The sequence below is a fragment of the Cupressus sempervirens genome, chromosome 3 (genome assembly GCF_028749045.1).
Source record: "Cupressus sempervirens isolate cs-2001-9-10 chromosome 3, ASM2874904v1, whole genome shotgun sequence".
Taxonomy (NCBI): domain Eukaryota; kingdom Viridiplantae; phylum Streptophyta; class Pinopsida; order Cupressales; family Cupressaceae; genus Cupressus; species Cupressus sempervirens.
The window spans coordinates 1000570038-1000642126 of NC_143120.1; the positions used below are offsets into that span (position 1 = coordinate 1000570038).

The following is a 72089-nucleotide window of genomic DNA, read 5'->3' on the forward strand; positions in this document are numbered from 1 at the left end:
TACCTTTCCGAAGGGGTGACTCAAGCGTCACGTACTCGTTCAGATAATACTCTACCCGTCGACTACACTATACATTTTACCAACAATAGGCAGACCATTGCAATTGTTGTCTGCTCAGCAAAAGCTTGCCATTGAGGTGCCTCCTAAGAAGCAAAATATGTGCATCTTTCATCTACGAGTAGATCACAATGGTGATTCTTACCCGAAAATAAACAGATATAAGCAACTCACTACTACTAATGGTCTAACCATCAAGTACCCTAAAAGTGAAGATGATTCTACTCCCCATGGTGACTCTAGAACATTCTTTTTGGAGTATGAATCAGATTTGGAGGTTGGAGGCGACTGTTTCACCACCTTAGATGGAATTCAAATGACCGTGGCTACAAGAAGTCAGGGAGAGAAGCACCCGGTGAACCCTGTTTCTTCCCAGAACGTAGCCACTACCCCTTCACCAACTCCAGCTATTGCATCCACTTCCTCATCCTAGAGGAAAGAGCAATCAAGGTTCGACCCAAATGGTAAGCCTCAATCCCCATTGGACATAATACAATATTGCAAGGATGCTCGTATCCAGGTTTCTCAACTTGATTATCTCAAAACTCATCCTGTTGAATTACAAAAGCTAGTAGATTATTGTAAAAGTGATGTTAATGCGAAAACCCAACCTAATGTCAACTCTACCATTAGCAATGACCAACCTCAATTGGATAGTGGCCCACTAGTTGATGAAGAGTATGTTTTGCCTATGCTCTTCAAAGAAGAAGCACCAGTTTTAGCTACCTCCCTTGGTAAGAAGTCGAACCCATTCTATGCGTCCTTATACATAAATGGTCATAAGCTCAATAATTGCATTATTGATTCTAGAGCCTCTGACTCTTCAGTAGCTCGTGCCCTTGGCCTAGCCCTTACCAAAACCTTTTGACGTTGGTATTCCATCGATGTAAAGCAAGTCCCTCTAATAGGTCAAGTGAAAGATGCACAAGTAGCATTGGTTGCTCACCTTGCAAAGAGAATGAAGCTAGACATCTTGGTAGCAGACATTCTAGCCAGCTATGATATACCTTTAAGTAGAAGCTTCTATAGAGATATGGGAGGGGAAATCAAGATGGACTAGTCTCATGCCATAATTCTCGTCGATAACAAAAAGATCAAGTTGGAACCTGAGAAGGCCAAGTTTTCGATTTTGAAATTTGATTACCCTAAGGCGGAGATTCTATATCAAGAGATGGAGTTTGGAAATTACATGATGTTCTCTGACTTCAATTGTTATGAGGAATAGTTAAAGCCTTCTAATGACCTAGAGATTTGGACCTTGGAGTTTGATGGCAGTTGTGCTACTGCTGAGTTTGAAGTTGGTGTAGTGCTTGTATCCCCAAGTAGATATGTAACTCAGCTTACCTACAAGCTGCAATTAAAAAACACCAACATAGCCGAGTATGAAGCCTTGTTAGGTATTACTATTGTGAAGCAGAGAGGAATCAAAGTTCTAAGAGCTAAAGGAGATATTGAGCTTATAGTGAAGCAAGTTCGAGCTCAATACACTATAAAGAATGCACGACTTAGGAATTACAAAAATACAGTCTGGGATGAGATTGAGCACCTAGATGTCTTCTCAATTCAAATTGTTCCAAGGGAGTAGAATGCAAAGGCGAAATTGTTAGCCGCATCTTCTTTGTTGCTACTTCCCCATTTGGATTTCACACCTAATCAAGACAAGGTCAAAGTCAACTGGACAAGAATATTATAATTGTAAAGGTATAAAAGAAGATTGTAATATGTGAAGTTAAGAGAAGTTGTGAAATCTGATATGATAATATTTTTGAGATGCAAATTTTGATGTATAATTAGATGTATACGAGTTTTGTGATGAGTAGCTAAAACTATACTAGATATTGAAGATATCAGCAGCAGAGTAAAGAGGTTTTTATATCTATCTCTTTGTATCAAGAAACTACATAGTATATTGCATATTTGGGCAATGGGCTCTTCTTGCATACATTTTGTATTTGTATATAACAACTCTTAACAAGGTTGACGCTTCTAACAAGGCCTAATCCCTCTCACAAGGATTGAGATAGTATATGCATGTAATACACCCCTAACATGGGCAATATCTTTAACTAGATACTTTTGATTATTGGATCATTTTGTGGGGTCCATCCCCACCGAGGTTTTCTTTAGCCAGGGTTTTCATAGTTAACAAAATATGGTGCTATGAGTTCTCTTATTGCATGGTTATGTTTACTGATTAGCATAATTAGTTTGCTTTCATATGGTTAGGCCCAAATGGCATTCTCTTTATTTGGTTTCTCTCCCTCTCACAAGTTGCGTGCTCTTACAACGAAGAGGAAGTTATTCCTTCTTTCCCCTAAGATTTACTTAAAGGAGGACATCACAAAATCCCAGATGGTAGAGTTGAAGCACTCTAGAGCCCTCATGGCTGAGGCGAAGTGCAATAATAAGTGGGCGGTCATCTGTAACCTCAGGGCAATTATTCGAGACTCTCCTCCTAGCGGTGGGGTATCGAGATAGGCCCCCAATGCTGCATGATGTTCTCGCCAACAGTTGGTCAAGGATGGACCCAACTCTAACTCTCTTCTTGTCAAATGTTGGAATGGTAATGACTCTTTGTGGTCCCTCTCGGCTCTCCTCCATGATATTGGTTTTGTGGATATCCTGGTAGTCACCAAGACGCATGAGTCTCGTTCGTCATCTTTCGAGTTTGGTTGGATATAAGTGGCTATCTAATTGTAGGGAGGAGTTGCCTACCTCTGGTGGTGTTAAGGGCTCAAGCAATGTGGGTTGTTTGGTTAGGGATGATCTTTTCAGTGCTACCTCTTTGGTCCACACTGACGTCCATGCCAAATTCATATGGATCCGTATTAGTCCTACTAGTCAATGTCAGAGGGACATATATATATAATAATTTGCTACTTCCCGCCTGCCTCTTCCACTTACATCATTACAGTGCAGAGGACGATGACCCTTTCCTTGACTTGTATGAGTGCATCTCCAAGTTTGTGGCTATGGGTGACATCATTGTTCTAGGGGATTTTAATGCTTTGACCAGAGATTTGCAAACTCCTATGCATGATTGTCGCTCAGATTGGACTTCTACTTCTAAGACTGATTACGCTAGCCTAGGTCTTCACGCACCTTGGATGATTGTCAGGGATCACTCTCTATTTACTATCGTCACCTCCTCTAGCTATGTGAGTCCTCAAACCCAGTGGTTCTAAATGGCCTCCCTTTCGTTCATGGTTATGAGTTGTTCACTTGCATGCCCCATGATGGGGGTGCCAGTGTGGTGGATTATGCCCTCGCTTGTGCCCCCTTTATTCCCTTCATTCGCCACTTCACCATCACCCACCTTCCTCTGGCGGACTGTGCTCTTCTTAGTTTCATGCTTAGCTTCTCCCATCGCCTTTTGCCTCCTCTCCTCATCTACCCCCCCTCTTGTGCCCAAAAGGTCTAGTTCATACCCCTGTCCACTTCTGCTTCATTGAGAGTGATGGTGACCTTTTCCTCTTCCATCTCAGACAACTCCTTCCCCTGGCTAGTTCCCTTTTTTCTTGTGAGGTCTCCTCCATGTTCGACATTTTATCCCCTGCGATCTGGGAGTTTGCTCTCCTCTCCATCCTCAACTACCCCCATCATCATACCTCTCATCGTAGCACTTTCCCCATGAATCATTGGTTTGATGAGAACTATAAGTCCTTCCACTATCACTTGTGCTCTGCATTCTTGTTGCACTCCTCTAATTTCATTAGTATTTGCCGCTCTTATTGATGTTTCCTTGGCTATAAGAAGCGTTCTTTCATCTATTCCCAATGTCATTCCGTTTGTGACACTTTATCTTGCAATCTAAAGCTCTTCAAGCATCTTTTGCCCCCCGTCGCTCCTCTACGTTGTTGACCCTCGGTTTCTGCTCCCTCACCACCCATGCCTCCACTCTCTACAATATCCCTAGTCAGCCTCCTCTCCTCTTTACCTCACCTCCTAGCTGCCACCTCTTCACCCCATCCATCATTCATGAGGCCATCAGATTCATGAACTCGAGTAGAGTTGCGGATGAGGGTTTACAAGCTAAGCTTCTCAAGCTCGACACTCATGTGCTAATTTCCTTCCTTCCTACGATCTTCAATAGCATTGTTTGCATCAATTTCCCTGACTCATGGTTGAGGCACATCATCTATCCAATTCACAAGACTAGATTGACTTCGGATCCAGGCAACTACAAAACTATCATGATTGGGCACACCTTTGCTAAGCTCTATGCTACAACTTTGAATATTATTCTTTCTAGCGAGCTTGACAGTAGAGCGTGTAGGGCCAGAGGTTAGGTTGGTTTTTCGAGCTGATTACCAGACGATGGACCACATTTTGTCGCTGCAGGCCATCATCAAGGAGGCTCGCCATCTCTCTGCAAAAGTCTATTGTTGCTTCGTGGACTTTCGGAAGGCCTTTGATACTGTCCTACAAGTTTCCCTTTTCCAAAGATTGAGACATCGGTATTTCAAAGACTTTGTTGACTGTCATTATGAGATTATATGAGAGTTTTATTGGTAGATTCAGGATGTCCAAGGGTTTCTTGACCCCTATTCAGAGCACTATACCTTGTTTGGTATCTATATTGATGAGTTGGAGACCTTCCTCAGAGATTCCTCACTCTCTATGGACAATTGCTACCTGCATCATGTCTTGATCTCCATTCTCTTGTTTGTTGATGATGTAATCCTTCTAGACTCCTCTCTGGAGAGTCTTTAGGGAATTCTCGATGACTTGGCCTCCTTTTGTGACTTGCATCAGCTCTCAGTGAACCTGAGCAAGACTCAAGTTATGATCTTCAACTACCTGAAGTTCTCTCATATGCACTTCTACTTCCAGGGTCATGAGATTGAGATCACCACTTCATATGTATACCTTGGGGTCAAGTTCTTTGGACCTCGCTTTAGTTTGAGACTTGCTATCTAGCCTAGGGTTAGTAAGGTCATGGGCTCCCTTGCTATGCTCGAGAGATAGTGCTTCAGACATCACTTCCAACACACTTCGTCTAAGTTGTCCCTCCTAGATACCTTGGTCCGGCCGACGGCTCTTTATGGCTCCATGGTTTGGGGACACTCTCTCCTTGATTCGAACTAGGCTTCCATCGAGCGTGTCCATACCCTTTTTCTTTGGCATATTATCAAATGTCATTGTTTCACCCCTCACAACATTATTCTGGCCAAGTTTGGGGCCCATCCCTTTAGGTTGGCCGTCATTTTCGACTTGATTTGGTTTCTTCATCATCTTCATGGTTTGCCGACTCTATTGGTGACCGGTGTAAATACTCTAACTTGGCTTACTGCTCCTCTATCTTTGTGGCGGAGTCTGATCTGACCTCTCGGGCCTGTTGCTAGTTCGCACAAGCTGTCTTTGTTGGGTTCGACTGGGATAGATATTGATCACCTCCCTCCATTCCAATTCTCTCTCGATGCGCCCACACACATCCTCCCCTCTCAGCAAGAGTTGAACCGCCATGTCAGACTTGATATTTATAGATGGTGTATCTCTGCGACTTAGTGTAACCCAACTGGTGGGTTACGCTCGAAGATGGCCTTTTACACAGAACACTTTCTGATTATCAAGGGTTGTATCATTGTGCCCCCTAATTACTTATCTCAGTGTTGGTGTCATGCCTTACGCATCTCTCTGAGCTCCTGTAGGGTTAGATCCCACCAGCTTCGAATTCAAACTGATCACCACATGCGTAGAGAGGACTGAAACTATCACTTGTGTACCTTGGGCAGAGCCAAGACGGAGATCCATTTGATCTTTCATTGTCCTTCCTACTACGAGATTTATGGGAGATTCTATTGCTTATTTAGGGAGTGTAACTCCCCCGCGACCTTCTTCAGCTACACAGACTAGAGATGCTTTGCACTATACCTCAGAGAGACTATGCAGCTCTGTGACCACACTTTACAGCTTTTATTCCCCCAAAGAGTGACCTTGGTTCAGCTCGTCATTGATTTCTTCTCTCTCTCGTCTCTAGCACATGGGACAAAGAGGCCTTCTAGTGCCACCATCACCAGTCACTCTAGATCTGTGAGACCTCGTAGTGGTTATACTCATCAGCGACACCCTTCCTACTCTTCTCGTTGGTAGTTTAGGGCTCCTACTCGCCCTAGTTAGTACCCTTCAGTGCTTGGCTTCTTTCTTCTAAGGAAGGACCCTTAGTCCTTGCCTCTTTCTTGTGCTCCTGGCATCTTCTTGTTTCTCTTATTTTTCCTGTTTGCTTTCTTTTCTTGGCACCATTTGGTGCCCTAACTGCTAGCAATCTTTTATCTTGTTCATTTTTCAATCCCTTAGACCTTTGCGGTCTCTCCTTGGACATTAATAAATTTATCTTATCTTATCTATCTTATCATATGCAAGTTATAAGATAATTAATAATATCCATTTTTGGGCTAAAGTTTGTAGATTACTGATTCACACCCCCCCCCAATTGGTATCAGAGCACAATCACTCATAAGAGGCTTAACAACTTGAGTAAGATCCTATGCATATGGAATAGTTACAGAAGAACCTAGAAGAAGCTCTTGAATAGATTGGCATTCCCACTAAAGAAAGAGATAACTTAAAAGAAAGATATGAAGATGCAAAAGACTACATTGGAAAGTTGAAAGACAAGATTGATCATCTCAAATCCAAAAAGGATCCTAAAGATCAAATTAAGGATACTGATGAAGTTTCAATATTGAAGAAAGAAAATGAGATCCTAAAACATGAACTAAAGATCACTGAACTGAAATTAAGCTTAAAGAAAGATGATAGCAAAATTGAGTCAGATTTGAAAACTGAGAATGTAGATCTAAGATCCCATCTTACAAAAGTTACATCTGAACTTGAATCCACCAAATTGGAATATGCAAAACTTGAGAAGTACAACACTATTGTGAAAGGAAAGCTAACCTAGACTAAGAAACAACTAGAAAAGTTATATTCCAGTAGTGAGAAAATTGATGAGCAAATATACTTTCAAAGACCTTATGATAAGACCAATCTATATTTTATTGGAGAAAAATCAGCTAAGAAATTTGAATCTAGAAAGGAACCTAGTCCTAAAATTCATTAGCCTATACAAGAGAAAGAAAGAATTGAACAAAGTTGAGCCAAATCAATTTGGAGACTGAACAAGTTGATCAACCTAAACAAATTGATGAACCTAAGCAACCTAAGCAAACTGAATCACCCAAGGAAGTGAGGTATGAGTTCAAAGGTAGATGCTTTGCATGTAATGAAATTGGTCATATGAAAAGGAAATGCACAGGTTAGTCATTTAAACATGATACTAATTTTTATTGTTATAATTGTCATGTTTTTGGTCATAGAGCAATTAATTGTAGGAAATCTAAATTTGATGTTAATAATAGCAATGGTAGAATGTTTGGAGGTACTAACCCTGCAAGAGAAAGGAGATCTAATGAATGAACTAATGGAGCAAGGAACAACATGGTATGTTACAAACGCAACAACTTTGGACATATACCCAGAAATTACAGAGCACATGTAAACCAACCTGGACCTAGATTTGGAAACAATGCACCAAAATGCCAGTTATGTAATAACTTTAATCATATAGAAAGATTTTGCAGAATGAACATAAGGAACAATATGAGGAATCCAAATTTCATAAGGAACACAAACATAAATGTCAGAAGGAATGATAGCACCAATGACAATCAGAAAGAGAGCTTAAACGAAAATGTAGAAAAATTCAAAGAGGTATTTGTCACAGCCAAAGATTCGTCCAGTTCACATGTAGTATTAGAAGAACAACCATTTGATGCAACTGATGAAAGATCGAAATCAACAATTGTATTTGATTCATCTTACTTGAATTGAGTACTTTAGATAAGAGATTGAGCATCAAAAATGTAAAAGTGATGACAAAGAGCGAGTTAAGGTTTGGGAAGTTAGTATGAGCTAAAATGTGATGATGCCAAGTCATGGTTAAGAGCACAAGATTTGGAGATCGTATGAGAGTGTGCAAAAGAAATTGAGTTGCTTGGTAACCAAAAACATTGTTTTGGTGATTGTGTGCTTACGCAATTAATGCAATGATAAATTGGAAGCAATTTGAGGTTGGAAATCGATTGATTGAGTACCTTCGATCATGCAAGAGTTAAGGAAGTGCTGTGGAGCGAGTTTAAGGCGAAAGTGAAAGAGTTCTCAAGTGCAAACAGATGAAACCTAGTTTCACAAAATTGAGGTATTTAATGAATTTTGAAAGCTTTATCTGTGAATTTGAATTTAGAATTTGTGGTAAACATGGATAGGAGTTTGATTCACAATGTTGACATTGAGGCTAAACCTAAGATCAAGATTAACCCCGTCACACTCTTAGAGGAAAACCCTACGGTAGTCTTCTCTATTATTCTAGACAGAGTATTACATTTGGGGTCCATTTGGTTGCTGGAATATGATTTGAGGATCGGCATTCGATATCCTTGATTTGGGATTCTGGAACTTGTAATCCAGATTATCATTATGGAATTTGATTTGGGACTGTTTGGTTCACAAGGGATTCGTTATAAGAATACACTTTTTCTCCGTTTGGTTGCACATTTGGATTTGGAATCTCTCAAAGCTATCAATCCTATATCAATTTTGGTTTCTCTTTCTCAAATCTAACTTTGACTAATCTAATTTGTTTTCGAGTTCTTATCTCTTTTTTTGAATTTCCTTTCATTTTTTGAGGTTACTTCAATTTTTTGTGTGTTTTTGAATGAATTGATACAATGTGAAATAACAAAATAAATACTGGAACACTAACTTCAGCAACTAATGCCACAAAATTGGAATTTCCTCAGATTTATTCAATTGAAAATAATGTCAAGAACGTCACAACAGGTGTATGGTTTGATTCAAAGCAATGAGAGTTATGTGTTCTTTCAGCATGTCCTGGAAATGCTTTAGCATCTCAATGCTGATATCATTAATTCTGATTTTTTACAACTGGTATTTCTACTTATGCCTGTGAAAATGCCCAGATCTACAAAAAAAGCACTGAGATAATTGATGTACGATTGGGAGTGGTGCCAAACCTTCTTGTGTAGTTGTGCAGACACAATACAGTGATCCAGTTGCTGAAAATGGCTGCTAATCTGCTCAGATCTGCAATCGATTGCTACCCAAGTCACGTTCGGCTGAGCGGGAAAAAAAAAGTCACATCAGGACCTCAAAAAATTTCCATTTTACCTTTTTTGTAATCCTCATTTTGGCAAAAAATGGAATTAAAATGAGGATTAAACCAATTCCATCTATTTAGATGGAATACCAAATCTTGGTTTTGGGGGGTAAATGGGCATACGGGATTCCACTTTTTCCCAGTTCCAATTCCATTTTTACATACCCAAACAACGGATTAGAAAATATTTGGAATTCCGAACCCCAATTCCATTTTAATTCCAGCTACCAAACGGACCCTTGAAGAATACAAGAAGCTATCTAAAAGAAAATTTGAAATAGTAGGTGAGGGAAGCATATCAAAAGAATTTGATCACATTTACAACTAGGACATGAGCTTTAAAAATGGTTATGAATAACTAGAACAAAATGAAAAGATTAAAGATCATATTTTCACATGACTTTGACAATGAGGATTGGGCAAAGGTCATATTGAGTAGGATTCATGGTGGAAAATTCAAGTTAGGAGATAATGTGGTAGAAATATCAACTAACCTAATTCATGAGGTGACTGGATTATGCAATGAAGAATCAATCCTAGTCAATGAAAATAATTTTAAGAAACTAGTGTTAGAAACCAGCAAGACTGAGTATAAGGGGAGAGGCATTGGGATAAGCAAGATAAAACAACATAATGTCAGATTTATATGTAGAATTATGACATCCAACATATGTGCTAGTTCCATAGAGGATGACATGGTAGCCAGATTCATTCATGCGGTCTACAGAATGTGTGTGGAAAGAGTTAAGGTCAATATGTATGAATTCTTGAGAGCACAGTTAATAGAGAACTTGGAAAGGATAAAGAGAGTAAAGAATAGTCAATTCAAATTTAGATCACTGATCATTTATATGTTTTTCTATTTGATTAAGAGATTTTCATTCCTATCTGTGACTGAATTGATTAACAGTGACAAGAGCACAATTGAGAAGATAACTAATGTATATATAAGGCATCCAGTTGATAAGATTAACAACAGTGCAGATCTTATTATGAAATCATTCCAAGTAGAGATGAGATAAAGATACAAAATTCCACCTTCACTTGTGAGGAAAATCAAGAATGATATTTATTTCATGGTTGATATTGATTTTACCTACAAAGAACCAACTGAACCAAGAATGACCTATGTTGAACCACTTAGTTATGAGGTTAGTGAGGAGCAAGTAGAGGGATATGTAGAAGTAATTCTAAAATCAGCTAGAGCTAATGAATTTGATAAGTTTGGAACCTATAAAGAAATTATGCAAACAACTACTCCAACTCAACTTGAGAAATCTTCAAAGAAGAAGGTAGAGGCTACAATGAGGAAAATCATGGAGGAAGCCAAAATGACACCAGAAGAAGTGGCAACAATGAGACAAACTGTTACTGGGATGAGACAGAGTGATCAAGAAGGAATTATGTATGTGATGCCACTTGTAACAGTTGGACCATCAGAAGGCATAGCAGTTGCAGAACCATAAGTAGTTGCATCAGCTATACCATATGTCGTAGTTTCTCAAGTAGAACATATTGTTGTACAACCAGTACTAAAGGATAAGAGTGAAGAGGAGGTCAGTTTAACAAAAGTGCAAACTGCAACCCCTCCCAACACTAGAAGGTCAGCTAGATTGACTGAAGACAAATAAGAATCAGCTGAGCCACAACCTAAGAAGAGGACTAAGAAGATGGATAGTAGACTAGGAAACAGAAGAAAAACCTTATAGGTAATTCAGTCAGCTGAATCCGATGAAGAAGAGGTAGAGGAAACAGAGGACAAGCCTGTTGAGAAGGTTGAAGCATAAGAAAAGAAAAGTTTGGGTAAGAAACCTTGGAAACCCAAAGTAGAATATCTGAATGTGTATATTATTGACAATAGCAATTTTGTATAGTTGAATAAGTATTATAGCTTGTATAGCAATATGGATAAATTGCAACTAGAGAATGTTGTAGTTAGGCACGTGATCCTAGCAAAATAAAAGATTTGAGGAAATACAGAAGGATTTTCCACATGACTTGTACAATAAACTAATTAACAGAAGAAAAATAGAAAGGGATAAGAAAATCAGAGAAAATCTTATGAGAAAATTTTGTGAGGTTAACACTAATGATGACATAGATAGAATAATGAAAGGTGTTGAACCTTTGTTGATAAACAAGAGGGGAGCAATTTTGTTGATGGGTGGCAACTATGAAGAGGTGAATAAAGAGACTAAATCGGCAATTGTGACATTCATGACATCCACACCCAACATTTCACAACCTAGCAAAGCTTTAGGGGGAGTCATCCCTATTACAGAAGTAAAGCAAACACCAGCAGAGTCTGCAACAGCAAAGAAGACATTAGAGTCTACAACAACAACAACATTGATGACAAAGTCAACTCCACAAGTATCCATTGGTATTGATACCATGCAGGTGGACAATACAAAGATCATTTAGATACTTCAGAGGATCCATTCAAAGACTATGGCACTAATGTTGGTAATTTGGTGAGCTACACCAACTCCAAGAATGAAGAAGAAGAAGAAAGGAAAAATAAAAAGGAAGAAGAAAATAAGAGAAAGAGGAAAAAGATAAGAAGAAAGAAGCAGAAGATAAGGAAAGGAAGAAAGATTAGAAGCATAAAGGAAAAAGAAACTTGAAGAAAATGAGAAGAAAAAGATTGAAGAGGACAGAAAGAAAAAAGGAGGAAGAACACAAGAGAATGGAGGAAGAGAAGAAGAAAATTGAGGAGGAAAGGAAGAAATTAGAAGAGGAACAAAAGAGGAAAGAAGAAGAAGAGAAAAAGAGGAAAGAGGAAGAAGAGAAAAAGAAAGAGGAAGAAGGGAGGAAGAAGAAAGGAAGAAGAAGAAAGGAAGGAGGAAGAAGATAAGAAAGTAAGTGCACCTAGTACTTCTAGAACATTCCTTGCACTAACAAAGCTGACAGGATCATATGATGATGATCAAACTGAGTTGATCTCATCACTTAGCAAGATAATAGAACAGAATAAGAAAGTCAAAAGCTTGTAGAATTGATTGATGGAAGTGATAGATAAACTATGGAATACTATTTTAGTGAAGACGACTGATCCAAATCCTTAAGATAGAGCAAAAGCTATAATTCAAGCTTTTGACACAGAATTCACAAATTTATCATACATTACAGCAGTTAAGGCAAAAACTATGCATGATGTAGAGATGTTCAAAAAGGTTTGTGGAAACATCAAGGAAGACCTGAAGAACCTTGATGAAAAGGTTAAGAATTTAAGACACTATCTGACTGAAGGAAAGATAGTTTATGGGAAGTGTGTTGGAGTGCACACATTAATCAGGCATATATCAGATGAACCAAATAGCAAGCTCAGAGAGCTTAAAGCATTAATGAAAGATGTACAAGATCCCTAAGTAAAGATTACAGATCTTGAGAACAAAACTAGTAAATTAAATCATGACATCAGGCTTTTAGAGCTATAGAAAGAGATGAAGTTGAAAAGATTTTCATTGCTAAGGGAACACCTTGCATTGAAGATTGACCTTGTATAGAGGCAGCTAGATGAATGTTTGTCAGTAAAGGCATCTTATGACAAGTTTGCCTATACAAATCTAGATGCAGTGGAGATAGCATCATATGCTCTTTTTGTAGTTTTGAGCGTCCCAAATGTAGTAAAAGAAAAATGGGATATGGAGTTCATCGTATTGATGCAGAACTTTCGTGATTGTTTTAATAGATTTCCAGCTAGCAGCAATCATGAAGTTATTGCAACAAATTTTTGACTTGTACATAAGTTTGTTTTGACACCTTTGTTATTGATGTCAAAGGAGGAGAGATAAGGAAAATTGTATGTGTAGTACATAAGTATATGTATAAAGGAGAAATAAGGTATTAAGTTAGGTGGACTAATGTAACAGCTAGAACTATAGTCAAAGGGGGAGATATAATGTATTTAGGAGATATAAGGAAAGACAATTAAAATGCAAATGATCCACAAGTTCTAAAATTTTGTAGATAAGGCCAAATTTTGTAAAGTTTTGATGCTATAAGTTTTTGAGACTCGGCAAATTTTCCCATATGTTGCCATCAATGCCAAAGCGGGAGATTATTTGCAATTTGGTGAAGGTAGATATTGGATGTTGTCATTTATGACAACATATCTTCAGTATGAAGATGGAAGACTTTGAAGACTCGGTGAAGGCATTCATACTTAGAAATTTGTCTGAGTATCATATAGTTTATCTGGCAGAACAAATAGAGTTTTGGTCAGTGCAGTTTGTTCAAGTACATTGGACACGTGTGAAGTTAGGTATGGGTACATGAGACAGTAAGGAACACATGGCCAAGTTCGCATGTCAGTACGATCAGTATGAAATGAGTTATGGGCAAATCACTAATTGCGATAATGTACAGGCAGAACAAAGCATGTCAAGGAATTGGATATTTTGGGTTAAGAAATTATTTTGTTTACCAGAATAATTACTTTACTAATTAGGGACGACATCTTAGATGTTAACCCCAAGAGGGCAAGAGTTAGTAATATATTTTGTAAAACGTGTAGAAGTTTGAAAGCTGACTGGATAGGAATATTATATTTGTAAAGGTATATAAGAAAATTGTAATATGTGAAGTTAAGAGAAGTTGTGAAGTGCGATATGATAATTTTTTTGAGATGTGAATTCTGATGTATGATCAGAGGTAGGTGAATTTTGTGATGAGCAACTAAAGCTATATCAAATATTGAAGATATCAGCAACAAAGTAAAGAGGCTTTTATATCTATCTCTTTGTATCAAGAAACTAAATTGTATATTGCATGTTTGGGCAATGGGCTCTTCTTGTATACATTTTGTATTTGTATATAACAACTCTTAACAGAGTTAAGGCTTCTAACAAGGACCGAGACACTATACGCATGTAATAGACTCCTAACATGGTCAATATCTTTAACCAGATACTTTTGATTAGTGGATCTTTTTGTGGGTACCCTCCCCATCGAGGTTTTCCCTTGGCCAAGGTTTCCGTAATTAAAGAAATATGGTATTATGAGTTCTCTTATTGCATGGTTATGTTTACCGTTTAGCATAATTAGTTTACTTTCATATACAAGTTATAAGGTAATTAATAATATTCAGTTTTGGGCTAAAGTTTGTAGAATTTCAAGCATTCTATTGATGTTGAAGACAACATTATGAAGCCCCTTCAGCTAGGCATGATCAAAGATAGCTTCACAAAGGTGCACTAAATCCCATCTCATTGATTAACCTTAGCCTACAAAAGGCGGGATAAAAAGCACCCTATTACTTCACTATTTGTCCATCAGGTGAAGCTGTAATCGAAATGATTCTCCTCCAAAGCTCTCCTAATAGCTAGCCAAGTCATATCATCCGCATTTTTGAGAAATCTACTCAACTGTTTAGGCTTCATAAAGCCTCGAAATAACATAACTCTGTCTTTAGAGGAAAGAAAAAGAATGATACCAATGTCCAAAATGAAATGTGGAAGGGCCAGCTAGGAGAGGAAACCAACAACAATCAAAAGAGGCAAACACATACACAAGGAAAAAGAAGGAATAGCGAGCATCATTGACATCTGGCTAGAAACCAATAAATAACAATAAGAAGCTTTTGGGAAACTCCAAAAGGTTCGGGAAACCACTAGAACAAAGAAGGCAAACAACCACTAGGCGCATATCAATTCTAAATGAGTTTTGCTGAAAAGATAGCCAGGAATAACAAACCATAATAAATACTACATAAAAGCCTTAAAATGAACTCTTGTATCAACATATGCAAAAGATAAAACCCAAGATACTTTTTACAATAGTATCTCTTATAATTAATTTTTGTATTTGTTCTTTCATTGTAATTTTATTATTATTTATTTTTAAATCTTATTTTATTCATAATAGATTATATCATATGTTATTATTTATATTATAGTAATAATATTATATTTTTATTTTTATTTTTTAATATTAATATTATTTTCATAATTTTTTCTTTTTCTTTTTTTAAAAAATTATTATTAAAATGGGAACATGACAATCTTCCCCTTCCCAAGACATCTATAACCTAGATCTCATTGTTCCTTGCAATTGAAATAGAGTTTCCTCCTCCTTAGGTCTTATTGCATTGCCTAATCCATTGGACTATTCTTCTAAAATGGCACCTTGCCCTTTCTTCTTATGCAGGTGAGTGCCTTAGGGCAAGTTTGATTCTTGGAAATTGATATAGATGTCACAAGCCTTTTCTATTACTTTGTGACTACAAAAGCAAAGGGTCTTGACCCAACCCCTCAAAGGATTCATCAAACCATCCATGAAGAGTACTATCAATCTCCTCTTTGAAATGACAGACACCAAAATAGAAAGTCTTTAGAATACAACAATATAGCTATCTAGAATCCTTTCCTTAATCATACCAACTTTCTTGAAATTGAGTTTTGGCTCCTTCTCATCAAATATGTCAATGGGTCTCTCTACGTAGTCCACATAGGAAGTGTTTTGATCATGCCCTATTTAAGCTATCTCACGGTGCTACCATTCATGAGCAATCCCATCCAAGTACAATGTTGCACACTTGATCGCTTCATCTTTGGGCATAGGGTTGAGCTAAAAATATGTGTCTGCATGTTGCATCCAAGCTCATGTCATTGATCTTCAAAATCCATGAAAGAAAGGGAGGCTTAGCTTCCCAATCTTCCACCTCAAATCATTCTTACAAGCTCTATACCTCTAGTGGGTAAGTGCCTCATCCTTAGGTCCATGCAGCATCTAGTTGTAATCCTCCATGAAACCAATCTTGCTTGAAATGCTCTTGCAACTCCAATGAGGGAGTATGATTTTCTTGTCGCTCAGTCCTCGAAAGGCAGGTCAACATCATTGGCCTTAAATTAGATGATTTGTGTGTGTTTCCTCCCATTGACTAAATTGTCACCATGACCATTGTTCTCTCAATTAGCTCCATTAGTCCTTATTTCTATGAAGTAGTTGAGAGTCTCATCAATCTTTTGTTGTCTTCTCGCCAACTCTCCCAAGATAACTATCATATCTACATGTATCTCCTATTATGTCCAAGGAATGATGCCTTCTCTAATAAACTATGTAGTCTTGTCTCCTCTCACTCATTAAAATATCCCCAAAAACAAACAAATATGCACTGATATACCAGCAATCTAATATTTCAATTGCATTTAGATTATTGCAATTGTTTATTACAAGCAAGATATGGCTCAAGAGACTTTGCGCCTTGGTCTTCCAACAATTGCTCTGCGTTGGTAATTGCAAATCATGATGGCACTGCTCCACAATGTGAATCACAAAGTTGACGTGGTGATGTGATCTTTGCTATTAGATCTCTGATTACTAAGTGATGTTATTGCCACTATTTGATAAATGTCACCTTAGTAACTCTGCCAATGTACCTTTTAAGTTGGGGATCTCTAATTGTGATCTTTAAATGCCTTCGCTGCTAAATATGTTTTTGATATATAAAATCACATATAGTAGATTTCCCTACTACCCCAATGAATATATAATTGCAAGGGATGGATTTGAATGTGTTGTGGTCTCCAAAATTGCAGCCATATGTATGAATGAATGTTGTTGTAACTATGCCACAAAGAAAGGATGGAATATATGTCATGTCCTCTTTGATTGCCAAGGAATGTATATGAATATGATTATGTGTCACTATCCCACTATTGCAATGACATATATGTTTGTTGCTCCTGCTATGAATGGGGCTGATATGCCAATGCAAATTACTGTTATAAAATGATAACCACTAGATCACAAGATATAAAAGTGTGAAATGTTGATAATGTTGTGAATATGTCATTCCAATTTGATATTGAAAAGACTTCACCAAATCAAGATCAATAGCAGACTAGGGAGGATATCTCACCTCCGAAACTACAATCTCCTAACGAATTCCACTATGGAATTGCAAAGACTGATGAATTCAAAAGCTGATTGATGATCACGAAGCTCTCCCAAAGTCAATATAAGATATCCAAAGTAACTCAAAACAAGCTAATCCACTAGCAAGGAATGGTGCCACAATTGAAATTGAGATAGGTTTGCACCAAGGAAGAGTAATGCACAAGTGTGCCACCCAAAATGGATCCTCTTCCAACAATAATATCTCATTGAGAACTGTATGAGCTAAAAACATAAATTATGAATTAGTTCCCTGCTTGAGGGACATGACAAGGCCCGTCCCATTATCGGTTAGCCATCCAAATACACGACTTCTGAACATGTTGGACCAACTGGCAATGTATTGGTACAGTACAAGGCGGGAGAATCCCCAAAGGAGATGTCCTAGCTCCCAACTAATAACCACACAGAAAAAGAATAAAAATAATAGAAAGATTTAGATCCAAAACAACATCAATTCTCATAGAATCATAGGATTTGCATCTAACATGCCCAAATGTAAGGCCTTCTAGGTTATAGCCAAATACAAAGCAATTGCACTAATAGTTCTGCAAGTCCTCGCAAGATCCAACTCTAGCTAACCCAAAACCACAATCTGGTAGAAACCCCAAGAAGAATCTAAACTTGTGCTCGCAAGCCACCAAGCAACCTTCTTGTTTCCCAAGCACACACTTAGCTACTAGCTCTATTAAACTTTTCTCCTCTCAGCTACTCCATTCTGAATGAATCATGACTCTAGACAAGACAAGACCCTCTGCTTAATACTAAACCAAGCTATAGGTCAGCCTAGCAAGTTTCATTAATAGACACTCACATTAAATAAACTCTCAAGCCACAAGTCAGCTTTCAATAGACATTAAATACATAAAATAACTAAATACTTAGGACCAGCCCCAAGTTTACAATGTATAATTAACCCATATGACAACATAAAAGTACACGCCCTTAGGCATAGGTCCATGTGCCACCAACTATCCAAATCCAAGACGCATAAGCCAACTCCCTCAAATCGAAGCTCGCGAACACAATCTCCAAGGTCTGCCAGTAAATCAGGAACACATTACCAGCAGCTACCAAAAAGGCTCTAATTACAATACAATCACTCCAAACTTTATACAAACTTAGGACAAGGTTCCCCAATGCACCTCAAAAACATCCCCAACCGTGTGAGCCATCGATCCACAAAATCCAAGCTTGATGTTTCTGCATACAGGATTGCTGAATACCCTAGGATGCTCCTGCATCATGTACCATACTAGGTTGTAATGGCGTGGGAAAAAATTAAAATTTTTGGGTCGGCAATTCAATTTCTAGCATGATGGTATTTTTCTTTTGTTTTTTTGGTCCACATGGACCACCAAAGCTAGCCAGCTCCAATAAGGGTGCTTCTCCCCTATCCATGTGCAATTTACTATAACTATTTTAAAATTGCCATAAAAGTGTCATATCAAAGATATGTAAATACTAAATAGTTTTTAAGATTCGCTAGTTGTTTTGATCTGAAACATGTTATAGTAAAAACAAAAAAGGAGGACTTGATTGAGAAAAACAGAGCAGAATTGATCTGAGTGATCTGTCATTGATCTGAGTGATCTGTCAAAATAAAAGCCTCTCTGATAAGTGTATAGAGGAGCAATGGTGCTTACAGAGTACAAAGACAAAGTTGCTGCTGTCCCACCAACATGAAGGCATAGGTGCTAGAACTAAATTCTTTTTAAGGAAAATAGATATAATAGAATTTAATTTAGTATATACACAAATCATTGAAAATCGAATGAAACTGGCCAAAGGTCTAATATCAGCAAACTTTATCAGTTGGGTTTTGCCTTTGGCCAAGTGGCATCCCATCAGCACCGCAACTGGTTGATAAAAAGGTTTAGCTAACTGCTGAAAAAAGACAATCTTCTACAAGTAGGCCAAAGATTTGAAGAAGACTAAACCTAAGTTATAATCTATTGCAATTGGATAGTAACAAGTAACTACAGATATCTCTATAGCGGTGCATTAGGTATTCAAGTAAAAGTTATTCCATATATTTCTTCTAGCTTTCTACCCAAAAAGGATGTCTCTGTTATATGTTTGTCTTTCATGTGCAAGAATGTTGTAATTCTGTAAATTGTATCTGGTATATGTTTTCCTACACAAAATATTCAAGAACTCTCATTTTTGTTCAAAATCGGTCATAGTTGTATTCTGACATATGAAGAGATTTGCTCCTGAATGAAAACAATTCAGATGATCTATTACATTCATCTATCCTGCTCATTGGCGACTTCAACATATGGAAGTGGTGGACGCAATACAAGGTACAATGCAGGGCCCAGATATGGAATCAATGTCAGTGGTAGTAACCAAGAACCTTTGTTTAGCCTGTCAAACAGGAAGCAGGAAGCACTAATATTCAATAAAAACTATCTGAAAAAAAATTGGCCTGGTAGCACCAAAGAATTTCATATAGAAATGACTGATTTTATTAAGAATATTTACAAGCAATCTATAAACAAAGCTTAAGTTCCTAATGTTTAGATATCAATCTGCATATTAACAATACAAAACAAAGATGTAAGTAATGGGTACAAAGAATGCTTACCAGTTCCGAAATGTCATGTCATTGTAGACCCAGAAAGGACACAGCGTTGAGAGTGTCAAAAAATCAATACATGTTGCATGAATCTGCAAATGATTATGGACTGGTTTGGTAAGCACAAAAGACTTCAAAGAAAAACATACACAAAGAAAACACGATGAATGATATTTCCAGCTAATTGAGCAAATTACAGGGCACTTGTAAGATGCATCTATCCATCTATCTAAAAAGGCCCGTCTTACAAGACTAGATGCAAAGCAACATATATTTTGAAATTTTTCAAGTATCATGTTAAAGAATATAAACTTTCTTTCCAAATTCAAAGCAACTGATCCAAGTTAACATTTTCCAGTTATGCCCGTGCAAGACATGCCCCCAGTTATGAATGCCCAGCATTTGGTAGCAGAAATAACTGTAAGGAGAAAAACATACAAACTTGCTTTCTCTAAAATACTGATAAAACTCCTTCCATGCATCTCCTCCTGCCACTCCAGCATTTATGGTCAAGAAGACTCCACCAAAAACCAAGGCCTGTGCACATGCAGTTCAGTATACACTCATTTGTACTGTCCAGATCAAAGGAAATTCAGGACAAGAAAAATGGAAGCTTAAAAGACCTCCAAAATACTGTCAAGAAAATTCATCTCAAATCCATACAAAGCATTAGGTTTATATTAGTTCCAATAATTTGTGTTCAATTTTAAACAAATTTTTAACTACTATTTTAGGCATCTTGCAGATCTTCTACAAATATTACCACTGCAGTTATTTTGGACTCAAGAAAGTTCAGCGGCCAGTGCTCGCATTCTGACTTTTCCACTGCAGGAGCTGGTGGCTGCCACAGAACGAAATATGGTATAAGAGCATATGCACCCCCAAAGCATGACAGTACAAGGAATGGCCAAGCAGGAACTTTGCTCTTGGAACTGCATTCTCAGATGGTTTAAAAAGAAGTTCAAATATCAGCCATCAGATTTATAAATCAAGATTATTTGTAATTTTGCTTTTGCTTCAACAAGATATAATATATTAATATCCTTCCAAATTTCATTAAGTTTCTTTCAATAAATGTTGAGCTACCCACACACACGGAGTTTTTTGTTTTTTGTTGAGTGCCTTACTCTACCTCGTTTAAAAACATTTATCTCACATATCTCATATTTGCAGCATGTGTAAACTTTGGCGCATTCTATTATTTGACAAAATTCATTTCAATATTTACTGAAATAAAAATGCATCTAGAATCTATACATAGCCATGTAAACTTTAACATCAGATTTATTTGAGGGTTTGCAAAAACATTATTCATCAACTAAAATGGTCTACATGAAAAAAGTATTCCTCTTGGAATAAAATAATTACTAGTGTAAGAAACTAGTACGAGCTCAAGTCTACAGGACAATTCTGACTCTTAAAGACTAATAATATGAGATTTCTGCAAAGACTCCTAAAGAGATGTTTGGTGTACAGAGTGCTGGATTTTACTAAGGTTTCAAAGATAAAATTCATTTGGATTAATAAACTTTTAGCTGGGATAAGCACCGCCTGAGCGATTCAATTAAAGAAAATGAAGAAAAGAGACAGTATCCAACAAATTGATTACAAGTGGAATATCGTTTTAAGAAAATTTTGTCTGCCAGCCGCTACTAGATACCAAACAAACAATTAACGTTGACCAATTAAATATTTGGCGATTATAGGCATTATTGGTCCAGAAAGGCACTGAGGGGACAGCCCTTGTCCTGTAGGAACATTTTCATACTTGTACACCTGTCCCCATTCTCGACTTAAGTGTTGGAAATTTGTTGCAGCTGTTTAAGTCGGCACTGGCTTCTTATTAGTTGATAATTTGAGTTCTGTCCCCTCTCCTGTTGGAGAAAGAGGTTGCGTCTTCTTGTTTTCTAGTATATAAACCAGAGGGTTTCTGCCAGCCTAACTTTGCAAATAGCTACACGTTAGCCGATAATTTATTTGAACTAATTTGGAGTTTAGCTTCAGTATACTCAGAGAGCATAGCTGAAATTCAAACTTCTTTATAATGTTTGAAACATTCAATAGCTTTGACCGGGAAAATTACCCAACATCTAGGAATTTCGGATAGCTTGGCATGATGGTGTTTTTTAGGAACAAATAGATATGTCTATTATGAAGAAGAAGATTCTAAAATTAGATCAGCGAGATAATTTAAAATAGTAAAATGGAGGTATTCTTGCAGTGTTTAAATGTGACGGCCTCTGAGAGTTAGTGTGAAGGTGGATGCACTGTTTCCTGCTGCCTGAGTGATCATTTTCAGCATTAGTCATAGAAATGTCTTCTTCAGTGCATGCAGATTATCAGGACAGCTTCCATGAGTATGTCCATGTGTTAAATAGGAAGCTTTAGCAATTTATTGTCAGATAATGAATTTGCAATCTTTCTGTTCAGATTTATGCTCCACTTTACAACATTTCTTGGTTACGCACCCAAAGAGTGCCCAAGAACAGTATGGTGTATATCATTTAGCTCAGCATAAGGATGAAAAAGTTTAGCTTTCCTAGACTGGCTGATCATGGTTCTCCAGCTTCTAAAAGTAAAAAGATTTAGTTTGTGTCATCTCGTCAGATGGATCCCTCCCTTTGAGGCTGTGGTGGTGTATATTATACCAGCAAAAATCTTTTAGGGAATAAATTGGCAAACCGGAGGGATTTAATTTTTCAAAAAAATGGGATTTGTTTTTTAAAATGTTGAAAAGTGCAGAAAAAGAAAATAAGCGAAAGAAAAGCCTTTTACATTTAAATTTGAAGGTATTTTAATAGCATTAGGATATAGAGAGGAAATAAAAAAGAGATTATGCCCCATGAGTTGTGGAACATAGATTTTCTCATTTATGTTCCAAACAGCAATTACATCACATTGCATTGGAAATGAGACAACTGCAGACAAAACAAAATTATTTTGACAAATGGGGATGTATAAGATGGCAACCATATAATATTATAATCTTCCCTTTATTTTAAATGGTAAGATTAACATGTCTCTTATACTTTAATAACTCGTAAGATTGGTTTTGAACCAGTACAGATTTGTGAAAAGGAAAAACCTATTTCATATCAATTTGAAATGTCTCAAATTTATGAGTACATATACCATCAATCTTGGCCTCACGTGGCCTGTGTCATCCATATAAGGTGGAGTACCTAGTGTGGTGTCCTGTCACCATTCTCAATCTTGCCACTTCTATCATGATTCCAGTGGTTGAACATCCTTATGCATCCATTTACCATGGTAGAGATCATGAGGAACATTCACAACAGGGTGCCTAGATAGTCCATCCTTCCTGAGCTCAAAGACAGTCTCCTTTGTCCCTCTTTGGGCACATGGTACTAATCAATCACATACCATCAGATGGCATGCTTAGAAGGTGAAATCATCACTGTTTTCCCATCTTTGATCCCTCATTTTCCCTACCATGGCTGATTGCAGAAGTCAAAAAGCATACATAGTATTTCACACATAAATCAAATATTAAATAATTCCTTGTCCGCAATGAAATCCATATTAAATCAAAGGTATGCAGATATCTGTATATATGTCTGTTTGTATATCTATATATAAACCATCACATACTAATATCATATTCCTGAACTGCATACATAACTCAATAGAAAACAGTCATCAATGGATTCATCATGCAATGTATGTGACCCATGACACTCATACAAATAATCACAGATCTGAATTCATTATCATTATTTGTCCTTTCTCCTTGATGCCTTTTCCTATCCTTTGATGCCTTCCACTCATTCAATTTCTACTTTCTATAGTTGTGAAGAACCATGAGTCACAACCTTTACTCCTTCCCAAGAGACCTGTCTTCTCCAAACACTCTATTGCTTCCTCAAGACTAATCGTACCTCTTCGTTAATATTGTGAATGTTGCTTAATGATTGCTTAAGGACTAAAGATCCCTAATTGTGGAGTCTCTTGGTTCACAACAAAGGAAAAAATATTGTGGAAGATGAATCCCTTAATCAGGCTTCATGATTGTAGGAAACTGTTAGGTCCTATTAATAAGACAGTCTCCATACTGTCAAATCATGGACATGACAGATTTGATTGGTTCGATGACTGTATGATTAATAGAGACTGATTGAATTGAAGCAAGAGTTGATTTCTGGCCTGATTACCTGATTCCCAATTAATGTTTGATGGATGATTGAATGATTTCCTTTGATTTGATAACTTGATTTATTAGTGGATGATGATAGAATGAATGTGGGGTTCATAGGTTGATGAGTGATAACTGAGTGCGTGCTGATTTGATGTATTGGTGAGTGATGATAGATGAGTGATCCTTGAGTGCTTTGAATGATTTATCCTTTATATATTTTTAAGTAAAGGGTCACCAATGTTGCCTTTGAGAATAATGTATTATGTCCCAAATTGATCTCCCTTGGATCCTTAATGTATTATTTCCCAAATTGATCTCCCTTGGATCCTCTTCTCAAATGAAGTTCTTCTCTTTTATATCTCCTCTAAGTGTAGATTGTCACACCCAATCATTTGTTAATACCTTATGAAAAGGTCACAAGCTTTGATTATAAAAGATACATTTGTTTGACAACAATTGCAGCTCCTTTTGCTTCTTATTTAATCTTCACCTATCTCTTACCTCTCAAAGCTGTCTTTACTACTTTTTAAATCTGCGAAAATCTCATTTAAGATCTGCACTCGTCTTCTTCTAGATCCATGACTTGCTTGATTAGGATCTCTAAATTGGATGAAGCTAATTCTTCACACTCCAGATCAACAAACATTGTCACTCTCAACCAGAACAATATTGCAAACTCAGTATCCTTGCACTCGTCAATTTACGAGTAATGGACTGTTTTTTAGTGATAAATGTAATGGTAACTATATATTTTATAATGAAAATGGAGTTCACAATATACAGGCAATAACGTTACAATGTTTCTAAAAGAAACAAGCATAAACAGAAGTTAGAAATAGAAATTACCTAACCTAACTTAGATGACCATTGAAGAAACATTACTACATTTTAATACCCCTCCCCCCTTAATGGTCATCGTTCTAACTACTCTTCAGAAGACAGACTACAAGTCTTTTGGTCACAAAAGAATAGAAGGCTGCACCCTTCTAGTCGTAAATGCATAGAACGCTCTGCAAAATGAGCTTGTTGTTGAGACCTTCCCTGAATCTGCAGAGCTTCTGCGAATGACCTAACCAAAATCTTTCCAATTCGATGTTCGGTAAACAAAAAAAATGTCCCTCCCTGTAGCCAGAGACATCAAGAACAACTTCTGAAAAAACTATAAAACCTTACAGTAATTTTTCATGGAAAAAATTAAAAAACCCAGAAATGATGTTTAAGTAGAAAATCAAAAAAACTGAAACATAAATTTTGAGGAGAAAAATCGATCAAAATCCACTGACAATTTTTTAGGGAAAATTGTGAAAACCTGGACACTGAAACATCAATCATAATTTTATGTGGAAAAAAATTAAAAATCATAAAACCTCTTGCAGACAAAGATTCCACAACTTTTGCTTAAAAAAATCATGCAAAAAACGAAAAATGCATGATCACAAATTTAAATTTTGAGGAAAAATCAAGCAGAACTCAGATATAAGAAAAACTGAATAATATTTTTTGAAAAAGAACTATAAAACCACCGTTAATTGTTTATGGAGAAAAATTAGAAAAACCAAACACTAATTTTTTATGGACAAAAATTAGAAAACCTACAGCACACAAGGCATGAATCCATGGAATCCTAGTCGCAGGTAACAAAACTCCTTCACTGTGAGCAGCAAAAATGCAAGTATGTCTTTTGCATCTAAAATATGAGCAAAGAAAACTCTGAGACATTACAAAGAAAAAATGCACAAGCAGAAGTACAAAGGTTATTAGTTTTTCTTTCAGGCCAAAAAGAAAATGGTCTAAAAGAAAAACTACCACAAACAGGTTCAAAGAAGATGACGTTGTCATAGGTTGATCCACAGTGTGTAGGGGTATAGAACTAAGGAAAACCAAGAATCCAAAATTTTCATTGTTTTTTTTGTTTTTTCTAGGTCCTAGTAATTTGCATTTTTGAAGGTCTTTGGAGCATAAGTGGGTGTTGAGACTGTCATCTATCCCTAAAATTGGGTTTTTGTATGAACTCTATTTTAGGGACTATGACTAGATTTATTAAAGAGCTTTTCAGTGCAAACGGTTTTGAGTTTCAAGCACCGAATCAAAAGTTATGATGACACCAAGTTGGGGTGAATAAATTCCTAGTTTTTTTATTAGTATTTTATAATTTTATTTGTTTTTATTACAGCCAACTATTCATTTCGAATTTTTATGGCTGTGGTGACCTTTGATGTTCAACTAATTGTATATATTCTTACAGCTTTGAATAATACAATGGTTTTTTAGGGAATGCATACAACTCTTTCACAAGTTTTCAATTTTTATTCCAAATTGAACGTAATATCTCAAGCTTTGTTTCACACCAGATATTATTGCTTCAACCCATATCTTAATTCAAATCAGTGGTATCAGAGCAGGAACACTCATGTATGCCAATTCACACAAGGTCCTCCTACCAAAGATTAGGATTGGATACAATTTGTCAGAATACCCTCCTTTGAGATGTACACAATTAGATGTCAAACAATTCATCAGACGCTATTCAGAAAATGGTGGAAGAGGCTTTAAATAAGTAACAAGAAGAGATGATGAGTCAATTTTCACGCCTTTTACAGAGTTGGCAACCCTTTGGGTCAGGGAAAACATTTCATGGAAATACCTCTTTCAAAGTGCAGGTAAATTTTGATATCCCAAGCTTTGAAGGAAAAGTTGATGTTGATGTTGTTGATAATTGTTTATCAAAGATGGATCAATACTCTCTCTATAAATCATTTCTCCAATGCAGATAAAATAATATTTTCTCTGCTGAAAGCTGAAAGTCGTGTGAAAATAGCATGGAAAACTAAAGTTGTAAATGATGCAGGAGCATCTTGCATGGGAAATTATTTTATTTTTTAAAAAAAAAAAAAATTGGATGAGAGAGAAAGTGACGAAAATTAGAGGAAATAAATAAATAAATAAAAAAGGAAAAAGGAGAAAAAGAAAAAAAAGAGGAATTTCTATTTTCGAGGTGCATAGATGGCATAATAGAAAAATAAAATAAAAATGGTTGTCATTCCATTTATCAAGGTGTGTGGGTAGAATTCTAGAAGTTATGAATATTGTAGAAGGTTATGGAAGTTGTAGAAGGTTGTGGATATTGTGTAGGAGGAATTCTAGAAGGTTGTGGATAAGTCATGCATTGGGTGGTAAGTGCCTATTTAAGCAAGGCATATGAGCATTTCTCATCAAGCTCGAGAAGGAGAAGCTTCAAGGTGGAAGCTGGAAGGTGTGAAGGCTTTAAGGTGTGAAAGAGAAGAAGGAAGTGAGGAGTGAGTTTTCTTGAGTCTGTGGACAGAGCGCCGAATGTGAGGCAGTTTACAGCAGGATTGTGATGGCATTGTGAGTGTAGATAGAGCGCCGAATGTGAGGCAGTTTACACTTGGATCTTGGATAAAGTTGGAGAAGAGCTAGTGACTGCAGTTTAGAAACAAGGAGGTTGCTTGGTGGCTTGCGAGCACAAGTTGAGATCTTGGAGGTTTCTACTAGAGTGTGGATCTGGACTAGCTTGGGTTTGGATTGGATTTTGAGAGATCTTGCAGAAATGTTATTGTAATTGCTATTGGATTTTCAAGTATAATAAAATTGCTTGGGAAGTATTTTGTCATCTCTTTGTCTCCTTATTGTGGCATTTTTGGTTGTGAGTTGGTAGGGTGGTGTGGCCCTTCATCAAGTGATATTCGAGCGTACCTTCATTAGTATATAGAGATAGAGGATTATCTATTGGAGAAGGATTAGGAATATCCTCTAATAACAAAGCCCACTGATGCAGGAGCATCCTAGGTGCAAGAGCAATCTTGCATCACCCAAAAATATTTCCTTTTTGTTTCTTGCATAAAGGTTGTCTCAGTGCAGAGTTGTTGTTTCTGGAAGCTTACTACTTAGTAAGTCAGCCATACAAGCTCAGAATGTCCTAATTTCAGTGGTGGATGTTCATCTTGGATATATCAGCCTATCAGTTGAGGCTCAATGCCATATCATGAGTATTCGTGGATTTATTGCTATATTTTGGTGTGCGATTTTGGTATAAAAACTTCAGGCTCAGAGTTGAAGGCCTTGGAGGCCCCGAATGGGCTCTGAAATGGGTCAACAAGATCTTGCACTAGTCAAGCCTTGTAGATCAAAACCTGAGGATTTTGAAAGGTGGCTATAATAGCCAATCAAAGCAACAATTCAAAAGTTATGGTCTTCCGAAGATGGGCCGACCAAGATTTCCAAAATAAGCATCAAAATTGTATCGGAACGACTCTATATGTAATTTTATAGTTAGTCAGTCTCAAGGGTTAGGGTTTGATGTCTCGAAACTTCCCGAGCAGTGTAAAAATGCCTATTCAAGGAATACCTATACATTGTCTGGGACAACTCTGGGTGATAGTTCACAGCTCTGTGTTGCAAATTATTGGGAGCACCCTTCATCACCCACATGGGGAGAATTTGTGGAATATATAAATGAAGCATACTTGCCTAAGGATATATATGAACAAAAATGTATAGAATAACAGTTACTTCAACAAAAGAGGGATCAATTTATGCAAGATTACTCCAATACATTATTGATGTTAAAGGATTGTTGTAAGTGTAATGACACTACCTAATATTTTTGGTATGTGTTTGCCAAGTGCAAATCTGAATGCATATATTTAGTAGAAGAGACATGTCTCTATGTTAATCAATATTGGTTGTGGTAAGTTAATTTGCATTAGACATTATTAACAACAATATATATAATTGTTGATGATTAATCAAATGCAATAATGTTTAACCAATAACCATAGGGGTATTAACTCTAGATCAATTCAATCCAACTGAAGCTACAACATTAACACTCCCTCTTAGCTAGGGAGGATTGTTATAGAACACATTATGCTTTCAAACATATAGATAGATATCATCTCAATATGATATTCTTAGAATGACATATTTAAGGATATCAACATATATCCATCAAATCAAATATACTCCCACTGATGCTATTTCATCAACATACATTCCATGCACTTTCAGCAAAACTTGGTATTCAATATTCAGAGAATCATTGAATTCTGAAATATCGCAATGGAATTCATAGATATATTCAAACCAAGATGGAGTTATTGAATATTGAGACATTGGCAACTCCTTTCAACTATGCTACAAAATTGAAGAGAAATTCAAGTAGAAAGGGAAGAGAGACTTCTTTTGTGAAAATTCAATGACAGAAATACGAGGAGAGGAAGTTGACCTTGAATCATCACCAATTGATACTTTTGAGAAATAGGAGGATGATCTGATCATACAAGCAAACCCGTAGCCATGGTTGCAATTGCCAAAGTACTGCCTCACAAAGATGAAGAGTGATTGTTCCATTCACGGATGTGAGTCGATGGAAAGCCTCTATATTTTATTGATGACAGTGGTAGCCAAAAGAACTTAATCTCTAGGGACACAATCAAAAGACAAAATTTGAAAATAACAAGACACCCACAACCATACTCCATGGGATGGGTAAATGAGGGGCAAGATATTCAAATAAAGCAACAATGTCATCGACCATATTTAATCAAACCATTCAAGGATGAAGAAATATGTGATGTGGCACCTTTACATGTATGTGATGTTTTGTTGGGGCAGCCATACATGTGTCAAGGGCATAGGGTGTATGAATCTAAACAATGCAGCGTCACAATCAAGCATAATGAAAAGAATATCGAATATCAAAGGTATGTCCAGCACAATTTTTTTCTTTGATTAGTGCTAAACTTTGTAAAATTTGATTGCTTTAACTAGAGCTTTTGCTCTACTCAGGGCTCATCCTAAGGAAATAAAGTCAATTGTCCTTAATAGACATGTTAAGGTGGCCACAATAGTAAGCCAACAAAATCAAATGGATAAAATTTTGAAAGAATATCGCAATGTATCAAAATCACCAATGGGGACCTGAACACACTGTCAAGTCAACCATTGTATTGATTTAATTCTAGGGACATTAGTTAATTCTAGGAACATTACCACCACATGAGCCAATATATAGGAGGTCGGTTTTGGAAAATGATAAAATCAAGAGACAAGTTCAAGAGTTGGTCCAGAAGGGACACAATAGGCCAAGTGCTTCACCATGTGATAGTCCAATTATTCTTGCTAAGAAGGAAGATGTGACATGGAGACTTTGTATTGATTACAGGGCATTGAACAAAATCACTGTGAAAAATAAATATCTAATCCTTGAATTGATGACTTCTTCGACCAACTTAGGGGGGCAAAGTTCTTTGCAAAAATTGACTTGAAATTTGGATATTACCAAGTACCAATTAATCTAGCAGATGTGTGGAAGACTACATTGAAGTCCAAGGAAGGTTCGTTTGAATGGTTAGTTATGTCTTTTGGTTTAAAAAATGCTCCTGCTAAATTTAAAAGGTTGATGAATGATGTCCTCAGACCATCCATAGATTCTTTTGTGGTTGTTTATTTTGATGACATAATTATCTTTAGCAAAACTTGGTCTAAGCATTTGCAACATGTTGAACAAGTGCTTTCAAATCTATAACATAGACTCTATGCCAACATTGAAAAGTGTTATTTTGGTACATAGAGCATTCAATACCTACATTGTGTCACTGTCAATAAGGGTGTTCACGTTGACCCAACAAAAATACAAATAATCAAAGATTGGTCATCTCCTAAAAATTTCACATAGCTTTGCAGTGTCTTGGGCCTAGCCAACTTATATCGTAGATGTCGTTGGTAGAAATTGTGTATCAGCCGACGGGTCCCTTCGGGAAGGAAATTGGGTATCAGCCGACGGGTCCCTTCGGAAAAGTTCTTGTTATGTAGCCGACGGGTAAATAGTTTGTAGCGGACATAATGTATCTGGCCGACGGACTCCTTCGGGAAAGTTCTTCGGAAAGTATTTATAACCCCTTCGGGAAGCATTGTATTCATCTTATCATCAAATATTATCATGGAAGCATAATGTAATGTTCTGGCATATGCGAATAATAAAGAGAAGTTTTCTGCTGTTCAAGTTCGTGTTCATTATCTGTGTGCAATTCTTAATTAACTTATGAGGTAAACATTTGGCGCTGTTGTCCGATGGACCTGGTACACAGGCAGGCGGATATGAATTAAATGCCGAATCAGTTGAACAAAGATAAGAGTAAGTTGAAGGAAAAAGATGACATACGTGTTGCGCAGGAAAATCTAATTTTCGCTCAGCAGATAGAGCATCGAAGGAGATTTCAGAAGATTGCTGATGGAAACAAGAGCACGGAAGGATTGTTGAAGGAGACTCGACAACGGCTTGATTTGGTGGAAGAAGCGAGGGAGGAGTTTTTGAACCTGCATACGCCACGGGAAGAGAATCCTGACGGAAGGAGATCGACTCGCACGGCTCGGAGTGCCGAGGGAGCACGAGCATGGAGTGACCTCTTCGTCCGAGATATACTTCCGGAACGAACAACTTCGGTTGATGAACCCTCTTCTTCACCAAACAGCGCGGAAGTCGAAAACAGCGTGGGTGTAAACAGTGCGGAAGTCGAAAACAACGCGGGTGTTGAAAACAGCGCGGAAGCAGAAAACAATGCGGGTGTAGAAAATAGCGTGGGTGTGCAGAACAGCGCGGATATTCAAAACAGCGCAGGAGCTCAGAACAACGCGAGTGTTCAAAACAGCGCGGGAGTGCAAAACAGCACAGGTACACAACAAAACCCCCAACATATAGTGATAATGGAAGGTCCGAAGGAAAAATTGCCTAAATTTGATGGTGATGAAGCAGCTGATCCCATTCGACATTGTAAAACATGTGAAACGATTTGGAGGGCAAATGGCATAACAGATACAAACGAATGGATCCGACAATTTCCCGCTACCCTACGAGGTGTTGCGATTGATTGGTTTACTGATGCTGATCCACAAAAATTAAACAGTTGGGATAACATTAAGAAGGAGTTCATTGCAGAATTTCAACTTTTGCATGATGATAATGAAATTGTAGCAGAGATATTCAATACCAAGCAAAAGAGGAATGAAACAGTACGGGTCTTCGCCAAGAGATTGAAGGACTTAATCAGTAAAATGGAGAATAAGCCGGCAGATGGACTCCAGAAAAGATGGTTCATTGAAGGCCTTCACCCGAAGCTGCGGAAAAAGATGAAGATCGTGCCACCATCAACATACGAGGAAGCGTACAATCAGGCAATGAACCTCGAAAGTGACCAAAAGACAAAGAAAAAGAAGAAGAGCAGCTCGTCCAATTCTTACGACAATGCATCTTCAAGAGAGGATAGCAACAATGACGAGGGAAGCAACAGGAAGGTCCGTGCCCTCCAGAAGGATATGATGCGGATGATGAAGGAATTCAAAAACATGAACAAGGAGACTAAGGGTAATGACCTATGGTGCACGGAGTGTAAGAAAGAAGGCCATACGAAGGGATCCTGCCCGAAAGAGCAATTTTGTGAAATCTGCCAGATCTTGGGACACTCGGTAAAGGAATGCCCTTTTAATTTGAAAACAAGGACACCGCAGCAAGTGTTCCTGTCATAGGAGGCATCCCCGTCAGGAGGGAACAGGAACACCAGTACGGAAGGTGCCACATCGGGTGGATACAGAAACAACCGGCTCGATCAAAATAACAACAATACAAGCGAAAGGAGTCGAATTCAGTATGATGCGAATGGTCGACCAATTGTTCAATGCCGCGCATGCAATCTGTGGGGTCACTTCGCTCGAGAGTGTACAACGGCGAACACACCGAAGTTGTTATGCAGATGGTGTGGACCTGGTGATTATGAAGATGCTAAGTGTCCAAAGTCGGGAGTAAACTTGATCACCGTCGGGACAGAGGAAGAAGAGGTTTTGGCCATCACACGGCAGCAAGCGAAAGTGTACCCCGACCCAGCGGAAGAAAAGAAGAGACTGGAGGAAGCACAGGTAGAGATCCAAAAAGCAACACAGGCAGAAACGGCACGACTGAAGGACACACCGAGTACTTCCGTACGGAACTGCGCAAAACAGAACATTGTACGGCAAATTTTGCAAGTCGAAATACCCGTCAGGATAAGTGATCTGTTGCTCACTATGCCTCAGCTCCGATCGACACTCACAAACATCGTTCCCGCTGCTAAACTACCAGGAGAAGATGGAAGGGAGCAAGAAAGTGGAGCAAGTACAGCGGACAAAAAGGAGGAGAGTGGCGCAAGTGCAGAAGATCTGATGTTGTTAGCCCTCATCCGAACGCCATCCGGCAGTCGTTGAAATGGGAATTCTCGGGACTGTATTGACGGAAACAATTGTGGACAGAGGGTCCGGTGTCAATGTGTTGCCTAAAGACACTTGGAAAAAGTTGGGACAGCCGACATTGTGGCCACCTACCTTCCAATTGTTAACAGCCGATCAACATGGAATCAAGCCATTGGGAGTACTCAGCGCAACCAATGACGATTGGAACACAACCGTTCCTGTTGGACTTTGTCGTGATCCCACTGAAGCGGAGAGGATATGATGCCATTCTCGGTCGGGGGTGGCTGATACAAGCCAAGGCAAAGCACGATTGGAAGAAAAATACTTTATCACTCGAAAGCAAAGGCCGAAAGTATGTCATCGATCTACACACTCAGATGGTTGTAGAAGAAGCTCTATCGTCGGATTCTGAAGGAGAAGACAATGAAAGGAGACAGAGTATGGAACCCGATCAGGAGGGAGTCCTACGATTGGAAGGAGATGACGATCTAGATTCAATAAATGGTCTTTACCACTGGCAGATAGAGGATTACGAGCTCTTTCCAAGTTGTAATATGCTAAGGATCGACGAAAGTAAGAAAGAAGAAGGAAATGAATGTTCGAAGGAACACAGAGAAGCCGAAGGAGGAAATGAATGTCTAAAAGAACACAGAGAAGCCAACGGAGGAAATGAATGTCTGAAAGAACATGGAGAAGCCGAAGGAAGAAATGAATGTTCGAAGCAACACAGAGAAGCCGAAGAAGAAAACGCAGATATGACTGAAGCTGAAGGACAAAACATACAATACAAATCCAAAAGAAGGAAAGATTCTACTGTACGAATGCGCAGGAAGAAAGTATTACGTCGAACCACAGATATAACAGAAAGGTACCGGCAGCAAGGAAGGCACATGATACGGTCTGCACAAGCAACAAAGAGGAAGGGTTCAATAAAAGTTGTAGCAGTACAGAGTGAATGTGTTATAGATGGACAGAAGGGGCAACTGACGGAGTCCATGGTAGTGAACTTCGAGAACAAACTGGGCGATATGGAGATGACACAGAACAGGCGTAGCAGGTTTCAACTTGGACAGTGGAATGAGATCAAACCAGGCAAGTTCAAAGTTAAGTGGGTCGGGCCGTATCAAATCCGAGAAGTAGGGGACAATGGAGCAATAGAATTATGGACTTTGGATGGACAGGAAGTGCCTCAGGCGATGAATGGCTCGAAGCTGAAGGTATACCACGGCCGGAAGACTTCTGCATCAGAAAATGGCCTTCAGGAGACCCCTTCGTCATTGCAAACCGACGGTGACGACGGTCGAAGGGTAATCTGACTTTGCTATTCTTCCTTTCAAAAATAAATAAAATAAAATATATATATATAAAGTATCGTACGATTTTTGGAAAGTACCGTACTGTACCGTACGGTTTCATAATTACAAGGGACAACACCGTACGGGTTCTCATCTGAAGGGAAACGGAAGTAACGTACGATTTTTCATATCTGAAGGAGGGTGTACGGATTTTATGTTTGCAATACGGTTTTTTAAGCCAACGTACGGATTTCATGTTTGCAGTACGGTTTTTAAAGCCAACGTACAGATTTCATGCTTGCAGTACGGTTTTTAAAGACAACATACGGATTTCATGTTTGCAGTACGGTTTTTAAAGCCAACGTACGGATTTCATGTTGCAGTACGGTTTTTAAAGACAACGTACGGATTTCATGCTTGCAGTACGATTTTTAAAGACAATGTACGGTTTCTATCTTCAAAGTTTGTGTACGATTTTGCTGTGGTACGATTTTTTTTTCTTGCACTGTACGATTTTTAAAAGTTGTACTGAAACCACCGTACGAATTTTGATAGCCTCAGAAGGTTAACGCACGGAATTTGGTACGAATTTTGATAGCCTCAGAAGGTTGACGTACGGAATTTGGAGCCAAATTTTGTTATTTTCCATCGTACGGATTTTGAAGACTTGGTGGGATATTGCAGTACGGCTTTTCCAGAAGATTGAAATAGTGAAGACGCCTTCAGAATTGTTTCATCAAAACCCGTGTGCGTGGCAGCTCTAGGAAGGAGGCATCCATATGCAATCAGCAGACAGTGTCAAGATTGAAGCCGTACGGATTTCATCACAGAAGGGTGACAGGAGGTTTTCTATAAAAAAAAAAAAAATTTAAAAAAAACGATGACAGAATCAAGTTGTTCAGAATGAGTGACAGATGATGCCAAAGGAAAGGGGAAGCATCAGTGATTGCCAGAGGGAGCGCACCCGGGGCACTGCCCCAGGACCCCGCAGGGGCGTTGCCCCCTGGACCCCCAGTTGTGGCGGATATCAATCGTGGGAGTCTGACCAGTTGAGAAGACTTGGAGCTGCGGCAGGCATGGAGTGTCTGTGTATCAGAGGCACTGAGAGTAGGTGTTGGCCGTGAGGCTGTCTTGGTGGATGCGTAGAGAGCTCGGGAGGAGCTGATCATCCAATTGGAGGCAGTGCAGCGACACTTGGTTCAGTGTACTCAGAATTGGAAGGCAAAAAGCGGCACAGGTGGCTATCAGGGTCACATGTCAGATTGGCTAAGGTGACGATGTTGAAGACCAGTTAGTCAGTCAATGTATTTTGGTTGTTGATTTGTCTCAGAGATTTTCTAATAGTCGTCAGGAGACGACTTTTCTTTTTGGGGGGCATGATGTCGTCGGTAGAAATTGTGTATCAGCCGATGGGTCCCTTCGGAAAAGTTCTTGTTATGTAGCCAACGGGTAAATAGTTTGTAGCGGACATAATGTATCTGGCCGACGGACTCCTTCGGGAAAGTTCTTCGGAAAGTATTTATAACCTCTTCGGGAAGCATTGTATTCATCTTATCATCAGATATTATCATGGAAGCATAATGTAATGTTCTGGTTTATGCGAATAATAAAGAGAAGTGTTCTGCTGTTCAAGTTCGTGTTCATTATCTGTGTGCAATTCTTAATTAACTTATGCGGTAAACAGTAGATTTGTGTTTGCTTTCTCACATTTATCATGGCCTCTTAACCAATCACTAAGGGGTGCAGCACAAGCAAAATTTTAGTGGATGGAGGCAAAGCAACAAGAATTTGAGGAATTAAAGAAAAGACTATGTTGAGCATTAGTAGTGGTCTTTCTAGATTTGCAACAATCATTTGAAATAGAAATAGATGCATCTGATTATGCTCTTGGTGCTATACACATGCAACATGGACCTCTGGTTGCCCACCATAGTGAAATGTTTTTTAATATAGTACGTAGGTAATCCACCAATGATAAGGAGTTATATGCCACTGTTCAAGCTTGCAAACAATGGAAGCATTATATGCTGCAAAAGGAAATTATTCTATATATGGACCATAAACCTCTTCAATTCTTGCAAACGCAAGGGAAGTCATAGAATGATAGACATCAAAGGTGGTTGGCTTATCTACAGCAATTTCAATTCAACATTTCTCATTAAAAGGAAAGCAGTAACAAAGTGGTAGATTGTTTGGCTAGGCCTCTAATTACAGGTTTGACAATGGTATTAGATTCATGTGGCCATCAATCAATAACTTGGGCTCAACTATAAGGTAATGACCTTGATTTTACTGACACTTATGATTAATTATTAGGAGAAAAGTGTGTCTCTGATTTTCACTTGCAGGATGGGTTGCTTTGCCATGAGAGTCATGTATATTCCCACTAAAGAAGCAAAGAGAATGATATGAGAAGCACACTATAGTTATGTTGTAGGCCATTTTGGTATTGATAAGACTATTGGTATCTTTCAAAAGTGTTTCTATTGGCCAAAAATGAACCTTGATATCATTTTATACAAACAAGCTTGTGCAGTCTATGCAATCGCAAACCCAACAAATTGTAAGTTGGATCTTGTTGATGTGAGTTTTGTTCCACAACATGCAAAATCACACATTCAATTCTTTGGAGTGAAACATCGACTACTCAATCCTCTCTTGATATAAGGTCATCTATCATGCTAATCTTGCAAAGTAAGATCATGAAATGGTTTCAAGGTTCCTTCCATTGTGGATACTTGCTCACTGAAATACTGTGATTCACTAGTAATCACTTAGGGGACTTACGCTATTCATTCAACGGATATCAAGTCTTGCACTTATAAAGATTTGGCTTCACAATGTGTAAATATAATATAGTTTTGATCTTCTAGCTTCTACCTCAACTTAGACTTAAACTTTACCACTACTACTTCTAACTATGAATGCAAGGAATCATGGATGACTTGGAGTGTGCTAGATGTGGCTTAATCGATAACTCCACCCATCTAGTGCAAGCTTCTATGGAACACTCAAATGGTAATCAAATCAATATCCCCTCTCCAACCCCATCAAATGGATGCAAACTAAAAATTGAATATCAACTGAATTTAAGTGTTTTCAATCATCAACTTACCATGCAAGGTACACTTACAATCAGCAAGAGGCTAGTGGCTTGTATTTGTTTAAGTCATTCAAGTAAACGTCCACAATTACTTTTATTCAACTAAACTACTTCATCATGAAAAAAAACTACTCCAAGTGAGATATTGAGGAGACCATGCAACACTTCTAAGTAATATTATGTAATTCACCATGAAGAACCAACAATGAACTATCCACTACTTTGATAAGCATTATAGCAACAATTTGATCAAGTCTCTCCCTTAGCTAGCCTATTCTATTTCTAGCTCTCTATTGATTCTCCTCTAGTCCAATAAATCTAAATTTCTAACCCCTTACAAATGAGAAGGCCTTAGCCTTTAATAGTTGCTCTATCACAATGAAGGGCCAAGGTTGATTGAAGACAAAGGGTCGTAATTTCTTCCCACAAACCCTAATTAGGGTTGCCAAATTTACAACTAATTACATGAGGCCATCAATTCATGGGCAAATAAGAAAATTACAATGATTTTCACAACCAATGAGAAAATAGGACACTTGGCATACTGATTGCTTGTGCTTGGAACTGGAATTTTCTGATTGCAAAAAACAGCTAGGTGCCACATCATTTCCCTTATCTTGTAGATCTATTTAATCACATGCTTAGAGTCTTGTCTTGTACAATTTGTCTCTTAAAGCTGCAAATATTTCATGTTCGATTGTTAAAAAGAAACTCTTGATTAACTCTTTAACTCCTTGAAGATTAGGCCAATGTTCCTTTTCAAATCTCACCCACCATTGAAAGTTTCCCTCAAGGTTGGACTTGAATATGTAGCTTGAACTTGTAAGCTTGATGTAATTTTTTATTGCATTGGTGCTCTTGAAGTTGATTGCACTTGATTGTACTCGAGGATGCCTTCATGTAATTGGATTTGTCTCGTGAACTCAATCTCGTATCCTTTTGACTCTTTTTGAAGTGGTGAATTCTTCATGCACTTGGATCCCTTTTGATCTTGACTTGGATTTTCCTTAGCTGACCTTGATGTTTAATCATCTTCTCGTTTGGAAGTCTTCGAGTTTGAACTTGGAGCATCCACTTGCAATCTTGAAGTTTTGATCATCACCTTGACATTACTTGCATCTTTCCAAGCCTCTTCATCACTGAAATCAACCTTGCAAAACATGAGAGAGAGAGGGACGGAGAGAGAGAGAGAGAGCACTTTGACTTCCTTTTATATGAGATGTTGATCATTCTAGCATATAGGAATCATGGGCTCAATCACATATGGTCAGAGCTGCCTTGTAAACTTTGAGGAAATAATGTTAGCTAATCAAAATATTGAAACTTTAGATGCCCAAGGCCTACTTCTCTTTTAATCTTCTGTCATGCTACAATGGCAATGTGCTGCTACAGGCAGAAAAAAATCGCTGCCACTATAGCCTTATTTGTTACCTTCTCAAGGAGGCAATTCACTGCTGCAGACTGATGGAATTCACTGCTAACTAGGATATAGTTTGCAGGTATAGGCAGAGATGATTTGTCTTGACATGATGTTCAAATAAAATGGTTTGAGGCTTTCCTTTATAGGCGATTAGGACAGGTTACTCAAGAAGGCCGACTTTGGCTTTGTTAGCCAATGAAAATTTAATTGAATTTAATTCGTTCCACTCCCCATAAGGGCTGACCTGCAACAAGGAAATGAGATTTTGTTTTATTGCATTTTGAACCATCCATTAAGGCTGACCTTGCTACCCAAACCTTGAGGCAGAAATTGCAGGTCCGTGGAAATTAAATTCCCAAGGAAGGGCAGAATCCACCCTCTCTTAAGAAATGCCTTCAATTTCCAATTTCAAACTTGCCCCTATCTTGGAAACACTACCGAACCTTGCCTTACGATTTCTCCAAAATTTTGCAATAAAGAAAAGTGTTTAGGTGATGTGAAGTTTAGAATGTTTAAGGTCAGAAAAAGCACCTTGATGGGCATAAATTCCCAAAGAGGGGCAGAATCCTACGGTTGATAGGAATTAATTCCCAAAGAGGGTTTCCTTCCAACGCCTGATGGGAAACTTCAGTTAAAACTTTATCATTTCATGTAAAACTCCACCCAATTGAGTCGTCCCCTTTCAGATTTTGCCAAGTCTTCAATGATGTTTTTTATTGGCACCAAAGATCTTGAAGTGGTGGAAGAAATCTACCTTAGTTGGGAACTATTTCCCAAAGAGGGTCAAATTCTGACCCTTAATTGGAAAATTTTCAAAATATGACCATCTTCCACTGAAAACTTCAATGCTTCAGTCATTTCTTCTTCAACTTTTCCCAAGCTCTAACGAATTTGGGTTGATGCAAAGGATTTTGCTATTTTGAGGGGGCTGAAATCTGCCTGGTTAGGGAATTATTTCCCAAAGAGGGTCAAATTCCGACCCTTGATGGGAATTTTATGTTTTAGCTCAATTAGATTTTGCCAAATTTGAGCCCAAAAACTTACTCATTCGCGCTCTTTCACTCACACTCTGAGTTCTTCATCATCTCATGCCTTGAAGGCTTGATTGGAGGGGGCGGAAATTAGGGGAAGTTGATAATTATTTCCCAAAAAGGGGCAGGATCCGACCTAGTTTAGCAAATGTGCTCGCTGTTTAACTCTCCATTTCAACACTCAGTCATTTTTAGATCAGGAGGCATGAGGATTTATACAAATATAACGTTTAAGTATTTCCTTTCTTATACTTTTAAGTTATATTTGTATAAATACTGTCAGAATGTTTGAGATAGGTTTCAGCTTCATAGGATTTATAAAAACAAATTCCAGATTTTGGAGCTTTTCAAAAAACTCTAGACTTAGCCAAATTTTAGGGTTCAGCATGCCTTTGGCAATGTTACCTCCTTGAACCTTTCTTGACTTTATAAGGTCAAGTTGAAGCTAGAACAAGGATTTGTGAGGCCTTAACTCATTTCATCCCAAATCCCTTGGTTTCCATTCCATGATCTTGACATGCTTAACTCTTGCTCACACCCCAGACATTCATTACTTCAAAATTGCTCAAACTCACTCTCGGACTTGGAGACTTGAAAATGTTGCCAACTAAAACCACCTAAGACCACTATTACTGTTGCTGCTAAAGCAGAAAAGGGGGTCCCCATTTGCAATGGGATGATGGTGTGAAAACCTCAAAACAAGTCTATATTTACCATCACCTATTCCTGATAAATTGTGGCAGTCAGTTTCAATGGATTTTATGTCTAGACTTCCAACTACCAGACAGTAACGTGATTGTGTATATGTGGTGGTAGATAGGTTTTCTAAAATGGCTATCATAGCAGCGTGTGAAAAGATGATTTCTGCAGAAGAGACTACCCAGATATTATTTTAACATGTTTGCATTCATTTTGGTTTGCCAAAAAGCACTACTTCTGCAAGGGATAGCAGATTCATCAACAATTTTTGGTCTTCATTATGGGCTAGAATAGACACAAAGTCCACAACATTCCATCCTCAAACAAATGGTCAGACAAAAGCAGAAAATCAAATGATTATTCATATCTTACAAATGTACCATTCCAAGCATCCTTGCACATGGGATGAAAGCTTACCCTACGTACTAGTTACAACCGTGCACTCCATGGTACTACAGGACATAGTCCATTTGAGGTTTGTCTTGGGTATCAGCCATTAGCACCAATGGATATAGCATTACATTTCTGCAATCTGATAGTCCATTGAATGTTGACAAGGAGGCAGATAAAGCAAAAGGATTCATTGATAAGATCGGATGCCTACAACAACAAGTTCATGAGATTGTGGAGCAGAGCAATAAGAAGTATAAGGATGGACATGAACAGCACAGGACTCCTCATCAGTTCCAGATTGGTAACAAGGTATGGTTACATCTTCAGAAGGAGAGTCTTCAAGGACCAAACAGAAAGCTTTGTCCTCTCCGTTATGGCACGTATACCATTGTGAAGCAGGTTGGTGAAAATGCTTTTGAACTTAATTTGCCACCATTTTTGGGGCTGCATGCAGTTTTCAATGTGGAATTGCTACGACCGTATTTTCCTCCTTTGTTGGATATTTCCCAAGCTGCTGAGCACATTCAAGCTACAGAGTTGAATTCAGGTACCATACTCCACTACAATATGACAATGTCACTGAAGTCATTCTCAAGACTGCAAAAACAAAACATTTCTCTTTATCGGGTGGGTCAAGCTGGGCAACTGGTTAACCAAGGAACAAATGGAAGCAAAAATTCCTCATCTGTTGTAACAGATTAGTACAATGGGGCCCATTGCCTCTCAAGGGGGAAGGTATGATCCAAAGTGTCTAGGGATGGGTCAATAAATTTGACTCAAAAACTATGCAGTTGAATCCTAATAGAAATATCACAATTTGACTTTGCGCAGAAAAACATATCCTTTTGGAAAAACAAGTCCCGGTGCTTCACCCCTGTGAGCATCACCTAGATCCAATGAGTGCTAAGTGTTCCATTTATTCTCATGAGAGATGGATTCATGTTGAATCACTATTCATGAAACATGGGTCAATGAGTTTGACTCAAAATCACACAATTAAATCCTAATAGCAATATCACAAAACCTATGCTCCACGGGGACGCGTCCCCTGCCTCTGTACCCTAGTACCCGTACCAGGTACGAAACGGGGACGCGGGTACGGATTTTGGCCGTACCCTGCGACGTCCCTTTTTTGAAGAATTCAGAAACGTCTCCAAAACGGCCAATTTTTTTGGGCAGGAAACTTGGGGACGGCCAGCAGTATCGGGGACAGTTTTGCCGTCCCCTATCCGTCCCCGAAACTGCTGGCCGTCCCCTTTTTTCCAGTCAATCTGGTAAAGGCAAACCATCCCCAAAAAAACATTTTTTCCTAATTTTTGTTGTTCGTGTGGCCCCTAGTCATCTTAAAGACATAATAACAATATGCAACCCATATTTGGTCCATTAAAACACTAACTCTTCTACTCATTTTTCGATTTAACATACTTGCTAAGAGGAAGGAAAAAAACATAAGAGCAGTAGCAGCAATGAGCAAAGATTGTGTTTAGTGAGGCAAGACTGCGTTTGGTATTTACTATTTACCAACTATTTTAGTTGGACTTCTCTTTATTTCATTCTGATTTCAGCATGATACTTGAAGCCTTTAGGCATTTTAATTTTTGCTATATATGTATGTGATATTGTTATAATGGAAGCACTTAGTATTTGCCATTTGATAACATTCCATGTATTTATCTTCTAAAATGTCTATGGTGAATGGTTTATCAATGTTATGATATACATATTTGAATTTTGTCTCTATATTAAAAAAAATCCCCTATGTTTTTAATCGCCGTCCCCTGATGTCCCGTCCCCTAAATTTTGGCTTCGACCCGTACCCGTACCGGAAACACGTCCCCGTCCCCTAAAACGTCCCCATCCCGGAAACTCCGTGGAACATAGCACAAAACATATCCTACTTATCAATTGATGAGGTTGAAGGGCTTTCTAATGAATGGTTCATAAGGCACAACACTTGGTGAAGGTTTTGCAAATGGGGTTGCAAGCAGAGTAGGTTTAAACATGGAGGAAACTCCATAGTTGAGCACGCTCAAGCTAGAGTAGTACTAGGATGGGTGACCTCCCAAGAAGCCCTAGTGCTTCACCTTCACGAGCATCACCTAGATCCAATGAGTGTTAGGTGTTCTATTCATTCTCATCAGAGATGGGTTAGTGTGAACCACTACTCATGAATCATGGGTCAATGAGTTTCACTCAAAAACTACACAGGTGAATCTTGATAGAAATATCACAATTTGACTTATTGTGGAAAAATATATCTAACTTATCAATTGATGAGCTTAAGGGGCTTTCTAATGAATGGTTCATAAGGCACAACACTTGGTGAGGGTTTTGCAAATGGGATTGCAAGCAAAGTGGGTTTAACCATGAAGGAAACTTCGTAGTTAAGCGCACTCAAGCTGGAGTAGTATTGGGACGGTTGACCTCTTGGGAAGTCTCGATGCTTCACCTCTATGAGCATCACCTAGATCCAATGAGTGTTAAGTGTTATATTCATTCTCATGAGAGATGGGTTCGTGTGAACCACCACTCATGAAACATGGGTCAATGAATTTGACTCGCCTGATAGAAATATCACAAATTGACTTGCTGTGGAAAAATATTATCTACTTATCAAGAAACAATGTTTGAAGTTTTTCGTCTACTTTTTCCTCTTCTTCATGCTTAATCAGTTTTAAATCTGAACTCATAGTCAATATTATAAACGACATGTCTATGCATCTCTGTGTGTTTGATTTATCCATTTCAGGTCATCTGGGTGGCAGTTTTCACTTCACGTCTCTTTGTAATCTGGTGTTCCTCTTTTTAAATTCTCTCTTACATAGATGGGAGACAACAAGAAAAGAGCAGTGCACAACATTGAACTCAAAAAGAAGTTGAAAGTTTTAAGAAAAATTACCTCCGGCCACTTGGTAGCAGTAGCATACTGTACACTAATGGCCAAAATCCCATAATATACCACAGGCTCACCAGAACTTGGTTCATTCTAAAACCATCGTCTCCTTTTAGATTTAGAAGCTTTTGCAAGAAGTACAAATCCCTATTCTGCAATTTTGACCAAAAGATGAGAAACAATTAAGGAAAATTAGAGGTTACCACATAAAGTGAAGACATTGCTTATAATTTCCTTTTGTTTTCCTCATCAATGCAAATTCATTATTTTGCACAACTACATGACCATGCTTTCTAAAGGAAATACATCCTCAAATTCACAATCTAAGCCTTGGCAAGGCAACAATGTTGTAAGTTCTTACCCAATGCAAAGTTTGGTATTAAAAACAGTGTAAAATATAGCTTTTGGGGAAAAAATTGGTGCAAAATATTTTCAATATCAAGCCTGTTAATTTTCAGTGCTTTTACATCATAACTTTTGATACTGCAAGTAATATGTGTAACATAAAAACATATAACAGATTTCTGTTCTATGGTCATTCTCTGACCATTTAAAGAATACTTAATATTTCAATTAATTATAACGAAGTGAAGACATCCTTTAAGAGATTTTTTTTTCCTTTCTTCATTCATTAAAAATCCATTACTTGACTTCCACCTGCCATCTTTCTAATAGAACAGCTACCAAAATTCACAATCTAATCCTTGGGGAGACAACAATGTTCAAGGCCTTGGACAATATAAAGTGTATTAATTAATCTTCAATCATTTACAAATATTATTTGAAAATTCAAGTAATATGTACAAAATGCGAAAATGAGAACTTCTATTTTACATTTCTTCCCAAAGAATGTATAATGATATTTAATATTTCAGTTAATTCCAGCTAGAAAACAAAAATAAGATTAGTCTCGAAAACATATTATAAATTTTGTAAATTTTAAACAAATTTCAAATTCTGATACTTAAAACAATAAAAACAGGACATTTAATTATGAATTACTAACTTTGAAAGGCAGTGGCAGGCACATTTATGTTTATTGTCATTTTTGCATCAAACATCATATTCTGTGATCACAGAATAAAAAAAATTTTGCGGTATCCTTCAATGGTATGTTTTTATCATTATGTGATTGCATATCGTTCCATTGCTGCACTTTTTCAGCAGAATAAAACAATGCTAGATGCTAATTAAAGCAACACAAAATAAAGGAGTAGACGTTGCTTTGTCAGGCATAAGATCACCCAAACCAATCCATGAAACCCTACAAAATTAGGGCTTATAAAAGATTCGTGAATTCTGTTGAGACAATTGCTTCATGTCATCCCCAATTAAAACTAGAATTTCCTTGTCAAATTCTATATTGTCTTGAAACTATATTGAAAAATAAGTTGAGCTAAAAATAAAAATTACAAATGAAATTATTGATTTCACAAGTGTACTATCAGGACTTGTCAGCAGACTATGGTAAAGAAGAGACACTTAAGATTAGCTGATTAAAAAGATAAACACTTACGATTACATAAGTCAATCAATCTCACATATATATCAATATATGGAATTCAGGTCCTGCTTTGTAAATCATTTACCAGGCCCACCGATGACCAAGTCTGAGAAGTTCAATATCTTTATTTCTAATTTGTAATGATACATCGTCAGCAATTAACAAGTGATTGTTCCTTTTCCTTTAAGTGGAAAGTGGAAAATAGTTTTGCTACTTCAAACTGATAGGCCTACACCATCAGCCTACAATTAATCAAATCTCTTTGTTCTCAAAAAAATGTGCACGAGCCAATCAGGCATGCACTTGACACAACCAGGGTTAAGTACATTCACACTAGATAAATAGGAAAAAGAGCATGTCATATTCAATCACTCGAGTATACAAGTGCATACACAAGACTTGATTCAATAGGCTTCAAGACAACATTACTGGGTTAGAGTTCTGAATCTTCGAGTTAAAAAAGCATATAACCTGCAGAGGATTAGTACTGATTTTTCAACTCTAAACAAAGGTTTCACATGATAAGTAGGAGATAATTTCCACAGCAAGTCAAATTATGATATTGCTATTAGGATATAACTGTGTGATTTTGAGTCAAACTCATTGACCCATCTATTTATTAAATATCCTGTTTTATACAACATCGGCCCCACAAGCAGCTGATGGGCAGTTCCTCTCAGTATAGTTCATGTGATGAACCTTTCTCAATTTCAACGGGTGGGCAAAGGACTGAATCTGAAGGGTCCGTACTCGGCCTACTCGCTAACTAGTAACGAGTATCCAATTAAAATTAAAATCTTTAGTCCATAGATCATACTGGATCCCCTTTTGGGTTGCCTGATTACTTTTTGGGTTGCTTGATTACTTAAACAAATCAATCTTACTTTTCTATAGAGTCTCAAAGGAGTGTTGGTCAGATCTCATCAACGGGCAAAAACAACGAGGTGTTGGATTTAGGTTTCCCTATAACCAGTTGCTTTCAGTTATTATGCTAGATATGTGATTCCATATTTAATCCATAAATTGTAATGGATCGACTCCCAAATTTAGACCATAAATGGCATTTTGAGTACACAACTAGGTCTGCATTATCAGAACCTTACAATCAGATGAACTTCAAGACCAAACATCTTCATGTTTAATTCAAGTCGCGAAGAAACATAAGGCTTAAATTTATATCGTCATCAAAACATCTTTTTACTAATTCTAGTAAAAGTGCTTCTTAAAAGATAGGTGCAAGGGAAAATACCGGGGTTTGATTGGGAGAAAGGACGAACACATAGAAAATAAGCCCTGCCCACAATCCAAACAGCAGAATGGAAGTCGTCCATTCACCTCCGCTGCCATTATTATTACTGTTATTCGTGTCAGGTGTCCTTTCATTAGAGGTGCTTCGGCAGACATTCAACAGTCTTTTCTGCTCTGGTAAAGCGAACAGAGAAGAAAATCTCAATTTTTTGTAGGTTAAACAACTTTTAAAGGCGGAATGTGTAGCAAATTTGATTGTGGGTGTATGCGACAAATTATGTGGTAGTTTAGTAGAGCGAGACAATGCCGAATATTGAAGCAATGCATTCTTAGAATGAGAGCAGACTGGAGAGTGTGGATTTGTAAATGCTGCAGATATTGGCCTTGACCAGGCCACGAAGCTCTGCATCAGATGAGGTGAATTCCACACCACACATCAGAAAAACTCGATTACAATCTTCATATTATACTTTTACATATGATTTCCACTCGTATTGCTTTCGTCCTTTTCCGTTGCCTTGAGCATGGCATGCCTTACCATTAACGATCTCTGTGGCCGTTTAAAGGCCAAGAGGATCAACACGAACTTTGTTTTGTGTTCTGGAACAAAATTCCCCATCCCTAAAAAGTAAATGTATGTAAAGCATTATAAAATATATATTTGAAAATTAAATTCTCTTCTATGATGTGCAGATCTCTATATAATGGAATTTGATTCTTATGGTATCAATTTTGAACTTTCTTTCAAGATAGCGAAGCTTTTTTTCACCTATCAAAATGTAGATGAGGTGGAATAGAATGGATGAAATTAGGCACGAAGCACAAACATAATATAAATAGTGAGAGTAACGATAGTGAAGGAGTCAGTTTTTTCGCTTTGCTAGGGTTTCATGCGATCTTTTAGTTTTCTTGCATACGGCTCTGTGTTTGAGCTTTCCTTCTGTTGTTTTCACTTGTCAAACCACATTTACTACGAGAGTTTTTATGCTAGCTTATAATGGCCCCAGTCAGTGGTGACCCAGTTGTTGATACTGGTGTTCACACTACTACTTTGGAAAGCCATGGCACCTCCATTGAACAAACATCCTCGCAAATTCGTCCCGAAAGTTTTTCACGAGGTAATCCTGGTATTATCCTTCCTTTGCAAGAATTCGATGATGTTTGTGATTGGTTAGAAAAGCATACCTTAATAGGGTATTTTGTGGGTAGGACTCCTCCTGAAGCTATGCTCCAAGAATGGGTTAACAAAAGTTGGATTCCTCATGGAGTCTACCTTGATGTTGTGCAAAACCTTACCAAGGGTTTTTTCTTATTTCACTTCGCCAACCTATCGCAGGCAGACGTGGTTTTTAGCAATGGTCCTTGGTATGTACGTTCCTCCCTGCTTGTTTTTCAAAGGTGGTCGAGAAACTTCACTATCTCTGACAACAAAAAGCTTAGGGTTCTTGTGAGGGTAGAGTTCTCAGGTTTACCCTTGCCATGTTGGTCTTTTATTAAGTCCATTGCCAATACTCTTGGCAAAATTATCACAAAGGAACATGAGAAATTTTTCAATGCTCGCCCTCAAAAATGCGTCTGCATTGAGGTTGATCTTTCCAAGGATCTTAAGGATTCCCTGGAACTACATATTGGGGCTCAAACCTTCTCTCAAATGGTGCTTTATTTGAACCTACCTAACACCTGCTATAGGTGCCAGTTAGCGGAACACAAGATTAGGGATTGCCCTTTGGTTGTGCCTAGGATTAAACCCCCGCCTAAAGAGGTCCCTGCCAAGCCAACAGAAGGGAAAAAAGAAGAATGGACTATTGTTGGGCGCAAGGGCAAGGCTCCCTTGGCTCCTAAACAATCATATGTTGTGGTTGTTTTAGTGCCTCCTATTTCAACAAGAGCGCAAACCCCAGCCAGTTTAAGGGTGCAAGTGGCGTTTTTGGAACCAAACCCTAGTGTTTCACAGGTTTCAAACCCTGGTGTCTCATAGGGGATTAAGGCAGCTATCAGGGCTAATGCCTTGGTGGTGATTCATACCCCTCTTGCTACTTCTTCCATGGCGACTCAGAATGTGCAGCATTCTCACAGTCCTCCTAGACGTGCTAAGAAGCCAGAGGGGAAATGACGAGCCATTAGTCCAGAAGATTTTCCTTCTGGCTTTAACTCGGGTTCTTCTTTCTTGTAGAATAGTTACTTCTCTCTTGAGGATGAGGATGATATGGAAAAAATTTCATGAATTTTTATCATGGAATGTGCGAGGTCTCACAAACCTCTCCAAAAAGTACTATGTCAGGGACACCCGTCATAGACTTGGAAATTTAGATTTTCTCTGTATGCAAAAAGTTAAGATCTTTGGTTTCATGCTTTCATCTACATGTCGTGTCATTTGGCCAGACGGCATTATGTTTTCCTCTCAACATGATGTTGGCAGAGGTGGTTAGTTACTCTCTTGTCACCTCGTCTTCATTCGACTATTATTTCACATGGTTCTAACCCCATACACAAAATAATTTGGCTTTTGTTTTCCATTAACAATCTTTTTTTGGAGTCGTTAATGTTTATGCTCCCAATGATGCTATGGAAAGATTTCAATTGTGGGGCTAGCTAGCTGACAACTTGCCTCTAGCTACTTGGGTTATGTGTGATGACTTCAATATGGTTGAGTTGGCATCTAAGAAAAATGACATTTTTCCTTTTCGCTGGACAACTAGGGAAAGGGAAGCCTAGTACTACATGTGCAATAAATTGGGCCTTTTTTATCCCAATACTAGATGTTGCCAACATAGTGGGGTTTGGTACACTTGGTCCAACTTTCGAGTTGGCTCTGACCGCATTTTAAAGCGTCTCGACTGTGCCATGATTATTGCAAAATCTTTTTTCTCCTTTTCTGAGGATCGAGATTTACCTGTCATTCCCTTACCAGATGTGACGTTATCTGACCACTATCCCATTTGTTTTGCCATTGCATTGCAAATAGTTGTCCAAAAAGTTGTCAAGTCGCAATTCTTCCTCAACACATATGTGTTGAAGCATGCTTCCACTATTGCTCATATCCTACGTGCCTGGAGTCTGGAGCCACGTCCACATTCCTAGATCGGGTGGATTTAGTGGTGGAATGAAGCCATTACCAGAACCACTCACTTTCTGCAACATCTATGGAAGGCAGTTGATGGTTTTCAAAAGGCAGTCTTATGAATCCACTACTTTTGCACTCAAAAAAACTTCTAAGGCTCTCACCCTTAATCCTTTTGATGTTGATTTGCAAATTCAACTTGCCAAACTTCACCATGACAAACAGGTTGCGGATAATTATGTTGCTCGAAGAGCCCAAATCAAAGCTCGACTCCATTGGTTGGAGGTTGGTGATAAAGCTTCAAAGGAGTTCTTCCAGACTCTTTGAGCCCATCATACCAATTTTGGGATTAAAAATCAAACAAGGCACTTCTGTTCTCTCTAGTCTCCCTAATATCCTACAATCATTTGTTCATCACTATGAGAACATTTTTGCTTCGCAGGGAAATTTGGTTGCTTGGGAGGAAGGTCTCAGAAAATGTATTTCTATTACTCCAAATCACCTAGTAGTTGAGCAACGTGCTTTCTGTGAGCAACTTCTTACCCTCCGAGACCTTAAAGATGCAATTTTCTCCATGGTAGATGATAAGTCCCCGGGTGTGATGGGTTTCCTTGTGAATTTTACAAACACCTCTGGGAGCATATTGGTCCCGATCTGCACAAAGTTTATCTTGAAGCCTATCATTCTAAAAGTTTGGGAGCTATTATCAACAAAGGGAATATTAAATTCATACTTAAAGCTGGAGATCCTGAGGATATTTGCAATTGGTGACCCATTACCCTTCTGAATGTGTCATATAAGATTATTGCTAAGACAATTTCTCTCAAAATTTTCCACCTCTTGCCTTTAATTGTGTGGCCTAAGCAAATTGGCTTTATCAAGTCTAGATATATTCTTGACAACATTATTGTTGTCTGGAAAGGAATGGAGTGGGCTTGCAAGTCCAAGCAGGTGGCTATTTTTTTCAAAATAGATTTTGCAAAAGCCTGTGACTGAATTGAATGGCCTTTCATTTTGGCTATGCTTTGGGCTCTTGGTTTTGGTCCCAATTTTCTGCGATCCGTGGAGATGCTCTTTGGAGATGCTAATGCCTACATTACCATCAATAATTCCCAATCTAATGCCTTGGATCTTTTTTGTTCCATCAGCCAGGGTTGCCCTCTAGCTCTGGCACTTTTTGTTCTTGTTGCTGAAGGGTTTGGCTATTTGCTAGCCCACTCCGTGTCTTTAGGTTTGGTTCATGGTATTTCTTTTCCAAAATCCTCTTTCCAATTGGTAAATGGTCATTTTGCTGATGATTTCTTTCTCACTCTTTTGGAGGATGAAGAAAACATCAATAATGCCTTTATTTGCCTTGACACTTTTTGTCAAGCCTCTAGCTCTGCTATTCAATGGCATAAAGCACTCTATTACCGCCAATCTGTTTTGCCAGTGCCACCTTGGATTAACCAGTTTCAATGGAAAATGGGTCACTCATGGGGAGATCTTTCACTTTCTAGGCATTACTTTTTCTTTTCAAACGTCACCAGTGGATCTGTGGAATGCAGTGCTTGCCAAGATTACTAAATAGCTAGATTATTGGCTTATGAAACTACTTTCTCTTGTGAGAAAATTCCAAATTTTCTTGAAAGTTCTTGCAACAATGCATATCTATCATTCTTCTTGGTGGGCTCCTTCCAAAGCCTCCTACCACAAATTAGAGTGATTGCTCTGTGAATTTCTCTGGGCATCTGGTTTCGATCATCATGGCTTTCACAGAGTTGCTTGGGATTTTTGTTGTCTCCCAAAAGAGTTTGGAGGCCTTGGCCTTCTCTCCACACAGAAGCAAGGCCTTGCTCTGTGTGCCAAATGGATTATCTGTGTCATTACTAGAGATGGAGCCTGGACAATTTTGGTTTGGCATTGTATTTCTTTCAGATTTCCCGTCAATAGGTCTACATGGAAGGGGATTGGCTTTCACACCCTTCTCATCATGCGAGAACTCGTGCTCATACAGGGCTCTTTTTTTATCAAGAGCGTATGGAAAGCTTGGGAAGATGTTAAGACTTGGATTCACTGGTCTGGTGATGAGTTTCATGATGGGCTCTCTTTGAACCAACAAAACATTTGGTGGTCTCCCCTATTTGCCATCCAACGTATTCCCCTTGCCAAGACTCAAGGTGTTAGTGCTCTGTGTTTTTTCAAATGAGGCATCAAGACTCGTAAAGATATTTTCTCTAGGGTTTCCATGAGTTTTAGATCTTGGGAAGATATGCAAGTTTAGTATTGTCTTGCCCATCCAGATCAGCAAACTTTTGACTTATTGCTTTCTGCAATTCCAAGGCACTTAATTCATAAAGTGGGTATTCAATTTATTAGACCTTGGTGGACTAATTGGAAGTGGTATCCTGCCACTCCTTTCACCAATTACAAACCAAGTCTGGGTTATAGATGGATTTCTCCCCATTTGCCTATGGTGGATACACTCAATCAGAGATGGCATTTGCAATCTTCTCTTTCTCAATGGAAAAAGCACTTTGACACTATTTGGAGTGCTATTATAGATCCCAAGATTGCCCATTTTGCTTGGTGCATGGCTTTTCAAGGTCTTCCCCTTGGGCCTTGGCTCAACCAATTGGGGTTCCGGATCCTAGGTGTCCATTATGTGGCCAACCAAAGTCCTTCATATATATTTTCTAGTTTTGTAGATGTGCTCAAAATTATTGGCATTAGATTCATGATTTTTTTAAGTCGTTTTGGACTGAACCCTTTTCTTTGCGCATGGTTATTTTGGGTGATTCCCCCAGGATCCCTCAAAAATTTACCCAGATTTGGCATACCTTTAGGATGGAGATTTTGTTCACTTTGTGGAAAGATAGAAATGTTGTTCTTTTCACTCACAGTTTTCTTGATATTAATATTGCTATATACACTAAGGCGTGCATTTGTAATAATGTAATGATTCAGATTCAAGTGCAAGCAAACAAGGTGGCCCTAGAGGTGGCCCAACTTCAAGATCTTTTTAATCACTGGGGCAATGTCGCTTGTACTATTGTGAGGGTACCTCCAAATGCCTTGATTGATACCTTGACACCTAGAGGCCGCCGCCAAAGGTGCAACTCTTTAGGTTGTCGTTCGCACACCCCATGTTCCCAGGCTTCCTGCCACCACTCTCCCAGCAGTGGCGATGATGGAAAGAGGCACTACTTGGTTTCCCCGCCCCGTGGTGGCATTGGTTGGTCCCCGAATCCTCCTCTTGGTACTCAATGAGTAGTTTCTGGGAAATGGTCATTTCACCTAAAGCTGGCTATTTCGCCTCCATAGCCTGATATGAAGAATGTTGACCAGGCCACTGATGTTGCTGCTGACAGCTGGACTATTCCCAGTCCGCCTCCCAATCCCAAAGATGATTAGGTATTTCATGATCCTGATGAACCACCTCCCTCAACGGGCATTGCTTTAGCCACCTGAGGGTTGCTTTATATGTTTTTTAGATGAATAGTTGATGTTTGCAGCCTCAACCGTGTGAACTCTCGCGGGGTGATCTTGTAACCCTCGAACCTTTTTGTGTGAATTGTAGTCTTAGTATATTATTTTTAATAGAAAAGGACTATTCATCAAAAAAAATATATAAATAGTAATTAGTGAGAAGAATAGTATAATTAAGAATAAATTGATGAAGACAATGAAGTTGATGGGTATTGAAATTTATAAATATGTTGGAGAGTCTTAGGTATGGATAGCTGTTAGAATATTTTCATATTGTGTATTAAAGTTGTCAGTGTTTAAAAACTATCTTTACAAGTAAGCTTAAAGTATGTTCATGAATTGTAGAATGATTGATACATGATTTGCATGCACTAAAATGAGAGTGATCGTCAAATATGCTACGTTCCCTTCTTAATTTCAATTTAAACATGAATGTATAGATTTTAATTGCTAATTTACACATGAATTGCAACTCCCAAAAGTCTCTTGCAACCAAAATGTCTATCACATCTGAAGAGAAAAAGTCACGATTGATGCTATGTAAACTTGAGAGAAAGGTTCATCCAAGAAAACATAATAGGTATATCTATATTTATTGGTAACTTAAACTTGGACAAATCATAACGAATTCTTATAAAAGCATATAAATAAAACCTTAGATGAAAACCTAGGAACACGTCTTGATTACAAGAATAGAGATAACTTGTCAAATATTTAGCTCAATCTAATACAAAAAAATCACACGCAAGTCTAGCTTTTAAGTGTAATGTAATAAATAACCTAAGTAATTGATGATTGATTAATTAGTTACTAAGGCAAAATCCTAGTTACTCTAACACCCCTTCAATATCAACTTGGAGAGAATCTTATTTAAAACCTAATGCAGTCTACAATAATGGATGTATGAATACATCAATAGAAGCATGGATTGATCCTAGCTACAAGGCCTAATAAGGTATTCATGCAGAAAAAGGTGAAATCTCACTTAACTTTAGAAAGGAGAAAAACTTGTGAGAAAAAAATCCTCTTTAAAAAAGAAAAAGTTGCAATAATTTCACCAGTAAAAGAATGATGAAAAGGCTCCCCGTGTGATGGAATAAAAGGCGTAATGAGAGATGTTATGCAATGACCATCTCAAAGACTTGATGTGATCCCCCAAGGGTTTCTTATATCATACAAGTAAACAGATGTGCCACAATAGGAGAGAGAAAATGAGAATAGGAGTCTCCCTAGAAAGAAGTACACCAACAATGAATGGTTGAAGACAAAACTTGATTGATGTTAGAAAGAGATGATATCAATGCAATAACCTATAAAGACCAATGTTGAACTAGATCCATGCATAATGAAGATGGGATGAAAATATTGATGGAGTTTTCAATAAATAAGATGTCAATGTCGTCAAAATAATCCTCCAAATATGCAATTTGAGATTTTATAAATAAATATGACATGTTAACAAGATATGAATATTGGGTAGTTATGTCTAGAAATGATGAAGATGGTGCACTAACAGCAATGGTGTGGAAATAAAAAAGAGAAGATAATTGTACCTAATATAAGCCTTCAATTACATAATCTATGACTCTATGATAAAGGATTTCATGTTTTCTAAATATGAATCTTGAGTAGTTATGTTTGAAAGAGGATAAATGTTCCATTGCACTAAATTGATGGGGTTCAAGGATATGGATATACTAAACATGCAAGACCTATGTTATACTCAAAATCCTCGAAAGTATCATCATAAGAGGATATACAGTTTGAAAGTGCAAGAGGAATGACAATTTTTCTCCACGAGATCCTTTATGAGTTTAGGTATACCAGAGTCTCAATTTATCTCCCAAAGTCTAGTCCAAATGTGAGGGGGCAATTAATATCTAATATATCACACATAGTGTTAGGATTGGCACTAGAACAAATCATTCCTATAACTTTCTCAATGATAATATACCAATTTGAACTACCCCTTCATTTGGCTAGTCCATGTATGAGTCCCTATGAATAAGAATATAAATCAAGCCACCTAAGACATGTCAATATTTCATTTCTCCAAGACTTACCATGCCTTTTTATAAGATGACAATAATAGGATGAAAAAATACCCATGATAAATTCTCAAATAAAAAAAATCAAAACCCAATAATCTTAGTTCTTGTGAACTAGATCTAATCATTGCATCTCATGCAAACAAATTCTTTCTAGTACTAAAAGGTCTAAAAAATTGACTTGTATGAGAAAACACAAAAAATGAATAAATAAAACATAGGGTAGATTCTAGGAAAAGTGCATTAAATTATTTGAAGATATTCAAATGACCTTCCCAATGCCACTATAATCATGAAAATTAGAGATATGTTTTAAAAGGTGTGAGCTTCAAAGAATATAATGAACCATATGTAAGAGTCATGCCCTACTCAACAATTGCCACATCATACAATTGCCAAAAAATGTAAAAAATATACAATCAAAACCCTAGTTTGAATAGTAAAAAATCATTTCATTAACCGTAATCAAGGATTAACAAATGATTATCCATGCTTAGTAACTAAAATCAAAATTAAATGTTGACCTACACGTCATACATCCCTAACATAGTCATCGATTGTACATATACAATGGATGCATCAATACATAATTTCATCCCATTAAAATTATTAGCTACAATGATGACATCATATAAAATGATGATTTAATACATTCATCTCATGAAGAGTTTTAAACAAGTTATCTCGATCATATGTCCATCTACAAGGCCAAATTTGCCTAATCTCTATAGCCATCGAACATCATCCATCTGTTATCTGAGATGGGAGTGTGGCTTGGGCGCTTTTACCACACCAAAAATAGAGTTTTTAGCTCCCTCGGAGTCCCCAACCTTGACACAAAAAGCCTAGCAACTTAGAACAGGAGGATCAGATGAATCTGGTGCAGCCATGTAATATATTAGTTTCCACATATGTTTAAGTAGCCTAATCATGAAATATGACAAGAAACAACATAATAACATACATATATGCAATAAATGCTAATACAACATATCTACACATATGCGTGAAATAAAATTGCTTGGAAAAAACATAATAACATACATATATGCAGTAAATGATAATACAACATATCTACACATATGCATGAAATTTGCTTGGTCAAGCATTTTAAGTGCCAGAATTAGCTGAGAGAATAAACAAAATGTAATGCATCCATTTTATCAGAATTAGTGGGTAGAGAAAAACAAAATCATAATGTATCTATCTCTAGCCCTCCCTGTTAAGCCACATTACACCCAACCATGAAATGAGTCTAAAAGGAACGATCAAAAACCCATATATAACCAACAAAACAACATAACTTGCAGTAATGCACTCATCTACAATCAGTATAAGGAATATATTGATCTGGTGAAATTACCACACATTTTATACACATGAACCACTTAAGTAGTAATTGTTATGCAAGCAATATTACACAGTGAAGGATATTGTGCAGATTTCTCTCATAATAACATGATTTAAAATCTCTATAGAATGATTGTGAGAACTGACCACCCCTATTTAGATCCTCCAACTTCTATTAAGTTTCTTGGACAATTAATAACATGAAGATGTATCATTCTCATATTGATACCTACTGTTAGTAGCTTAACAAACAAAGAAATGTTCTTCACTAGGATGCATTCTTGTGGAAGTATCTGTTCACCCTCATGGAACCATTCTATAGTTTGATTTATCCTATGAGATCAATCATGGTTTCTATGTAAGATCTATATGTTCCAAGATTAAAATAGATCAATATGAAACCTAACTTCATAAAATGACCACACTATAATCTATTCAGCCATGCCAATTCGTTCCGCTTTCTTTCCAAAATGCATAACTGTATTTTAATAGTCCCCAAACTTCAATTGTAACTGACCTAATTTTTAACATCTCTAAATAACTTCCTTATCTGGTCTAAATGAGGTAACAATCGATCTTAAATAATTATGATGTCCATGAAGGAAGTAAATCTATTCATTAATCGATTTCCTATACAAAATCCACTTGTCTCTAAGGTTTTCCATTTAACTCGGGTTATGGAGAGACCAGTTGTGACATTCAAAGAATATAATGAAGATGTTAGTTTAACCAAGAATGTTGGGAAATAGAAGAAAACTCTAATCATGAAGTTTTCACTACTAGAATACTTTAGCATTCTTTGAGTTAACAATATATTATTTTCTCAATTTTGACATCATATGTTCAAGTTATTAATGTTTGGAATTTTTTTTTAGCTAACTAATAGCTAATAGACACAATCCTTCTAATTAGGTTTCTAAAAAATATATTCATTTTATGTAAACCTATAACAAATACCTAAAGATTTTTTTACGCTCCCAACAAATTTGAGAAAACCTTTTTCAATCCAACAAATAAAACATGTGTTTTGATTAAAAGAGACAACTTCAATCCATAAGGGAAAAAAACCATGTTATGTTATTTGGACAACATTTTTAATAAGATATGTCCAATATCTACATTTAGATCTAACCAATAACCAAATTATTTTCCATGGATGTTAAAAAGTCATATTTTTTCTCGCTACAAAATACATCAAGGAAATTTTGTGAGAGAATTTTGTCTTTTTTTTCTCCTTTTATCATTGTATTTTAAAAATTTAACAAATTGACAAACAATATTTAAGTTTTGGTTGTTCTAAATACAACATTGATGTTTTTTTTTTTCACTGGGTGAGTTGATTTTTATTTTCAAGGTTGGATATTGTTGTCACAAAAGTTTACGTCCTTGCCTAAAGTTTTTACCTAAAGGCAACCTTGTGAAACATGGAAACAATCTACATGTTGTGGGACTTGAACTGTGAGATTGAGTCTTCGGAGAAGGTCACCTTCCTTACTATCAGGGCGCACCTAACTACTCTTTGAGAGGAAAAGGGAGAAGGAATGCATGAAAGTAAACTACCTAATCTAATCTAAAAGGGTGATACACCAAAATACTATATTCGGCCTTGTCTTTGCCTAATAATACACTATTCTTCAATACAATTTCAAAATACATAGATTCAACCTTGCATTAATTCAACAATCACATGGAGATCGGGCACTAAATGAGATGCTACAAGGAAGTAACTTCATTGTATAACATTCAAGAAGCAAAGGAGATACAATCATGCTAGATTGAAGAATGAAAATAAAACACCAATGGAGGCAATAAAGTTTTGCACTATTATTGATGGGAGAATGAGGTACAACAAAGAATTACATTCATTCATAGACAAAAGGAAATTATAGTAACAAAGTAAATAATATTGTTGTTATAGAATTACAAAAGAAATGGTCAACCCTAAGAAGAGTCACAAAACTTTCTTTTATAGTTCAAGCATAAATGAGATAGCTTTTTCCGTAAGGTTTAGCTCAACCACTACTATTAAAGTTGTAGAGAACAATCATTGCAAATCTGAAAGAGAATTTGATCTTGGTACACATCCAGATGCAGGAAAATCCAATATTTTACCAAAAGAACAACCTTGAGAGGAAAGGAACGACGACCATTAATGCATAACCAGATAAATCGATAACCAATTGGCGACAGAGGATGAAACTGCATTAAACAGGCATGGAGAATGAAAAAGGTGGTTCCAGACGATCAAGAAGATTGGATTTTGCCATTAAAGAGTTGTCTTTCCTTGTTCTCAACACGCCAAGTTGGATAAATTGACAAGTCAACTGAAGTCAAACCCTGTGCTGTACCTTCCCTACAATTTGATTGGTTGGGGACCCTTTTATTTTCTAGCCTGGACAAGTAGAAAACCCTCTTATATTATGGTCAACATAGAGTCTTACAATCCTATGGTCGTCAAATGAAGTCAAAAGCCTCATATCACCTTCAGTTGGAAACCTAGCCTTTATGATCTCACGATCACCCCTATATCGTAACATCGAGCCCTTCTTGAAACTCCTTTATGATCCTTCGACACACTATTACCTTTCAATCTCATGACAACATGACGACATGATAACACTCTGGTGCAAGGTCACGAGACCATCAATATCCTTTCACGATTTTATGATGCATGCTTGATTGACCTTATGATCTTATGATCATAGTCTATTGTAACATCACCAACAACGATCATAACCATTGCAATCTTACGATCACGGTCAACTAGTCCTCTATCAAGCCATCAGTGGTCTCTTCATTTTACCCTTGTGATCTTATGAACAACTGCCTTGTCGTAAGATCTAAACACTGCTTTTCCTACTTCTATTGAGGGAAAATTTTGATTCAATCTTTGTTGCCTTCATTCAATGAATTATCACTTTGAAAATGGTTCCTCGCAATGCTACAACAACATGAATACATGAGATTAGGCCCACACAGACATGTGTCTAAAACTTGCTTCCCTACTTTGACTAAACCTTGTGCACCTTCATAATGCGGGAATGCAACCACCCTAGATCGAATAGGATTTGATGGTCATGATCCATTTGTGGAATTTCTCTCTCCCTCATTTGTACTTATGACCAGATGATGTCACGATACTATGGCAACCATCCTCTTGTATGATCGCACCTCCTGAAAACCTACCTTGAGATCTTACAATCTACCTCTTTGTCATAGCATTGTAACTCTTGAGATTCTTCCTTTGGTATTATGACCCTACTATAGCACGATGTCACAATGATCTGAACCTATGATCAACCTTTGGTGTAGCATCTTACCACTGTCTAGCTCACTCGCCAATCCCATGATACATGGCTTATTGTAGCATCGCAACACTTTATCCTTCCATCCACGATCCTATGGCAATGGTTAGGCTTGTGAGTAATGCTAATTACAGCCTATAAATTAACCACACTTCAATATGATACTTATATGAAGAATCATCTCAGAATGAACATGGGATTGTTCATCCAAAATAATTCAACAATTTGATCTATTGCCTCCTAACTAAATTGATTTTGCTATTTGCTCTCAGATTGAGAAGCTAGCAACCAGACATCTAGAATGAAGGATTTTAAGCTATATGAGATGCAATAGTTAAGCTAAATGTATGCAAGCTTAAAGCTAAGAATAAAAGAGAATATTAAACTAAGTAAATGCATTATTAAAATATATGAGATTAATATTCAAGAGTAATAAAACTATGAATGTAAATGCATGAGTCAACAATTTGGCATAAGTTCAATACTTTTTCTATGCATCATCTAAAATGAGGAATTGAGGGTTTCTTAAATAGAATTCCAGAATTGATCAACGATCAAGATGAAATCAAATGAATAGTCGAGATTAGAAATGAGATTTAGTTAGAATGGAAAATTCCCTGTGAAAAGGAAGTTAATTGATTCAATTATGAGTGTAATGAAGAGTTAACTGATTCAGTTCCTTTTCAAATTCCAGTTCACTCAGAGTTTATATTTGTGAAATGAGGAGAAAGAATAATAGAAGATTTAAAAGGTTAAATATGACCTCATAAATGAATAATCCAATTAATTGAATAATTAAATTCAATAATTAGATCAAGGATATTTAATTAAATCAAATACAATTAATTCCCATGTATATTAGCTAAAAAGGTGATTTTAATTTAATTAAAGTATGAAGACTTATAATTAAATTAAACTTAATTAGTAGGTTTATTGTAGCTAATTTGAGTCAATACTTAGGAATTAAATGAAGTTCATGATTAATGTAGATTAGGGATTTTTTGCATTTGACATTTAGGTCAAGTAGAGATTATCAAAATCAGAATTGCCTAGTACAATAGGACTTTAAGTAGGATTGATAGACTAAAATTGGTTGAGCATGGTAATGTGCCAATTTAAGGGTATTACAAGGCTAACCATGTCATGCCTTTGGCAATCAATCTTTTCATTCTTATGACCATACAACTAAGCAGCAAACACTCTATCATGACATCGATGATCAACAATCTTAACCCCAAGATCTTACGACAATTGCTTGTCATAAGATTAGAACTTCATGAGATTGGGACTCTTCTTCAATCATGGCCTCTTAGGTTTGACTATCCTTCTTTACGATCCTACAATCATTGACTGCTTCGTAACATCTCACAAGCTTCTACTCTAGCTTTCTTCGTTTAGATTGACCCCACATGGACGCGTGGCAGCCTGTCATTATGTCGCTATGACTAATAACCTTGCGACTTTGGATAGCGACAAAATGAAATGCATACATCTTCTTCAAATCTGATGGCTGAGAATAGTGGGACCCCTGACCTGAAACTTGCATCTGCTATCCTTCATGCAACTATACGACAAGGGGAAACACAACATCATCACTAAAATTATGCAATTAAATAAATTGTTCCGATGTTGCGCTAACTACTGGGAGAAATTGCCTCGCACCATCACTGCCTGGAGCACAGTTAAACCTTGACTATGTGCGATCATGTGATGAAGGCTATCGCATAGTCACAACTTAAAACCCTTTAAAGGATACAACATGAAAGGCTTGAGGCCTTAGGATATAAAAATAGCCTAAGGTTTTGGCGTATCCTTATATTATTCAAATATTTAAATTTTTGAATATTATGACCATTGGGTATGCTTAGGCTTTTGAAATTAATTTGTTAGTGGGAGGGCAATTTTGGCTAATAGATATTTCAAAAGATGGATACAAAGTCATAGTTCTAGTGCACACATATTATGTTGGAGTTGATAGTTAATCCTACAACTTCAAGAAACCACTTGCAATTAAAACATATATCACATATAAAGAGAAGAAGCCACAATTGATGTTATCTAACCTTAAGAGGGAAGGTGGTCCAAGAAGACATAGAAGATTGCATGTTTTGATCGATAGACATAGGAGAAGAATAAATTAGAGTATGATAAGTGTCTCAATCATATGACTTGAGACAAACTGGCTTGTAATTAGTTCAATCCAATAGTAAAAAAGACATTTTTAAATTTAGATTGAGTACATTATAAATTAATAACTAAGTAATTAAAAATTAATTAATTGATTTCATAGACAATGTCCTAAGTACTCTAGTATAGTATCACTCTAAATATGTTATTTCTTATGTATCTTATTATGTCACTGGCCTGAGATACCATGATGAGGATGCTAACCTAGGCTCGTATGATAATACATCTCCTAGCTATTTAACTACCCATGAGTCATATTTAAATATATGTCAAATCATACAAGGGTCTATAAATCGTAATGAACTTATTAAAGATCACAAGGTACTTAAAATTTGCATTAGGATACTTGAATCCAAATTGAAACTCAATTTCTCACATGTAAATTCCTACGATTAATTCTCATATTATTCCTCTAGACACAAGTTAAAAGCAATTATAACTTTCTTGGGTTGACAATAAAATAAAATCTACAACAATAGTGTTTTAAATGAAATTCTTAAATTTAATGTGTGACTTTTATATGGGAAATGTTGCACATGTTGATCCATTTAAAAAGGTTCTTTATTTTTACTTTAAAAATGAATATGAAGAAATATGGATGAGATTTTGTACCTCTCTAAATGAGAAGGGAAGGATTTGGAGGAACCTTTGAAGAGAAAAACATAAACATTTTTCTATCAACAAAGAAAAGGTAAATTTCAAGGCAAGGAGAATATAGTCCAAGGATTTTACTTATAAGTTTGATATTTCATTTTCTAAATTCCTAAATTCTTCCAAGATCAATGTAATAATAGGCATTGATCTATTCTTTGATTTGTATTTCTTTGATTCCTATGAGGTTGGTTTGTGTTCAATGTAAGACATGAAACATACAAGTCTAAAATAAATTTCTAAATGCTTTGACTTTGCTAAAAAGTGAGGAATGACTACAACATGATTTTGTTTTTCCTAAAGTGTAAGTGGTGTTGACAATGAATTAATTGTTGTAATTAACTTTGAAATGGGTACATGAGTTACTTAGAATTGTGAATGTCATAATTAAGAGACTACTACATTGGATCAAGTTGAGAGTGAGAATAAGGTGATAACCTAGGTATTGGTGATAATATTGTAAGGAAAGAACTTGAAACATCTTTGATGTGTCCCATTTTTCTCTTACTAAGTATTATAATGTAATTGGTGCATCTATTTTTACTTATGAAGGTGAGATAAAGGATTCTTCTTCAAAAGAGGAATGCATGGAATTGATTAAAAATATTATTTAATCTAGAGATATGTCATCTTTCAATATTAATGGGGAAAAGGATTTTTGGAGTTTGGTTTTGAGGCATTGATTTTTACTAATTTGAATTATATCAAAGATTTATTTCTAAACTAATTTGTTAATATGTCAAGATTGAACTTGTTTATTCTAAATAAATTCTAATTTTTAAAAATCTTTGACGAGAAAAAGTTGGAAAATTGATAGTTTTATTTCTAAAAGTATTAACTTTATAATAGATCACAACAAAATATATGCAATAAAGAGGCAATTTTAAGATTTTGGTTCTTTAAACACAAAGTACCTCAAGGGTCTCATCTTCATATTAAGGATGTAAAAATCTATATGATTAAATTTTTTGATTAAATTATGGAAGATTATATAAAAACTCATAGTATAGTTTAGTCTTGAGTTTTAGGCAAAGTTTAGAATTCACATGACATAGCTCAATTTGATGTTGAACTTGAATATGATATAATTAAATGATAATCATAGAAGAGTTTTTTCAATCATGTATATTTGATGTCAATTAATACGTCTTTCATGTTAGCATAGGGTTTAAAAACACATACTACCATAAGGATGAGAATTACAATGGATCCTACAACTACTGACATCATGTGAAGATAAATGTCACTTCCAGTTTCAACATGTTTTTCTTGACATTGGAAACTTTTATGCATTTGTATATGATTGGTATATATGGTTCTAATTAAGGGATATAAGTACTTTCATCTGACTGTGTCCTATTGATTTGCCACACTATATTTGATGGAGGTAATTGATTTATGGTATACTATCCATGGCCTTTTCTTATATATATTCTATTCAAGAATAATTTCTACAATTTTTCTTGCACTCTTATATAGTAATATAAATTATATTTCTACTCTCATAATTGTTATTTTTTTTTTTCTTGCATACATACCTTCTTTATGTTGATGTTTTTTCTCCTCACATCTCTTTTTGTTATATTTTTCTACACCAGAAGATGCATTAGATTATCTATGATTGGTTAAGGAAAACATTCTCAACCATAGCCAATGTTAGCACATGTCCTAGAATGCAAATCTTCTTGTATTATGTCCTTTTTGTTTTCATGGAGCCCTATTTTGATGTTATTAATGCTCAATAATGAAGCTAATCCAATGAAACCAATGTTGTTAATTTATCTTTAGTGTTGTAATATCTCTATTAACTACTTTTTAATAACCTTAAGTTTTTTTAATAAAGTGTGACACTTTTTTAATCAATTTCTAGGCTTGGTAAATATATTTTTAGAATTAAATGCTTGTTTCCTTATTTCTTTGCATTTCAAACTTTCAAGCTTCTCAACTTAGGATTATTTCCCTATACTGTAATGCCCCACCCGAAGATCCTTGGACAAGGTGCACTACCCCTACTAGAATTTTGTTGAACACTCTGAGGAGGAGGATCCTGTTGAGATTTTTGTCCTCGCCGCTGGTTACCTCCTTTCTTGCTTGAAGTAACAGAATTTTGTACACCTTTAGTCCATTTTCCTTTATTCCTGTTACAATTGTGACCACCATAACCATTGTGAGAGGGTGATGATTGGGCTTGGCCCTTCCCAGAATACTAAGTAGACTGAACATCCTGTCCTGAATTCCAAGCACTTTGGCTCTGAGAGCCAAATTTACCACTATACCCCCTAGCCACATTGCTCTCAATGATCCTTGCCTTCTCAATGACAAGAGCAAGTGTCCTCGGTTGATGATCATGAACATCACTAATAATGGAGCCTTTGAGGCCCCTAACAAAATGTTGGGTGATAAGTGCATCATCATGCCTGTAGCTTGAATACTATTTTAGACCAAGGAACTTCTTCTCATGTTGATCAACTGTCATAAAGCCCTGTTTAAACTCATGGAATTCATCAATGCGAGCTTCTCGATACTGTGGTGGCAGAAACTTCTCTCTGAACCTTTCCTCAAAGATCTCCCAAGTGAGATCTACAACATTGATACCGAGCCTTTCACTCTCTCCATCCCACCAAATGGAACCATGTTCCCTCAGCTGTGTGATTGCACATTGGGCCTTCACATTGCTCCCATAAGGAAGTAGAGAGAAACAATGACCTATATCAAGTAACCAGGTCTTAGCCTTGAATCCTGTTCCCTGGCCATCAAACTTTTGCGGTTTGGACCTCTGAAGTTCTCGCATCATCTCAATCTGAGTGATATCAACATCATCCCGGCCATGGCCCCTCCATTGATGCCTTCTCTCACCGAGTGGTGTATGAGAACATTCACATTCATGCTTATGTTCCTCCACTCTATGCTCTGAATGGTGGGACTCTCCATGATGAGATATCTCTTCCCACTCTTGATCATGCTGGCGCTCCTCAGCACGAGGACCCATTTGAGTAAGAATTTCCTGAAGCACTGGCATCAATGCCCCCAAGAGATTTTGATTAGCATTGTTATCATGTTCTCCCTCTCCATCCTGATGTTCCACTTCATGGTGTTCCTCCTCTTGAACAACTTGTCGGTTACCACCCTAACCAAACCTACGTGCAGGAGGCATCCTTATGGAAGCAACAAGGCAACATCAGACATAAGGATCATAAGCATAAGATTCAGAACATGAACCCAAGAGATAACAAAATAACAACATAAAATAATAGTACACAATAGAAATCAAAACCATAGTGGAAGCATAACACAAAGATCCCAATGTTGCAACATGGGCTCTGATACTAGATGTAATGCCCCGCTTAGAGATCCTTGGAAACAAGGATAAAAAACAAGCAAGATTTTTTTTTTCTTTTTTCTAAAACCAAGTGTAAGTGCACATGATAACAACCTACACAGATCATAAAGATCGCAATAGAAGACTGACAATCAACCAGCACCAATGGATCTCCAAATGCCACTACTAACCAAAACATCAACAAGATAACAAACGAGATTAACCAAGCTGATAGAGAAATGCTAACTCCTGAAAATTGGCTAAGTTTGAAATCCTGAAGCCCTAAAATTTGGCTAAGTCTAGATTTATGAAGCCTTAAAATTTCTTAGAATCTTTATCTTAGCTCGTAGAGGTTTGGAACCTATCTCAAATGAATCGTCACATATACTTAAACGATATATTTCAAACCCCAAGAGACTGACTACAAAAATACACACAACTGGAATCAAAATGCAACACCATAGGGTTGAAGAATACCGAAATAGGGAATCCAAATCAACTCTCAAAAAGTTCAGACCAGACCAAAAAAGTGCTCATTGCCCGCTACTTGCCCGCACAGGTTTTTACAAAAACTAGGCGATACTATAATACAACATAGAAAAGTATCGTGCGACATTTCTAAAGAACGAGGGTGACACTTTCAGGGACTGGATGATACTTCTCCCAAAGGCGTGCGACACTTTAAGAGTGTCGTACGACATTTCTTACAAGGAGGTGCGATACTTTCTAGTATCGCACGATATTTCTCCAAGAGGCGTGCAATAGAATCAGGGGACACACGATATAGTTTCAATGGGCGTGCGATACATTTTTGTGTCGCACCATGCTGATAAAAGGTCGCTCAAGAAACTAAAGAAAAACACTTAAGGATAAATAAAAGACTAAAATTGAGTTCAGAACCTCCACACTAGGGAGTACCAAATCCACATCTCAAGACAAGAACCCTCGAATCGAATAAGGAAATACGGAAAGGAATAACATCTAACCATCTAACAGATAAGAGTAAAAGTGCAGAAGGAACATTGTAGTGAACTAAAGCAACATCACAATAATTGAAATAACATCGCAATGAACAAAATAACCAAGTAAGTACACGATTCCTCCCAACCGTCAATGGCATCATAAGACCATCGTGGGCCCTAGCCATCCCCTGCGCATAACATCCCAAGCCATCGATCAAATCGTCGGTACTATCATGATAGGGATGTCACTATTAAACATGTTAATAACCAAAAGCATAAGGAAATCTAACATGCTAGTAGTACAACAAAAGATAAACCTACAAGTGGTTTACAGCACATATCACATACTAATCATCATAATAAGGAATGCGTCAAAACTAAGATCATCTAAACATGATAAACAACATCCCAATGAAAGCATAAATCACAAGAAGCATACTCTGTGAACCGAAGTACCAAGTGAACACATCTAGCAATGGTCACACTAGGATATAAGAGTGTCTCTATACACTGGTCCCTAACAGTGGTGAAGGTAGCTGCATCTCCCAACCACGTGGCACCCATAGGTCCACACTCGCTGTGTTGATGGAGATAATGATCCAACCACAAACACACACAAAACAACATCCATGGCTAACACACACACCAAGTAGTATGATGACTGAACTCAAGACAAGGACAATGCATAAACTACAGGTCCTGGTCAGACATCTCGAAGGCTACTAAGTAGGGGCTAACATCATGGAGAGTCGCTTGGCATCGAAAAGCCCAAGCTTGAATCGTGCAAATTCAACATCCCTCAATAGAATGGCTCGACACAAGCATTTTATTATCTTTAGTTTTATTACCACCCAATATTTTTTTTAGTTATCACTTAATTAAGAACTTCTTCAGTCAAATGGGAAATGGACACCATAATGCATGATAGAAGCCCCCTCCATATGCTACCCTACCCTACCCATGCTCATCCAACGATGAGTGCCTGTAGGCATGTAGACTCCCAACCCAACCCCAATGATCACAACTTCTGGAAGTACCACAGAAGATCGGGCCCCATAGGTCACCCAACAGATGTACACGTGTATGGTGCACCACCATCACGAAGATCATACACAAGGATAGGATGAGAACACAAATAGAGGTCAATCAACCGAAAACATAATTGAGATGATGGATGCTACACACATCCCAATGCAACATAAATTGCAAAAGTGGTCTGACGAATATCCAAATGGATCATCCAAGTCCATGACCCACATTGTGCCAAGAAAACTCGAGAAAATAGGGTGGCACACAAAATCAGGCAAAAACTCCAAATTTTGAAAAAAAAATCAAAGTTAAAACCCATTTGGCCTTTGGGTGCAAAAACCCCAAAAATCCAAAAATAAATGAAATTGGGCATTGTATGCAAAAACGGCCAGCATAACGACTCAAAAGCCCAAACCCCCATTTCAAAAACAGGGAAAACATTCATACCCAACCAACCGGGCAGAACCAACAAACAGAAACAGAGGAGAACACTAGTTCTCAACCTCCTAACATACTGCTACAAGAAATGGAAGCTGAAATAGAGTGAAAGCAACAAAATGAGAAAGCCCTACCTAACAACAAAAGGGGCAGAAACAGTAACTCACACAATAAAATAAATCACCTGCCAAATCTGCTGAAAATGACGACAAAGCATAAACTCCCTGAGCCGAATCCAACGAGACCAACCTCACGTAGATCCCATGCTCACAGCTCCCAGAATGAACAAAACAAGAATCCTTCAGAAGAGGATTTACAAATTTGCTCTCAAAATTCTATTTCTGAAGAGTGAGAAGTCAATAATGAATTCACTTTTCCAATACTTATTCACTTTTCGAGTGAATAGTCGATTTTGGAAATTAGCCAGTTGGAGTAGTTAAACTCTGAATCGATCCAAACGAAAATAGGTTATTATCTGTAATGGAAATTCACCTTAGGCAAAGCTGCTAGAAATTAAATCCGAAAAGATTTAAAACCTGAAAACCCAAAATCATAGAAAATCACTTAACACTTTCGCGACAAATGTGAACTTCTAAATGCACAGACACACTCACTAGTCTAATCACATAATGCAGATGAGCTCAGATTTACTAATCACCAAAAGGTTTAGATTTAAACAACTAAATAAGGGTACGTTGACCATACAGGGATGACATTGGCAAAATATGAACAACTGAATCACTAACTCCATTTGCCATTGCTAGGGATATAATTCCTACACACTAAAACGTGATCAAGTGAAATTGCATATAATATCATAGAAGAAGCAACATGTATTAGAATACCTATTTAATCCATTTACATCACTCATGTTCGCAGAAAGCGTAAAGATACAAGAACGAAGTAAATAACTATAGCATAACATTCATCTCATAACATAATCAACAAATATGTCCAAATAAACCATATAACCAGATATCATCATAGGTATACTATCATCTCAAAATAGCATCAACATGCAAAATGATAAACTGAACAACATAGTAGCATAGCATCTATGGAACTGAATCAAAGTATAACATCTGACCCTCGAGTCATCACAAGGTACAAAATCAGAGTATCAAGTATCTCTCGAATAAAAATAGACAAGGTACAGACTGGAAACACGAGAGGCACTGCATGTACGATATAGTTAGTAAGGTTAGTGTTTCTAGAGTTCCAAGCCCCAGTTTTGAACCTTTGGAAATTTTCATGCCGGTATGGATTTCTCGCAAATCATTATTCCCTCACTTATCTTAAATTTAACATTTGAACCTATCTTTTATGTTGGAATAACTTTATTTAGAGTTCATTCCATTTTGATAAGAAATTTTAAACCCCAATTCCTCTAATCCCAAAGGTTCCCAAGTCACTATCAACTGGGTTAAAAAATCATTCAAATGTCTTATCCACCCAACATAGCAAAATGTAAGCATTTTGAGTCACAACCACACAAACTTTATGATGATGCCACTCATTTAAATAGAATGACAAATTTAAATTGTATCTATAAAAAATGAATCATATTTTGAAATAGTGAACACAAATAAGAGGAATGAGAAAATACAGTAAAACAAAGGATGTTGTCATCACTATTTACAAAAAGACAAGTGGCAATAATAATTATCGTCATCACTATTTACAAAAATGTTGCTTCCTCTCTCTACCATCCACCTATCAACAATTTGTTAAGGAACGGTTATGTCTCAGAGGCTACGTGCTGGAAAAAAGTTCTTAACAACTATGCTTATGTCACAGCTCAACATATTAACTATAGTAAGAGTAAGATATAATTTTTTAATACCTCTAAATTGGTCCAAAACAAAATTTCTAAAATCTTGAATTATAGGCTTGCTTCCCTTCCTATCACTTTCTACTAGGCCTCCACATTTCATCTATTGGAACCATCTTATTGAAAATTCCAAAGAAGTTGGCGGGGTGGAATGAGAACTTCTAAGTTTGGGAGGAAAACAAAAAAAGCTAAAATCTTGCCTTTAAAGTATTCTAGTCTTTTTCTTGTCCTTATTTCTTACCCCAACTTTGGTCTAACTCCATTGATAAAATTCCACCATGTTTTCTTTGGTTGGGTACTAAGGAAAAGCATAGGTTATATCTAGTTAGCTGGGATAAGGCTTGTAAGCTTAAATTTTAGGGAGGCCTTGGGGTTAGAAGCATTACAAATATGAAAAAGGCCTTAATAGTTAAGATTGGATGGAACATCATGATAGAGGATAAATATTGGGTCTCTATCCAATGAGATAAGTATATGAATAATGCTAATATTGATTCATTCCTCTTTTCACATGATTTAATTCATTTCTTGAGCCTCTTTGGAGGAGTATCCAAATGGCTAAAAATTCCTTAGGAAAGGGAACATGGGAACATGTCATTTGTTGGGAATGGTAATACTACGATATTATGGTGCAAGTTCTAAGTGGAGGAGTCATTGCTTCAAGATTGTTTCCCTTCTTCTTATATCAGAATGTGGCTTTTCTGATTGGGCTTAACCAACACACTCAAAGCTTGGACACTTCGATGGTCAAGCCCACTCATAGCCTATGACATAACATAACCCATTCACATGACACTTGCATTTTTAAATTTTTTTCTCTCCCTAGTTTCTTTTGTGTGATGTTCGTTCAATGTAAATAATAATCATCGTTAGCAATCACTGTTAATATTTGAATTTGAGCATCTCCTACTTAAACTTTTGAATTTTCTCAATGGTATTAAAGAAATTTGATCACTCTAATTCCCATTTATCTTGCCGCTTCCATTGAATATTTTTGGTGGGTGCAAAGATTTATGTTCTTGCTATATTTTTCTCTGAGGTTTCTAAAGGGCCTTTTTTTCTTTATGAATGTTGGCTATGTAGTTCATAAAAGTGTGCATTTTGGAGTAGCGTATAGAAATTAATCAAAACATAAGATACATGCATTATTGGCAAATATAATAGTGGAAACTAATCTGTAGACATATAAGCAAAATGTTGAAGCATTTATAGGGAATCTGAACCGTTTGATTAAATAACTCAAAGAAATTTGGTAGAGTGGAATGTTGTGATTGTGGGATATGCATCTAGTTGTAAATCCAGACTCCAAAATATTTTCTCTTATTCTTTTAGCCCATATTAAAATGGGAGCTTCAAAACAACATATGGACGTCCATCATAAGTTGTTTATTGCAAAGAAATTTTGTCTAATTTTGTAGCTCTAACTACCTTGGTTTATATTTGTGTGAAATGTTTAATCTTTGACAAGCATGATTAACATAGCTCCAACAATTCTTTCACAGATAGTGTCATAATTTGTAAATTTAAAAAAAATGGAAGCATGGGTAAGGCATGTTAATTGTTTGACAAAATGCCTCAAAAAAATTTGTCTACATCTCTTTGTAGGCTGAGGATGTCTACTTAGATTCATGGAATAACTTTGGAGGATCATAAATATTTATTTTTTAATTCAATATCACAATCTAGTCTTAGTGTTACAAATAATACAAACAAATTTATTTTTTATTGCAAATCCTTTGAATT

General features: G+C 37.1%; 1 protein-coding gene and 1 long non-coding RNA gene across 3 annotated transcripts; both read right to left on the reverse strand.

Annotated features, from left to right (window-relative positions):
* Positions 1-8830: 8830 nt before the first annotated feature.
* LOC149570119 (uncharacterized) lies at positions 8831-47145 on the reverse strand. Of its 2 annotated transcripts, none has more exons than XM_089822780.1 (6): positions 46699-47145; positions 43952-44097; positions 20479-20647; positions 20154-20252; positions 19725-19807; positions 8831-9194 (listed from the first exon to the last, which is right to left on the reverse strand). In XM_089822780.1, the coding sequence occupies exons 1-6, from the start codon at positions 47104-47106 to the stop codon at positions 9185-9187; spliced, it is 915 nt and encodes a 304-aa protein (XP_089678906.1). In that variant the 5' UTR covers positions 47107-47145; the 3' UTR covers positions 8831-9184. The 2 variants fall into 2 exon arrangements, with proteins under 2 accessions (XP_089678906.1, XP_089678905.1); XM_089822779.1 differs by lacking the exon at positions 8831-9194 and adding an exon at positions 19146-19504.
* Positions 17572-18373, reverse strand: LOC149570120 (uncharacterized). The gene is made up of 2 exons (XR_016361790.1): positions 18280-18373; positions 17572-18172 (listed from the first exon to the last, which is right to left on the reverse strand). It is a non-coding gene; the product is annotated as an uncharacterized LOC149570120 (long non-coding RNA).
* Positions 47146-72089: the final 24944 nt, after the last annotated feature.

Excerpts from the sequence above, each read along its gene's own strand:
- LOC149570119 (XM_089822779.1), bottom strand. The coding sequence starts at position 47,106 with ATGCAGAGCTTCGTGGCCTGGTCAAGGCCAATATCTGCAGCATTTACA. Across the intron at positions 19,808-20,153 it reads ATTTTAGAGAAAGCAAGTTT|ATTCATGCAACATGTATTGA; the intron begins GTATGTTTTTCT and ends AATCATTTGCAG. Across the intron at positions 19,505-19,724 it reads GACATGACATTTCGGAACTG|GCTAAACAAAGGTTCTTGGT; the intron begins GTAAGCATTCTT and ends CCTGTTTGACAG.